The 72,089-nt window shown below is 43.8% G+C and overlaps 1 protein-coding gene across 1 annotated transcript; it reads right to left on the bottom strand.

The window, feature by feature from the left end:
* Nucleotides 1–11,849: 11,849 nt before the first annotated feature.
* Nucleotides 11,850–34,270, bottom strand: LOC143773601 (bombesin-like). The gene is made up of 3 exons (XM_077260999.1): nt 34,036–34,270; nt 14,759–14,922; nt 11,850–12,176 (listed from the first exon to the last, which is right to left on the bottom strand). The coding sequence occupies exons 1-3, from the start codon at nt 34,196–34,198 to the stop codon at nt 12,126–12,128; spliced, it is 378 nt and encodes a 125-aa protein (XP_077117114.1). The 5' UTR covers nt 34,199–34,270; the 3' UTR covers nt 11,850–12,125.
* Between the last annotated feature and the right edge of the window lie 37,819 nt (nt 34,271–72,089).

Here is a 72,089-nt window from a genome sequence, read left to right as displayed (position 1 = left end):
TTTTGTTTGCTATCCTGAGCAGTTTATGAACTTAAAATAAACTTGCCTGGACGTTTCAGCAATACCACTTCCTGTGCCTACCTCAACCACAGCTGAGGGAGTAGAAATCTCTACACTGTACTGTAATCACTTATATGTTCTGTACAGGGCCGGACTGGCCATTTTGCATTTCTGGCAAATGCCAGAAGGGCCGGTCTGATTGTGGGCTGCCTTGTGTGCTACGTTATTAACAGAATCAATGTTCTCAAGACACCCATACTGTTAACAGTTGTGACGGAGCACAAAGCCGGTCATTCCGTCACTTACCTCAGCATGCCGTGGGTATAATTAGAAATACTGGTCTTGTAGTAAATCTTCCTTTCCTCCATCAAGGGTAATATTAGTAATATATCCCATCTGGTTATTGAGGACGGGGACACCATGGGCCTGTGTGATTTCAGGGCCAGGGCTGAATTTTATCCCCAGTCTGTACCTGGTTCTGCAGGACTGGTATCTACCACTGACACTGTAATATCAGTGTTGGTCTTTGTATAGAGATTATTTTCAGCAACAGCGTTATCAACTGCTGAGGTTCTCCTACATCCACTATTAGGGTGCTTCACCCAGTTGTAATCAAAGTTATCTGGTTAGGGACCCATTCAGAAGTTTTGCCACCCCATACCCAAAACCCTAGCAATGCCTCTGATTCATATATTTTTTTTTATTATTAATACATCATGGATAGTGATAGAAATAAAAGTGCATCTTTCTTTAAAGTTCTCAATGTAAAAAGAAAAGAAATCCAGCTCTGTTCTCTGCCCAGCGACCTCTCCTGCTGCTTGACTGATTCTTCTTTGCCGAAGTCATACTGCATAGAGACTCTTAAGCAAAAGAATGCAGCGCTGGGCGGTTAATAGAGCTGGAATGACAGAGACATCAGATCTACAGCCTCATTTGCATATCAATTGAAAGGCTGATTTCTCAGTAATGAATGAAAGGACTACCCATGTAACGTTATTGCTGGACATGACTTTGAAAGAGCTACATGTGCATATAAATAGTTTGGGGTGTGAAATCCTGCTGACAGGTTCCCTTTAAAGTCTGAGTTGGAAAAAACAGATGGTGAAAAAGAAGAGAAACTAAGGTGAGTCACAGTAGGCCTCATTTAAAAGTAAGTTTCAGGAGCTATTTAAAAACTAGCAAACGTCAGAGGGAAGTGTTAATGTAGCATCTGTTTTTTTGTTTTTTTTAAGGTTTGACATTAAAAGTGTCAGAGAAGAACAGGAAGCAATATTTTCTATTTCATTTTATATAGAATTTAAAAACATTATACTGCAATGCATTACTAAAGTATGTCATCAATACAAATTTTTCTTATGTTCTTCCTCCCTCGTCAGTCTTCCTCGGCGATTGACGTCTCTGCGCGATGGCATCATTACATGGTGTCCTCTACGCTGAGATGTGCAATGCTTCATAATACAAGTTGCAGGGAAAAGAGCAGTGGGAAACAAGGATAGTATTGTATTTTGTTATTTTTTAGAACATTGCAGTGGCCATTAAACTGTATTGAGGACCTTGGGATGCATTATACTGTCTGGACTATGGGGTGCATTATACTGTATGGGCTACGTGGGATTATCCTGTATGAACTATGGGGTGCATTATACTGTATGAGCTATGCGATGCATTACACTGTTTGGGCTATGGAGTGCATTACATTGTATGCACTATGGGGTACATAATACCATACGCACTATGGGGTGCATTTTGCCATATGAACTGTTGGGTATATTATACCATATAGACTATGGGGTGCATGATGCTGTATGGAAGGTGGGGTGCATTATGCTATACGCTCTGGGGTTTGCATTATGCTGTACGGACTATGTGGTGCATTATGCTGTATGAAGGACTATGTGGAGACATTTAAAGTGTATGCAAGCAGTTATACAGTGTGAAGATTTGTGTATGGCCCATCATACTGTGTGGAGGCCATTATACAGTGTGGAGAGGTGTGGGGGCATTATATTGTATGTAGGCCCATTATACTGCATGGAGGGCTGTGTGAGGGTCACAGTTGGGGGATCATACTGTGTTGGGGTCAACATACTTTTCAGGGGCAATTGAGAGGTGGGGTATTGTAGGGTCATCATACTGCGTGTGTGGAGGGTACTGTGATGGAATTCACTATGGGGGTATCTTAGTGTTTATGGGGCACTTTTGATGACATCATACTTTACAAGTGCAAGGAAAGGGGTATCTAGGGCTCCAGTAGGAGGAATATTAGAGGGCATACAGTACCACACAGTAGATGCAGTAATAGAGACACATAAGGCAACAGCAGTTCAGCATTGGGGTATCAGCAGGATAAGGAGTATTTGCAGGTTGGGGATAGAAGGGGACGGTGCCTGAAATGTGAGAAGTCATATGTGTCTTTGTTGTAATCTCTGCAGATGAATTCTGGCTAGAGTGGCTGAAAAAAGTTGCCATGTCAGCCTGGCCAGATGGAAAAGACGAGAAAAGTGAGCTGCTCCACCAGAAAGAACATTAGGTGTAAATTATTATATATAACTGTAATGTAATCACTTACCATATATGTTTTTTCAGGACTGGTTACTACCACTGTGTATGTCACCATATGGTGATAATATCATTGGTGTTTGTATAGAGATTTTTTTAGTAAGTGCTCTGTCATCTACTGAGCCTCTCCTACATTCACTATTAGGCTGTGTGCCCACGTTGCGTTTTTATGCGTTTCTGCTGCGTTTTTTTCCACAGCGGAAACGCATAAAAACGCTTAAAAACTGCATTCCCATGCAATCCTATGGGATTCCGCAGTTGCTGTGCCCATGCTGCAGATTTTCCCGCTGCGGAATCACATAGCGGTAAAATCTGCAGCATGCTCATTATTTCTGCGGAATCACGGCGATTCTGCCTCCATAGGATTGCATTGAAACGCTCACTTTACGCATCTGGCTATGCCCACTATGCGTAAAGTGAGCGATTCATGTGCGGATGGTACCCAGGGTCTGCAGGACAGGAGACTCTCCTCCAGGACCTGGTATCCATATTTCTGTAAAAAAAAGAATTAAAATAAGAAATAGGGATATACTTACCTTCTGATGGCCCCCGGATTCCTCCCGCTTCTCAGCGGTGCACGCGGCGGCTTCCCAGGGATGCATTGTGCGAAGGACCTGGGATGATGTCGCGGTCACGCAACCGTGATGTCACAAAGGTCCTTCGCGCAAAGCATCTCTGGGAATGGAACGTACCAGGAGCGCCGCTGAGGAGATCGGGGGCTGTTGGAAGGTGAGAATAACCACGTTCGCGAATTACGTATGCGTTTTGCCCCGGCAGAGAGTTGCGGAAATGCTACAGACATTTCCGCAGCATTTCTGCAATGTGGACACCTAGCCTTAGAGTGCGACACCATATTTGTAATCAGGGTTACATGATTTGGGGCCCACTCAGATGTTTCGTTCCCTTTGAACCAAGCCCCTAGCTACGCCTCTAGTATAGATATATGTATGGCAACATTTTAAAGAGAATCTGTCAGTTGGATCAACACTACCAATAAGTCTATATTGGCATTTTACATTTAAAATAAGCCCTGGAGGCAGATTCTCAGTTAAATCTGTGTCCGGCCCATAGATCACAGCTAAGTTACATGTTAAGAAAAACATAGATTTTTCTGGAATGAGACATCAGTTTGCAGATATCAAGGTATTATTTTAGTCCACATTCTATGATTTACATGGCCATATACAGTGCCTTGCGAAAGTATTCGGCCCCCAGGAACTTTTCAACCATTTCCCACATATCATGCTTCAAACATAAAGATACTAAATGTAAATTTTTGGTAAAGAATCAACAAGTGGAACACAATTGTGAAGTTCAACGAAATTTATTGGTAATTTAAAATTTTTCTGGAAATTCAAAAACTGAAAAATGGGGCGTGTAATATTATTCGGCCCCTATAACTTAATACTTTGTTGCACCACCTTTTGCTGCGATTAGAGCTGCAAGTCGCTTGGGGTATGTCTCTATCAGTTTTGTACATCGAGAGACTGAAATTCTTGTCCATTCTTCCTTGGCAAACAGCTAGAGCTCAGTGAAGTTTGATGGAGATCGTTTGTGAACAACAGTTTTCAGCTCTTTCCACAGATTCTCGATTGGATTGAGGTCTGGATTTTGACTTGGCAAGTCTTACACCTGGATACGTTTATTTGTGAACCATGCCATTGTAGATTTTGCTTTATGTTTGGGATCATTGTCTTGTTGGAAGACAAATCTCCGTCCCAGTTTCAGGTCTTTTGCAGACTCCAACAGGTTTTTTTCAAGAATGGTCCTGCATTTGGCTCCATCCATCTTCCCATAAATCTTAACCATCTTCCCTGTCCCTGCTGAAGAAAAGCAGGTCCAAACCATGATGCTGCCACCACCATGTTTGACAGTTGGGATGGTGTGTTCAGGGTGATGAGCTGTGTTGCCTTTACGCCAAACATATCGTTTGGCATTGTTGCCAAAAATGTCGATTTTGGTTTCATCTGACCAGAGCACCTTCTTCCACATGTTTGGTGTGTCTCCCAGGTGGCTTGTTGCAAACTTTAAACATCACTTTTTATGGATATCTTTGAGAAATGGCTTTCTTTTTGCCACTTTTTCATAAAGGCCAGATTTGTGCAGTGTACGACTGATTGTTGTCCTATGGACAGACTGTCCCACCTCAGCTGTAGATCTCTGCAGTTCATCAAGAGTGATCATGGGCCTCTTGGCTGCATCTCTGATCAGTCTTCTCCTTGTTTGAGATGAAAGTTTAGAGGGACGGCCAGGTCTTGGTAGATTTGCAGTGGTGTGATACTCCTTCCATTTCAATATGATTGCTTGCACAGTGACCCTTGGGATGTTTAAAGTTTTGGAAATCATTTTGTATCCAAATCCAGCTTTAAACTTCTCCACAACAGTATCACGGACCTGCCTGTTGTGTTCCTTGGTCTTCATGCTGCTCTCTGTGCTTCAAATAGAACCCTGAGACTATCACAGAGCAGGTGCACTTATACGGAGACTTGATTACACACAGGTGGATTATATTTATCATCATTAGGCATTTAGGACAACATTGGATCATTCAGAGATCCACAATGAACTTCTGGAGTGAGTTTGCTGCACTGAAAGTAAAGGGGCCGAATAATATTGCACACCCCACTTTTCAGTTTTTGAATTTCCACAAAAATTTTAAATAACCAATAAATTTCGTTCAACTTCACAATTGTATGCCACTTGTTGCAAAAATTTACATTTGGTATCTTTATGTTTGAAGCATGATATGTGGGAAAAGGTTGAAAAGTTCCAGGGGGCCGAATACTTTTGCAAGGCACTGTAGATGACTTAGGAGGGTTGATCCTATTGACAGATTCCCTTAAAAGATACCTCAAGGATTAATGCTAATATATTGAAGACTACTATGTGGTAGCATCTCTCTTTGGGTATTTCAATGTTTTTTAAGCTATCGCATTGATAATGCTTTACATGAACACATAAGGGTGATGCTGTGTGATCAGGACTGCCATCAGGGCATAACTGCCCTTACTGTTGTTTGGGGCCTGGTGAGCAGAAGTAAAGAGGGGGGCCTGGACCCAGTACACAATTTTTAATATATATATATATGTACTCTCTCTCTCTCTATATATATATATATACAGTTATATGAAAAAGTTTGGGCACCCCTATTAATCTTAAGCTTAATGTTTTTTAAAAATTATTTTTTTTGCAACACCTATTTCAGTTTCATTTAACTAATAACTGTTGGACACAGTAATGTTTCTGCCTTGAAATGAGGTTTATTGTACTAACAGAAAATATGCAGTATGCATTCAAAAAAAATTTGACAGGTGCATAAGTATGGGCACCCTTATCATTTTCTTGTTTTAAATACTCCTACCTACTTTTTACTGACTTACTAAAGCACTTTTTTTTGTTTTGTAACCTCATTGAGCTTTAAACTTCATAGCCAGGTGTATGCAATCATGAGAAAAGCTACTTAAAGTGGCCACTTGCAAGTTGTTCTCCTGTTTGAATCTCCTCTGAAGAGTGGCACCATGGGCTCCTCAAAACAACTGTCAAATGATCTGAAAACAAAGATTATTCAACATAGTTGTTCAGGGGAAGGATACAAAAAGCTGTCTAAGAGATTTAACCTGTCAATTTCCACTTTGAGGAACATAGTAAGGAAATGGAAGAACACAGGTACAGTTCTTGTTAAGGCCAGAAGTGGCAGGCCAAGAAAAACATCAGAAAGGCAGAGAAGAAGAATGGTGAGATCGGTCAAGGACAATCCTCAGACCACCTCCAGAGAGCTGCAGCATCAACTTGCTGTAGATGGTGTCACTGTGCATCGGTCAACTATACAACGCACTTTGCACAAGGAGAAGCTGTATGGGAGAGTGATGCGAAATAAGCCGTTTCTGCAAGCACGCCACAAACAGAGTCGGCTGAGGTATGCAAAAGCACATTTGGAGAAGCCAATTTGGAGAAGCCAATTTCTTTTTGGAAGAAGGTCCTGTAGACTAATGAAACCAAGATTGAGTTGTTTGGTCATACAAAAAGGCGTTATGCATGGCGGCAAAAAAACACAGCATTCCAAGAAAAACACTTGCTACCCACAGTAAAATTTGGTGGAGGTTCCATCATGCTTTGGGGCTGTGTGACCAATGCCGGCACCGGGAATCTTGTTAAAGTTGAGGGATGCATGGATTCCTCTCAGTATCAGCAGATTCTTGACAATAATGTTCATGAATCAGTGACAAAGTTGAAGTTACGCAAGGGATGGATCTTTCAGCAAGACAATGATCCAAAACACCGCTCCAAATCTACTCAGGCATTCATGCAGAGGAACAATTACACTGTTCTGGAATGGCCATCCCAGTCCCCAAACCTGAATATCATTGAACATCTGTGGGATCATTTGAAGAGGGCTGTCCATGCTCAGCGACCATCAAACTTAACTGAACTGGAATTGTTTTGTAAAGAGGAATGGTCAAAAATACCTTCATCCAGGATCCAGGAACTCATTAAAAGCTACAGAAAGCGACTAGAGGCTGTTATTTTTGCAAAAGGAGGATCTACTAAATATTAATGTCACTTTTCTGGTGAGGTGCCCATACTTATGCACCTGTCATATTTTGTTTAAATGCAGATTGCACATTTTCTGTCAGTACAATAAACCTCATTTCAAGGCAGAAACATTACTGTGTCCAACAGTTATTAGATATATGAAACTGAAATAGCTGTTGCAAAAAAAACAATTTTTATAAAACATTAAGCTGAAGATTAATAGGGGTGCCCAAACTTTTTCATATAACTGTGTGTGTATATATATATATATATATATATATATATATATATATATATATATATATATATATTTATTTATATTGTGGTGATATGCTACCTGAGTGTGTTGGGGGAAACTCGCTTGGCATAGGATTCAAGCACTCCGTCACGGTACCTCACACAAATCTGGTCAAGTCTGGTTTATTAAACTTCATAAACCACATGACATACAGTCTATTTCATTATGTCCATGAACTTATCATGACCACCAGTCTGTTCATGCAGCAGATAAACTTCTCTGCCATATATTACAATCCCCTTGTCCGGGGTTACCTTTCAGGAGTTCCACTCCTGACGCTGACTTCACGTCAGTCCCAGGTCCTCAACACAGACCGTCCAGGTTTACGGTCTCTAGGTGCTTCCAGGACGACTCCACTTCCAGGAGCCTCCAACACTGACCGTCCAGGTCCATGGTCTCTAGGTGCTTCCGGGACGACTCCACTCCCAGGAGCCTCCAACACTGACCATCCAGGACCTACAGCACACAGGCCACTCTGCAGTGTCCAGCCAGGACACATGGAAGTGTGTCCACCCTGACAGACTCCCAAAATACTCACACCATGTGCTAAACACACCTCCTTTACATAGGTGTAACCACACCCAGGTACCTGTCACATGGCCAGTCAGCTGAGCGTGACATCACCACAGGTCCTTAAACACAAACCATCTTAGGTATTCAGACACGCCTCTTTGGGTGGGTTTGTAGGTGACTGGACCCACCCATCTCTGCAATCACCTGGAAGCCTTCCCAATGTAAACAAATCCCTCAGCAGTAGATCTGCTTGAGCAAAACATACCCAGGCTTCCATCACAGGGCCACCTCTGCGATACATATCGGCCATTCACAACACTGCCAGCCATTGTTTCATCACAACTATGCCTCCAAGTGCATCTTGAAGTGCACACACAGCGCCCCCTGGCTGTAACATTGGTCACTGCACCACAATATATATATATATATATATATATATATATATATATATAGGTAGTAAAAAGAAGGCAGCACTCCAAGACTTTCCAGTAGAAAAAATGTGAAGTTTTAATCGACCCACATCACTGCGCGACGTTTCGGCTCCATGAGCATTTTTCAAGCATGAAAAAGCTTGAAAAAGGCTCATGGAGCCGAAACGTCGCGCAGTGATGTGGGTCGATTAAAACTTCACATTTTTTCTACTGGAAAGTCTTGGAGTGCTGCCTTCTTTTTACTACTTTTGTATACATCTTGGATAGATGAGTGGACCACTCTGTCCGGGGGGCCAGGCACCCACCATTGGTGAGTATTGTGCTGTTCCATTTTTTCTCTCTCTCTCTATATATATATGTATATATATATATATATATATATATATATATATATATATATATATATTACAAATACACTTATTTTGATATTTTCAATTTATTTTTGAATAATAGGTGTTCTAATACTGTACAATCCCTTTAAAGGGCAACTGCTTATAGATTCAAGTAAATCATACACGGACAAGTCCAGCCATACTTTTAACTAGACAGTCCATTCCCCTGTTACAGAACATTCAGCATTTCAATCAATATGCATATGAGGCTGAAGTGCTTTTGTCATATGGAAGCACTTCCCAAGCCTCTGCTCTAATCCCTGCCCTTGGTGGTCTTGTGCTTGACTTACTGATTCTTTGCTGTGTGACTTCAAGCAAAGGAACTGCAGTGAAGCAGCAGAAGGCAGCGCTGGGCGGGGAATATTGCTGGGGAGTTAGTAGTGCTGTTACCGAGTTTGGTTTCTCCGTGGTTCTCTATCAGAATCATATATCATCTTCAGCATCAGGGCCGGACTGGCCATCGGGCACTTCTGGCAAATGCCAGAAGGGCCGGTGCCAGTAGTGGGCCGCTGCACTGTTCCTCCCCCCCGCCAGTGCCGACGCCGCATTTAACTATACCGGCGTCTATGACGCCGGTATAGTTCAATGCAATGATGGAGGAGAGAGCGTCACCTGACGCCCCCTCTCCCATCATTCCCCGCTCTGCCTCTGACACTGCGGGTGCGCGATGACGTCATATCATCACGCACCTGCTGTGTCCCGGGCAGACTGCAGCCGCCGAGACAGGAGACAGGAGACAGGAGCAGCGCGGGCAAAAGGAAAGGTGAGGAGATTTTTTTTTTTTTTTAACTGGACTGTGGGGCCATTATCGGGGGGGGGGGGGGGGACGAGATGTGGACTCTGCTGTATACACCCCTGTGTGGGCTCTGCTGTATACTGTGTGGGCTCTGCTGTATATACCCCTGTGTGGGCTCTGCTGTATATACCCCTGTGTGGGCTCTGCTGTATATACCCCTGTGTGGGCTCTGCTGTATATACCCCTGTGTGGGCTCTGCTGTATATACCCCTGTGTGGGCTCTGCTGTATATACCCCTGTGTGGGCTCTGCTGTATATACCCCTGTGCGGGCTCTGCTGTATATACCCCTGTGCGGGCTCTGCTGTATATACCCCTGTGCGGGCTGTGCTCTATATACCCCTGTGCGGGCTGTGCTCTATATACCCCTGTGCGGGCTGTGCTCTATATACCCCTGTGCGGGCTGTGCTCTATATACCCCTGTGTGGGCGGTGCTGTATACTACGCGGGCTGTGCTATATTATGCAGGCTGTGCTATATACTATGCAAGTTGTGCTATATACTATGCGGGCTTTGCTATATACTATAGGGGGTATATTATATTCTATGGGGGAGGCCATGTTATATACTATGTGGCTGTGTTATATACTATTGCGGGGGTATATTATATTCTGTAGGGGAGGCTGTGTTATACTATGGGGGTATATTATATTCTATGGGGGAGGCTGTCTTATACTATGGGGGGCTGCATTATATATTATGGGGAGGTGAGCTGTATTATATTCTATGGAGGGCTGTATTAGATTTTATGAGGGATGATTGCATCATACTCTGATGGGGCTGCATTATATTCTATGGGGAGGTGGGCTGTATTCTATTCTATTTGGGGCTACATTAAATTCTATGGGGGGGGCTGTATTATATATATATTCTATGAGGGGTGATTTCATCACACTCTATTGGGGGGGCTGCATTATATTCTATGGGGAGTTACATTATACTCTGTAGGGTGGTGGCTGCATTATACTGTATGTGGGCTGCATTATACTGTATCGAGGACTATGGGGAATACGTTATACTATATGAAGAACTATGGGGTGCATTATACTATGGGAAGTGAATTCTACTACATGGATGACTATGGCGGTGCATTATACTATATGGAGCACTATGAGGAGTGTATTATGCTCTGTGGAGGACTGAGCAGTGTATTTTAATATATGGAGGACTATGGTGCACATTATAATATATGGAGGACTATGGGGTATATTTTACTAAACAAGTAAAATGCTGCATATTCAGATTTTTTTTGCCGGAACAAAAATCATTGTTCTCAGCAGCACATCGCCAGCGTAAACTGTAGATGTGCTGCTGATAACATGATACTGTATGGTGATCTGTTAGTGATCGTTCTGTCCCATCATTCTGTCTCAGACGGTGGAAAGAGGCCGGGAAACAAGCGTTGAACAACTTCAGTATGGTCGATCAAACTCATTTAGCGGCCTGAGATCAGCGCATGTAAGTAAATACAACCGAAATGCTTTTGTATGATGTGCAATATGTTAGCATTTGGGGCCCCATTTTAAACTTTGCCTAGGGCCCCACTTTGCCTAAAACCGGCCCTGCCTACAAGTGTACAAAGGTATTATACAGTCACCGTGTGACAAGTGGGCCTGTGTAACTTCAAATGCCAGGGCTGAATTTTAGTCCCAGTCCGGCCCTGTTCAGCATGGACCAGCTGTCAGTCTCTCTGGGAGTTCCTGAGAGATCTTCTATGTCTGTAGTAGGAATGCATAAAGAGACTGACTTCTGGTCCACGTTGAAGACACTTATAGGATGTGTGGTACAGGAACAGTGGCTAATAAATGGGGGGAAAACACTCCGCAACAAAACTGACTGTGGGCAGCAAAATGACTTCCATGCACTACTGTCCTGACTCTGTGTACAAGTCTTGGTTGTGTGGGTGACATCTAAACTTATTATAGTAAGAATCACATTTTGCTCATAATCTCAGGGTTTCTGTTTGCTGACCATGAAATTATTTCAGCTAGAAAACCTCAGCTATTGATACCCTTAGGTCCTAGGAAGAGACTAAAACATGAAAAAGAATCCATCGCCCTGTGGCCTTCCTTTGATGATCATGGCCTTTACAAAAATATGGAATTGCTGCATTGACTGCACCCTGCTGCTTATGATATCGCCGGTGGGAAAACAAAAATCAATAGAAGTGTAGTTAAAAAAAAATATAAAATCAATGTTGCAGGTAGTTTTTCAATACCAAAGTCTACCTATCTATCTTACATGTTTTCTTTACATTCCTTGTCGTTACTCAGCGGTTGGATGTGAAATACATCAAAACATTGGTACAGAGAGAATGATGTTCTACTTTGTGTGCAAAGAACGCCTTTTATTTATAGATTTGCTTAGATAGAACACTGTGTAAAATGGCACAAAGGATACTGCACATGTTTAGCATGAAGGATCTACTTGGTATCACTTTACATAGAGAAATGAAATGTAGGATTCTGAATGAAAACACTCCCATTTTCAATAGTATTTTCTTTTTATTTGTAAACAATAGCCTTTGGAATGTCTGAAATAAGTTTGGGATCTCAGGCACAAATATATTTATAAGTTTTATATATACAAGAAATAAATATCTTCTCTACTTCTGGGACATTTTAAAATACTGCTCCAGGAGTTTCCTTAGTATTCGCTGAAAGGTAAGAATGAGACTATTAGCAAAAGATAATATTAGTAGTAAGCAGTGCACAGATTTAGCAGTAGGGCATTTAGCATAAACCATTAAACAAACTTATAGTGCCCCCTATGGGGAAATACCGTAGTGAAACATTCCTATGGTCCAAAAGATCAGATTTTACAATAACCTTATAGATCCTACAACTGTGAAATAGTCAATTGTGTTCACTGTAGAGAAATCTCCTGGGTTTCTTTAATTAGATATACTGTATCATGTGTATTTTCAAAAACCATTCAAAATTCTGCCAATATGTTTAATCCCACTTGCTCAGCCCCTCAAATGTTGTGGTCAGTAGTGATCGCAGTATGATTATGGGTTCCATGGAAGCTGGGGGCCAAATGTAGCCCAAATGTTATCATACTCCTATTACTCCCTGCAAGAAGTAAGACAATATGACAACTATCAGGGTTTCACTGACAAGAACAATTCAGTGCTATGCTATGTCCCCTATTGGTGTCTTTTTTTGTTCATTTCACCTCCTAAATTTTTTTTTTCATTTATAGGAGGTGGCTCAGTGGTTAGCACTACAGCCTTGCAGCGCTGGAGTCCTGGATTCAAATCCCACCAAGGACAACATCTGCAAGGAGTTTGTATGTTCTTCCCGTGTTTGCGTGGGTTTCCTCTGGGTACTCCGGTTTCCTCCCACATTACAAAGACATACTGATAGGGAATCTAGATTGTGAGGACAGCGATGATAATGTGTGCAAAACTGTAAAGCGCTGCAGAATATGTTAGCGCTATATAAAAATAAAGGTTATTTATTTATTTTAGTTATTTAAAACAAATCTATTAAAAAGTCTTAAATGCAAAAAATGGTAGTAATGAAAAGATCAACTCATCAAACACTCAAAAAAACATGATGGCACAATACGTGTCTATGGGGTTTTGAGAACACTAAACTTCTACATGTAGCAGAAATTTTCTACCCTAAGGGTATGTACACACAATCGGGAAGTGGCAGTTCTTTGGATGCAGCACATGTGCGCAGCGTCCAATGTGCTGCCGTCTATTGAATGCAGGTGAATCCACATGTGTTCACTGAACCATGCGGATTCACCGCGTCCAATACATTTACTGGGTGAAATTGACATGCTGCTGTCTGGAGAGACGCGCTGCATGTCCGTCTCTGCGGGTGAGCCACGGGTGTCTTTGGACGCATTGTGGGCATGGGATTTCTTGTAATCCCATCCACTATTTAATATTACAGTCATGAAGCACTGATATACTTTGTATAAATGAGTGGTAAATACCAACTCTCTCTAGGCACTCCTCAGCTGCCCTTCTGGGACTACTCCAAACCAATACATAAACAAGAACACGGAGGAAAAAAGTCCACTTCAACATATTTAGAAAACAATATTCAAAAGGTTTATTAAGTAATCAATCATGTACAAATACAAATATGTAAAATACAAAACATGGGTGTATTGTCAATACAGCCATATAGCAGAAGACACATAAAGGAGAAAATGCGGCAATGACCAAGTCAGGGGGGGAGCTCACAAATAAACCTTTTGGGTGGCAGCGTCAATTCGAAGTATAAAGAAAACGTATGACCAAATGCAATCACTATGTCTAACTCACATGGCTAAATAGCCCAAAGTACAAGGTCATAACTTCATATGTGCATATAGTTGCTGCTCACCCTGTTGAAAAAGCCACGCGAAACGCGCGTCCGGGGGGACCGAGTGAGGTGGGGAGGACATACCTGATTCACAATGGGTAAGCAGCAACTATATGCACATATGAAGTTATGATCTTGTACTTTGGGCTATTTAGCCATGTGAGTTAGACATAGTGATTGCATTTGGTCATACGTTTTCTTTATACTTCGAATTGACGCTGCCACCCAAAAGGTTTATTTGTGAGCTCCCCCCCTGACTTGGTCATTGCCGCATTTTCTCCTTTATGTGTCTTCTGCTATATGGCTGCATTGACAATACACCCATGTTTTGTATTTTACATATTTGTATTTGTACATGATTGATTACTTAATAAACCTTTTGAATATTGTTTTCTAAATATGTTGAAGTGGACTTTTTTCCTCCGTGTTCTTGTTTATGAATCCCATCCACTATGTTGTATCATCTGGATGCTGCAGGTTGGACGCTGCAGAAGTACGTAGCATCCAGCCTGTAGTGTTTACTGATCGTCTACACATACCCTAAAAACAAGCGGGCTGGAAAGTAAAAAAAAAGTACAGCAAGTCATTCTTTTGTAGAAATGCTGCAGATGTTCACAACAATGTCATCACTGTAATGTGTTTGGTTGAATTTTGCAGGGAATCTGCAGATTGTGACACATGCAGAGTTTGTAATGGAAAAACTATGGATTTATATTCTCTTTGCTGTCAGATCAGGGTAGGAAATATTCTGTCATGTCTCAACTTACACTAATACTTTCGGTGATTGGTAAGGAGAACTAACCAGCATTATTTAATGTCTAATATAGGCTTGTGTAAATTTCAGCCATAAAAGCAACTGCTTGAATATTTTTTCTAGTTTTAAGAGAACACCTTAATAATGTGTCCATTATACCTGTGGTCCTTGAAGTTGAATGGGTGATGGTGCTCTGCGTTGCTCTTGTAAAAGCCCAGCTCTGATGCTTTCCATAGTGCGTGGAGGGAAGACAGCTGATTCCTCCAAATCTTGTTCACTCAGTCTATACGCGTCCTGAAGACTCTTCTTTCCCATAAAGTGCCCTGATCAGATAAATGATGTGACATTCATTGTTGTTTTTTCATAACTACATTACTATAACAGCCTAAAACTAATACAGACATCCATCTTAAAGTGCATTGCACACACTTTGAATTAAAGAAGAACTTTTAAAATGGACAACCTTAACACAAATGTACATGGAATCTCTGGAGCGGATCCAGTAGCTGAGCCTACTCAATATAGGCCAGGTGCTGGCTGTGTTAGACAGCTGACACCTGTCTGTGACCACGAGGATCAGAGTTCATTCAAATCCTGCTAGTTTATTTCCTAAATTCTGCTGTTAGTAGAGACCCCTTCATATAGGCTGTTGGGAGGGAGTGTCTTTAATCATATCATCCCATACACCTCCCCTGACAAGTAACGATTGTCTCGGCAGATAGGAACCAAAGGGAAGACTAAGTTTGAGAATTAAGGTGCCTTTATTTGAGCCGACAATCATAAAACGAGTGTTTGTAAAAAGATCATTCCTTATCAAATGATGTCAATCATGTGATGAATGAAAAAAATGCTTGTTCGTTGGGTGATTGGAGAGTTTATTCCAGCTTACAAATCATAGTTATCAGCAGCATATTGTTCCATAAACAGAGGATGCGCTGCCTATAACATGATAGTCTATGGGAAGAGAACAATCATATTAGCAATAATTCTGTCCCCATTAGAAGTTGTCAGTCTGTGTAATGAGGTCAGTTAACAATCTCTGAACAACTTTTTTAAATGGACCATAAGACATCATTTTTGCATCTCTAAGGCCGGCGTCACACTCAGCGTATGTAAATACGGTCCGTTTTTTATGGCCGTAATATGCAGAAAAGTCCCCAAAATAGTGATCCGTATGTCATCCGTAAGCAGGGTGTGTCAGCGTATTTTGTGCATGGCATCCTCCGTATGTAATCTATATGGCATCCGTACTGCGGTATTTTCTCGCAGGCTTGCAAAAACGACATCTTATGGATTTATGTGCTCAAATGTTCGGTAAAACATATATACAGTATATATATATATATATATATATATATATGTCATTGAGACACATATATATATATATTCTGTATTTATATTTAATTCAGCGCGATATATGTGAAAAGCCGGTAATTCAATTCAATTGCCGGCTTTTCATTTCTCCTTCCCAAACCCGACAGGATATGAGACATGGTTTACATACAGTAAACCATCTCATAATCTCATATCCCTTATTTTTTTGCATATTCCACACTACTAATGTTAGTAGTGTGTATGTGCAAAATTTTGCCGCTGTAGCTGCTAAAATAAAGGGTTAAATGGCGGAAACAATTGGCGTGGGCTCCCGCGCAATTTTCCATGGTCCATGGTTATTGGCCCCCCCTGGCTACAAACATCTGCCCCCAGCCACCCCAGAAAAGGCACATCTGGAAGATGCGCCTATTCTGGCACTTGGCTACTCTCTTCCCACTCCCATGTAGCGGTGGGATACTATTGTATTAATAATGGATAGGTGTCATAATTGATGCCTCTCCATTATTAATCTGGCTTAATGTCACCTTACAATAGCAAGGTGACATTAACCCTTCATTACCCCATATCCCACCGCTACATGGGAGTGGGAAGAGAGTAGCCAAGTGCCAGAATAGGCGCATCTTCCAGATGTGCCTTTTCTGGGGTGGCTGGGGGCAGATGTTTGTAGCCAGGGGGGCCAATAACCATGGACCCTCTCTAGGCTATTAATATCTGCCCTCAGTCACTGGCTTTACCACTCTGGCGGAGAAAATTGCGCGGGAGCCCACGCCAATTTTTTCCACCATTTAACCCTTTATTTTAGCAGCTACAGCGCCAAAATTTTGCACATACACACTACTAACATTAGTAGTGTGGAATATGCAAAAAAATAAGGGATATGAGATGGTTTACTGTATGTAAACCATGTCTCATATCCTGTCGGGTTTGGGAAGGAGAAATGAAAAGCCGGCAATTGAATTACCGGCTTTTCTCTCTATCACCGGTGCGTATTTCTCGCAAGTCACTTTGCTGGTCCGTGTGTAATCCGTATTTTTCTCGCCCCATAGACTTTCATTGGCGATTTTTTTCCGCATTACGGTGACAAACGCAGCATGCTGCGATTTTGTACGGCCGTAGAAGATCGTATAATACGGATCGGTAAAATATGGCAGATAGGAGCTGGGCCATAGAGAATCATTGGGCCGTGTGTTATGCGTATTTTACGGGTGTATTTTCAGCGCTCATACGTCCGTAAAACTCGCCAGTGTGACGCCGGCCTAATAGTACATCCTGTGTCGGTTCCACACGAGCTCAAGAGCTGAGTCTATGGCTGGTCTCCATAAAAGATCGTAACTTTCTCTATATATTGTGATACAAACAATGAAACAGTTGTAGTTCAGTTTCCTAAAAACAATAGAAAATGTTTCAAAAAATAAAAATATTGAAGCATTCCTCTTTTCCTAGATAAAAGTAAAAAAATAAAAAGTAAGCATAAAGCATATTTAGTATCACCCCATCTGTAAAACTAAATTGTAAGGTAAATGCCATACACAAAATTAATCAAAACACAAGAATTGCAGTTTTTTAGTTGCTACACAGTGCTAAAAAATGCAATAAAAATTTATTTAAACTTCAGATGCACCCCTAATGGTATGAATTAAGCAAGCCTTTATGCAGCTCTATCGAAATAAATAATAAAAAAAGTTCGGCATAATTATATTGATTGACCTTCAAAATCATGCTGACAGGTCATTTTTACCGCACAATGAAGAATGTAAAAACAAAACCCCCAAAACAATGGCGGAATTGGTGGTTATTTAACTGCACTGGGGATTTAGTTTCCCTGTTTTCCAGTATATTGTATTGTAAAATGATGGGTGTCTTTCCAAGCTACAACGTGTCCCTGAAAAACAAGGCTACAAAGAAAAAAAAAAAAAATCATAACTCTTGGAAGAAGGGGAAGTAACTAGTGATGAGCGTGTCTGCTCACTACTCGAGTTTCTCCGAGCATGCTCATGTGGTCTTTGAGTATTTTGATGTGCTCGGAGATTTAGTTTATGTCGATGCAGCTGCATGATTTGCCACTGCTAGACAGCTTGAATACTTGTGGGGATTGCCTGTTTGTTAAGGAATCCCCACATGTATTCAAGCTGTCTAGCAGCCTCAAATCATTTAGCTGTGTCGACACAAACTAAATCTCCGAGCACGCTGAAATACTCGGAGACCACCCAAGCATGCTCATACAAACTCGAGTAACGAGCATACTCGCTCATCACTAGAGGTAACGACAAAAATTGTCCACAGCATGAAGATAAAGTCACTTTCAGAATCATCTACAGTACAGGGGACTGCACGATGCAAGGCATTTAAAGTAATTCATAGTGTTGCATCATTTTGCCTGAAAACAAACAAAACTATTGTCCTTAGCTGGCCATAAATATGGAATAAATGTTAGCCAGAAAGCTGATTTTTAACTATTCACAATTGATAGTGATTTATCAGTTACTTCAGAAACAACCAATAAATGCCAGATAATAGACTAAATATTGATCCATCTTGTTTTTTAAAGTTTTGAAGAATTTTTTTGCTGCTATTTCCTGATTGCGGGCACATAGCCTTACATGGACATAAGTAAGTTGTTGATAAAAAAAAGAAAAGGGAAGCAAATGTGCTACAGATATAATAATATGCATAAAGAAAACAAGTTACATAATTACCACGTACAGTTGACAAAAAGTTGACATTATAGGACATAGATGAAAAGAACATTTTTTCCTTCCCCAAGTGGAAATCAGATGGGATTAACATTAAGAATTAGAACACTATATAATTACATAGTGTTAGGGCTGGTCGGTAATGGCGGATAAAAAGTGGTGGTATCGCACTGGACACACGTGGGTTAACCGTCACCCGGTGTGTACTTGCGACTGGCTCTGTTACTTCACAGAGCCGAAGTACCGCAGAGCACAGATTCCGTTACCCTATTAGCTGACACAGGGCACAGCTGAATTAGCGCTAGTGTTCGGTCACAAGACTCAGCCCCAAGGACGTGGGGTAAGAGTCTCTAGACCCACTAAATGCACGGCGTCGTGCCTGTGATACTTGGACTACCCATGACTAATTGATTTAGCGCGCAGCGTCGCACTGGCGAACGCCACTAACCACCCTTACTAGGGAATTAAGCACACTAATTGCACATGGCCTCGCACTGGCAAATGCCACTAGTAGATGCTGGTTATCGTGCTCTGCTGGCAATGGAGTACATGGCACTGTAATTGCTCCAATCACACTGACTCAAACACAACATGAGAGAAGTCGCAGCCTTCCGGGACCTTGCTGATGGCCCAATCTGAGCTGCTTGAGGACCTGAGCATGTAACCTCCGACCAATGAGCGGTCATCTCACAGGTATGCTCAGATGTAGAAAAGCTGGACTTTGTCCCAGCAGCATCTGCTCTCCGCTGACTAATGCTGGTTGATATAGCTGGACCTGGGACAGCAGCAGCAACCAGACGCACAGCATTATCCGGAGCAAGATGCTGGGACCAACGTCTCTGCTGTGCAGGATCCTCAGCGCTGGAAGAAGAATGGGAGACCACAGAGGACATAGCTCGAGATTCCCCCTGTGCAGTGGCGGGATCTCAACGCCTAACACACAGAGGTTCATGTTATTTTTTTTCTAAAAATTCATCAAAGTTTTTTTTTAAGCCAACCGTTCCCCCTGTAACCAGGTCCTGGAATGACTATTCCAATTGATTGACAATTCTCATGGTAAAAAAGTTGTGTTACCTCTGGAGGTTGAATCATTTTGTTTTTCTCTAGTGCAGTGATTCCCAAACTCCAGTTCTCACAGACCCCAACAGATTATGATTTCAGGATTTCCTTATTATTCCACAGGAAATCCTGAAATCATGATCTTTTGGTGTCTGTGAGGACTGGAGTTTGGGAAACACGGCTCTAGATGGAGAAACATGATGCAGCTTTTAACCATATTTTTATGTAAGAGTAATTTATATACTAATTCAGACAAAGGTAATTCATTAAAAATCAAAACGTCAAGAAGGAACATTAATGGTTTATGGGTACAGAAGGGCTGTATGTGAAGAGTGACGTTGATCCTCGGCAAATCGCTAGATGTTAAACAAGGAAGTTAAGTGAAAATGAAAGGTCATGTTGTGGATTGGGAAACGAGCAGAATATATTAGCACATTGCTAGATGTTAATAAGCGGCATTGACATGGCTTTGTGCTTGTCAAATATCTAATTTCTCACTTCTGTTGCAAATGTTTGGAAAGCAACACGTAGCAGTCAGCCTCATGGGAACGCATATTAATTCTCTGGTATCACAAATATCTACATTATTGATGTAATGTAGCTAATTAATATGATTTTCTTATGAATTACATGACTTGTCTGCTACTTTGCGACCTTCTGTTTTGTCAGTGTTTATCCAATCCAGATTCGAGTCAGGTCTGACCTTAGTCTACTTCCTAGTAATAAACCTGACAACCACATAGTGCTCAATTATTTCTCAGGTGTTGAGTCTCTAGCAATACAATTGCCTTAGATTCCTCAGATCTTCATCTAAAGGCAGAACTGCCACTAAACAGAGGATCAAGACAGGGTAAGGAGGCTTTAGAAGAAATAACACCATGCCATGTCAAGTTTATTTTGTTTACCAAATTGTATTCTTTAAAAAAAAATTGTATTAAAGTTTTGAATATTTAAAAAAATAAGGTATCCAATTATGGAATCTACTATATAATTGTCTAAGGGTCATTTCCGTCTTTCTGTCTGTCCTTCTGTCTGTCTGTCTGTCACGGAAATCCCATGTCGCTGATTGGTCCATAATCCCCTCCAGTCAGCGCTCTCACAGGCTAATGGCAGCGTTAACAGACCGCGTTATGCCGCGGTGTAACGCAGTCCATTAATGCTGCTATTAACCCTGTGTAACCAACTTTTTACTATTGATGCTGCCTATGCAGCATCAATAGTAAAAAGATCTAATGTTAAAAATAATAAAAAAATAACAAATAGTTATATACTCACTGTCCGTCGCCCCCCCGGATCAGGAACAGGCCTTTCCCGCTCCTCGCGACGCTCTGGTGACCGCTCCATGCATTGCGATCTCGCGAGATCATGACGTAGCGGTCTCGCGAGACCGCTATGTCATCATCTCGCGAGACCGCAATGCACTCTTGGGACCGGAGCATCGGGAAAGGCCTCGCTTGGATCCGGGGGGACGACAGAGGGTGAGTATAGAACTATTTTTTATTTTAATTCTTTTTTATAACGGATATGGTGCCCACATTGCTATATACTACGTGGGCTGTGCAATATACTACATGGGCTGTGCAATATACTACGTGGCTGTGCAATATACTGTGTGGGCTGTGCAATATACTACGTGGCTGTGCAATATACTCGTGGCTGTGCAATATACTACGTGGCTGTGTAACAAACTATGTGGGCTGTGCAACAAACTACATGGGCTGTGCAATGTACTACGTGGGCTGTGCAATATACTACGTGGGCTTTGCGATATACTATGTGGGCTGTGCGATATACTATGTGGGCTGTGCAATATACTATGTGGGCTGGGCAATATATTACATGGGCTGGGCAATATACTACGTGGGCTGGGCAATATACTACGTGGGCTGGGCAATATACTACGTGGACTGGGCAATATACTATGTGGACTGGGCAATATACTACATGGGCTGGGCAATATACTACGTGGCTGTGCAATATACTACATGGCTGTGCAATATACTACGTGGGCTTGGCAATATACTACGTGGGCTGTGCAATATACTACGTGGCTGTGCAATATACTACGTGGCTGTGCAATATACTACGTGGCTGTGCTATATACTTCATGGCTGTGCTATATACTGCATGGCCAGCCACGAACAATCAGTGACAGGTGCAGTCCGGCCGCGAATTGGCACGGGATTTGAACCACGCTTCGCTAATTGGTCGCGCCCGGCCGGCCGAATCCTGTGCATTCAATGTATTATTCTAAAATCTTCATAAATAAACTACATACATATGTTAGAATCGGGCTACTATCTAGTGTTATATAATAAGATAAGACTCTGGTAAAACTTATTATATGGATACAAAATATTACAATTTGTATAATAAAAACAGCAAGAGATTTTTCAAGGATTCATTGCATCAAAAATTCTCGGCAATGAGTTCATCACAAGATAGATTTTGAAAATTTTCCAGGATTGAGGGTAAATTCTTGACAATATAAGATATAGTTTATGTCATAACCATAATAAAAATTATATACAGATATAAAAACAATATATAGAAAAGGGGAAAAGAACCAAGGGGAAGAAGGAAGGATGTAAGTGGGTCCTTGCATGTTCCATTTTTTAAGTTGCTTGACAAGTTTTACATAAGCAGCTTTTCTAGTATTTCACTTTTCAAGTACGAGTAGATTTTCTGTGAATATTTTATGTGGTTCCTGTGGTGGTTTATCCATGTTTGGAAGACTGATTTTTTTACTTTTTATTTTTTTGCTGCTACTGAAATTAGATGTAGGAGTTTCCTAGAGCCTTTGACGTATGTATGTATTTTTTGGGATCTATCCAATCGAAGAAAAGTTATGGTCGAGTCAGTAATAGGATGGATATCCAAATAATATTTTAAGAAAGACCACGGCCCTCTGTACGTGCAGTGAAGAAAATTACATTTAGCATGTCATCATCAGGAGTACCATACTTTACAAGATGGCTAATGCTTTGGCCTGTTAAGAGCAGTGTGGTGGATGCTCACTGGAGAGGCTAAGAGCTAAGAAGTGCCGTGGTCTTTCCTATATTACCAAACCAAAGAGGCTCCAAAGTATGTTGAAAGGCGGAAATGTAATGCAAATGTTATTTCATGCAGAAATCAAGTATCTACTAACACAGACACGTCGAGAGATATGTCAGGTCCTTTTTGAAGGCAATGTCCTGAATCTAATCAAATTAAACCAATTAAGTATATGAAAAATATGGATAATGAAAACATGAATAATATGATATATTTTATTGTAGAGGTATTTTATTTGCGGTACCATCTTGACTCCATTCAACCATGCCTGAAAAATGGTCCCAATGGTTCTGCCAGAAGGACATCCTAACAGATGGGTAGCCCGTGAACTCTGAAAATTAAGGTAATTTGGTTTTGGATTATACCAAGTACAAAATTACAGTATTTCAAAATAAAATTATTTTCTTTTTCTGTTTCCTTCCTTTGTAACATTTTAATTACATCAACAGATTAACCTCCGTAAACGTTATAAACGTAGATTACAAATATGAAGTAAACTGATTTATGTGTCACATTCAGTCCAGTTCAGGGAAACTGTCTGGAAATGATCCATAATCACAGCAGCAGAACCCAACAATATAATACAATTTATTGGATTCATTTTACAAAACTTTTCTCCTGAATAATCTTACATATACACAAACATTCTGTATTTGGTTTTGCAATGCAAAACCATGTAAAAAGATATTTTCTATATATTGTTAAGAAAAAAAGCTTGGAAAAAAATAAAAAAAACTCTCCATGTTTCACCAGTTTTAGGAAGTTGACTGCAGCATGAAAACACTTCCTTAAAAACGTTGCTTTGGTTTTAAATCATTACTTAAATCATCATTAAATCATTAATCACAACTTCAATAATTTCCCTAAGGACTCCTTTGATTTTAAATCATTATTATGCCAATTCATATGCACAGCTTCCTTTTACAAAGAAGAAAACTGTTAAGCATGTCAATAGGCAGTGTAGCTAAATCTGTGTTGTGCAGCTCTAGAAATAGAAAAAAGCACGTTTTGATGTGTACATGAATGCAAAAAATGCCAATAGAGGACATATGGTCAGTTTCGTTGCTCTGACTGGTGACATTGACTTGTGGTGGGTCTTGGATGAAGAAACTGTTCTCCATTTAGACCCAAGAGCTTTTCCTACTTTTTTCTTTCCAATACTCGTATGGTTTGGGATAACTAAAAATATTTGTAAGTTCATAACTCACTAAATAATCTGACATAACCAGAGTTGTACATTAGAATAATCCAGTTTCACGTGGTCTGTGTTCACGGATCGCGCTCAGATCGGACCTGACCACTCGGTCTCCTGACTTGGGTTAGCTGTTTCGTATGCATATATGAAGCGGTTAGCTCAGGTAGGGAGCCTTTCTTTTCAAGCACGGCCTTACTTGATGAAAGATTAATATATGTATTACAGTTGTAATGATTATAAATGATATTTTAGCTGTAAAGTCTGACATTTTTTATTTATTAATGCTAAGAGGTAAGGTGGGCACATTTATAATGTCTTGTATGAAACTCAATTTTCAATGTTGTGCATACTGCTGGGAGCGTTAATAACAAATCACCTGCAGACGTTTACTGTTACTTCTGATCCATCTTTTATTCTAGTTACAAGCTTATTATTCATCGTTGGATTATTGGTTTCAGCATGGATGCAAATAATGATCTAAGACTGAAAATTGAACAGTATCCTGCATTACATGGATAATGGAAGCACTGGCGGACACAGACCGAAAAGGGGCCCTGTGTAAAAACAGGATGTGGCCCTTTGCCATCCAATAGCTCATTATAATGTACAATTTTACCTGCTTTAGGATTGCAAATGGGCCCCTTTACCTTTTGGGCCCATGTATGACTGCACAGGTTGCACTAATGATATGTCCACCACTGAGGTGAAGGTTGATATAAATTTTTAGCCCTTACTTTTAACTTACCATTAAATCAATGAATGCCATGTTCACTTCAAATTATTTTTCCCTTCTCTCCATAAATATAAAATGAAGAATGGAGTAATTTTACAATAGATGTTAATGTAAATCTGCCCCTTTTTACATGCAATCCTATTTGTGGGCAGCATGATATAGAGCAGGGGGAACTGAACAGGGTGATATAATGTTATAATGTTTTGTGGAAAAACATTCAGTCTAACTTGTATGTTTCATTATTCAAATCCATTCTATGTATATGAGTCCAGGGGGCGGTACTAAATAGTGATTGACAGCTCTCTCCGTATGAACGTATGTGCATCCATACAAGGTTGCCAATCACGAAATAGGAATACCTATCATTTAGTAATACTAAATCTTTTTCCTTAAATCTATATATCCTTGTTATATGCTCCATAGCATTCTGCATACAGATCAGACAATATCATCAACATAACAGGGGCCCTTTAAACCCCTCCAGACATGGCATAAATGTGTGTAACTCGTCATTTTGTAGTGTTTTGAAATGTATACTCCCAAAATGATTGATCAATCTTTCTTAAAGGAACCTTAACTTATATTTCAGACTACCAAAACTTTTATTAATATGGTACTTCTTTAACTAATTCTTCCACCCAGTTAAAGAAGTTCTAACCTATTTTAATCTGCTTTAATGTCCAAAAGTATACAAGTATTTAAGGTAAAGTTAAAGAATAGATGTCTGAACTACACTGCTCAAAAAAATAAAGGGAACACTAAAATACCACATCCTAGATATCACTGAATGAAATATTTCAGTTGCAAATCTTTATTCATTAGATAGCGAAATGTGTTGTGAACAATAAAACATAAAATTATCAATGTAAATCAAAATGAATATCCCATGGAGGTCTGGATTTGGAATGATACTCAAAATCAAAGTGGAAAATCAAATTCCAGGCTGGTCCAACTTCAGTGGAAATGCCTCAAGACAAGGAAATTATGTTCTGTTGTGTGTGTGGCCTCCACCTGCCTGTATGACCTCCCTACAATGACCTGGGTATGCTCCTGATGAGGCGGAGGATGGTCTCCTGAGGGATCTCCTCCCAGACCTGGACTAAAGCATCCGCCAGCTCCTGGACAGTCTGTGGTGCAACGTGACGTTGGTGGATGGTGAGAGACATGATGTCCCAGATGTGTTCAATCGGATTCAGTTCTGGGGAATGGGTGGGCCAGTCCATAGCTTCAATGCCTTCTTCCTGCAGGAACTGCTGACACACTCCAGCCACATGAGGTCTGGCATTGTCCTGCATTAGGAGGAACCCAGGGCCAACTGCACCAGCATATGGTCTCACAAGGGGTCTGAGGATCTCATCTCGGTACCTAATGGCAGTCAGGCTACCTCTGGCGAGCACATGGAGGGCTGTGGGGCCCTCCAAAGATATTACACCATTACTGACACACTGCCAAACCGGTTATGCTGAAGGACGTTGCAGGCAGCAGATCGCTCTCCACGGTATCTCCAGACTCTGTCACATCTGTCACATGTGCTCAGTGTAAACCTGCTTTCATCTGTGAAGAGCACAGGGCGCCAGTGGCGAATTTGCCAATCCTGCTGTTCTGTGGCAAATGCCAAGCTGTGAACACAACCCCCATTTGTGGACTTTGGGCACTCAGACCATCCTCTTGGAGTCGGTTTCTAACCGTTTGTGCAGACACATGCACATTTGTGGCCTGCTAGAGGTAATTTTGCAAGGCCCTGGCAGTGCTCCTCCTGTTCCTCCTTGCACAAAGGCTGAGGTAGCGGTCCTGCTGCTGGGTTGTTGCCCTCCTACGGCCCCCTCAACGTCTCCTGGTGTACTGGTCTGTCTCCTGGTAGCGCCTCCTTCTCTGAACACTACGCTGACAGACACAGCAAACCTCCTTGCCACAGCTCGCAATGATGTGCCATCTTGGATGAGCTGCACTATCTGAGCCACTTGGGTGGGTTGTAGAGTCTGTCTCATGCTACCACAAGTGTGAAAGCACAACCAACATTCAAAAGTGACCAAAACATCAGCCAGAAAGCATTGGTACTGAGATATGGTCTGTGGTCCCCACCTGCAGAACCGCTCCTTTATTGAGTGTGTTTTGATCACTGCCAATAATTTCCATCTGTTGTCTATTCCATTTGCACAACAGCATGTGAAATTGATTGTCAAACAGTGTTGCTTCCTAAGTGTACAGTTTGATTTCACAGAAGTTTTATTTGGAGTTATATTCTGTTGTTTAAGTGTTCCCTTTATTTTTTTGAGCAGTGTATTTATATAATGATCTGAAGCATGATATTCAAATTAACATTAATGTACCAGAGTCCAGTGAAGCAACATAGTATGAGCATTTCCATGGATGAGGCTTCAGGATAGGATTTATGGTGGTGACTATAGCTGGTTAATCCTGAGCTCAGGTCACATGATTCCAAAAATAGAGACTGAACAACGGCATCTTAAGAGAATGTCTGCGACCCAGAGATTTATGGATATCCTGGCATTCTATCTATATATTGGTCCACCATTGTTTGTACAGTCTGTTAAAACTGTTTTCCATTTCTCTGACACATACTGCTCACCATTAGGGTTGAGCGACTTTTCATTTTCTGAGATCGAAAGTCGGGTCAAGTGAAATCGGCCGATCTTATTGAAAAGTCGGGGTCGGGGATCAGCCAAAACACGAAACCCAATGCAATTCAATGGGGAAGCATACTTTTTTAATATTTGCTTCAGCGCGATAATGTTGAAAAGCCGGTAATTCAATTGCCGGCTTTTCATTTCTCCTGCCTAAACCCGACATGATATGAGACATGGTTTACATACAGTAAACCATGTCATATCCCCCTTTTTTTTGCATATTCCACACTACTAATGTTAGTAGTGTGTATGTGCAAAATTTCGGCGCTGTAGCTATTAAATTTAAGGGTTAAATCGCGGAAAAAATTGGCGTGGGCTCCCGCGCAATTTTCTCCGCCAGAGTGGTAAAGCCAGTGACTGAGGGCAGATATTAATAGCCAGGAGAGGGTCCATGGTTATTGGCCCCCCCGTGGCTAAAAACATCTGCCCCCAGCCACCCCAGAAAAGCCACATCTGGAAGATGCGCCTATTCTGGCACTTGGCCACTCTCTTCCCACTCCTGTGTAGCGGTGGGATATGGGGTAATGAAGGGTTAATGCCACCTTGCTATTGTAAGGTGACATTAAGCCAGATTAATAATGGAGAGGCGTCAATTCTGACACCTATCCATTATTAATCCAATTGTTTGAAAGGGTTAAAAAAAACACACACACATGATTTAAAAGTATTTTAATGAAATAAACACACAGGTTGTTTTAATATTTTATTGCTCTCTCAATCCACCTGAAGACCCTCGCTTGGAAAAATAATAAACCAACAATATACATACCCTCTGATGAACTGTCACGTCCCACGAGGTAAATCCATCTGAAGGGGTTAAAATAGTTTACAGGCAGGAGCTCTGCTATAATGCAGCTGTGCTCGTGCCTGTAAACCCCGGCGAATGAAGGAAATGTAGGTCAATGACCTATAGTTACCTTCAGTCGCGGTGATGCGCCCCCTGGTGGATGTCCTCATATGACCTGGAGCGTGGGAAAAAGTTCCCAGGCTGCAGTTCATGAGGACATCCACCTTCATTACCCCATATCCCTCCGCTACACGGGAGTGTGAAGAGAGTGGCCAAGTGCCAGAATACTGTATGTAAACCATGTCTCATATCATGCCGGGTTTAGGCAGGAGAAATGAAAGGCCGGCAATCGGCTTTTCTGCTATATCGCGCTGAAGTAAATATAAAATATATATATATATATATATATGTGTCTCAAGTGCCAGAATAGGCGCATCTTCCAGATGTGCCTTTTCTGGGGTGGCTGGGGGCAGATGCTTTTAGCCACGGGGGGGCCAATAACCATGGACCCTCTCCTGGCTATTAATATCTGCCCTCAGTCACTGGCTTTACCACTCTGGCGGAGAAAATTGCGCGGGAGCCCACGCCAATTTTTTCCGCGATTTTTCCCTTAAATTTAATAGCTACAGCGCCGAAATTTTGCACATACACACTACTAACATTAGTAGTGTGGAATATGCAAAAAAAAAGGGGGATATGACATGGTTTACTGTATGTAAACCATGTCTCGTATCATGTCGGGTTTAGGCAGGAGAAATGAAAATCCGGCAATTGAATTACCGGCTTTTCAACATTATCGCGCTGAAGTAAATATAAATATATATATGTATATATATATATGTGTCTCTATGACATATATATATATTTAACATTTGTGTTTCATTTGTATTTGTATTCAACTATAAGAACAAACTCTTTTAATCTATGCATGTAAATTCTGCACTATTCATGCTCACTCCGTTTGGGTAATCCCTGCTCATTTTTATTGTGAGAGTTTTTTAATGCATGTTTAAAAGTTCTATTTTTTTAGCACAATTAAGGCATGTACAGTATCTCTTCTTTAACCTGAGACTGAGGATCTCAAGTAGTGTGGTATATTGTCTATTTTGAAGAGTTATTCACATTATTTGTTGACAAGTGTGTTTAATAATTCATCGTACTATGCTTGACCATTAAAGGGAACCCGTCACCAGGTTTGTCCGATACGAGTTACGGCCACCGCCTTTCAGGGCTGATATACAGCATTCTATGATGCTGTATATAATCCCCCAATTCGACCTACAAGAGAAGAAAAATGACTTTTATTATACTCACCTGGGGGCGGTCTGGTCCGATGGGTATCGCAGGTCCTGGTCTGGCACCTCCCATCTTCTTGTGATGCCGTCCTCCTGTTTGTTTCATGTGGATGATGCATGACGGCTCCCCCCGGGTGAGTATAATAAGTTATTTTTCTTCTCTTGCAGGTCGGATCGGGGGCTTATCTACAGCATTATAGAATGCTGTAGATAAGCCCTGAAGGGCGGTGGCCATAACTTGTATCGGCAAACATGGTGACAGGTTCCCTTTAAGGGGAAAGCTCTGGGAGCAAATGTTTCCTTGTCAGAGGGGAGTTTTTAAGTTGCATGGCATGCTGCCAGTGACCATCTCTATTTAGTAACTGTTCACAATAAGCTGTGTGTCACAGAAACAAGGGTAGGTGGAGCTGGCGGTGGAGCAGAAAAACACTTAGTCAAGAACTGAGACCACCATCATTCCTTCTTCATCAAAAGCTGAGTGACAAGTGGTTATAGTTAAATTTTGGGAATCTGTCACAAGGTTTATGCTACTCCATATGAGAGAAGGATAATGTAGTGGTAGAGACCCTGATGCTAGTGATGTACCACTTATTGGCCTGTTTAGTGTAGTTGTGATAAAATCAAAATTATGTAAGGAGGAGATTATCAGTAGAGGACTAGAAAACCTGCTGCCAGGTAGTCAAGCATATTCATGAGCTATCAATTACCCCGCACCCAAGACTGATTTGGTTGCTTTCTGTGTACTCTGTGGGCGGGGTTATTCTGATCTCAGCATTCAGAGATCTGATAGATCTGCAACAGATAAAACAGTGGTTTTGTCAAAATGACAGCAAGTAGCCCAGTAAGTGATAAATTGCTGGAATCAGGGTCTCTGTCCCTACAATATGAACTGAGATGGGCTAACGAAAACCCATTTTATTTAGGTGTATCTATATAACTGGCCCACCCTGTACTTGCATTCCTTATTAAAAAAAAAAAATCTTGAGCATCCTTTTTTATAACTCTGCATTGTATTGTTTCTCTACTATTTCTCTTAGAAATTTATGAATAAATTGTTAACTCTGTATTGCAATTTTCTTTCTCTGAGGAGTGTTAGTACTAATTGGACAGTGTCACAGTATGCAAGGGAAATCAGAGGACTCTGAGACAAGTAACAGAAGTATGAAAACACAGAGTTAAAAAGCAGCCAGAATTGTTATATCATGGGAAATATACAGTAGTTACTCATTAATAATGTTCTTGAAATTGAAATAACCAATAATGTATGGCGCTTAAAAAAAACATAGAAAAATAGAGAGAACCATAGATTGTGGTTAATATATACAAGTTTGTTGAAAAAAAAAAGTAAAGTCACTGATGCATAGGGAGTACAAGGCGCTGTGTCCCTTCACCCGGTACTACCTATGCAGCAGTGACTTTACTTTTGTTTTCAACAAACTTGTATATATTAAACACAATCCATGGTTCTCTTCTTATTTTCTGGGGATAATAGTTATATTGCAAGATTGTGTTTTTTCTATGAAATACAATTTCTTACTACAAAGAGCTGACAAATCCTCTTTAAAGGGAATCTGCACCCCTTGGACGTATCTAACCTATTAATATGTGGACCACTGCTATAATCTAGACAGGCACTGATAGCTCACCAACTAACTACATAACAAATAGGCAGTTCAGTCATTACATTATCAAGAGAGGAAGTAATTGCAGTTCAGATCAGTACAACTTTAAATGGAGTCTGTCTCCAGGTTTTGCTCCGCCATGCAGTGTTGTGTCACTTACTGGGCTTTTTGGTTCAGTTTTGATAAATTTACTGTTTTATCTGCTGCAGATCTGCCAGTTCTCTGAATGCTGAACCCTGTATAACTCCTCCAACACATTGATTGCCAACTGTCTGTGTACACTGTGTATAGAAAGAAAGCTGCCAATCAATGGTCGGGGCGGGGTTATACAAAGCTCATGAATATGGAGGACTACATGGCTGAAGGATTACTAGTCCTCTAGTGATAATCTGCTTATAAAACAATTTTTATTAAACCTACAACAAGCAGCCCCGTAAGTGACACATCACTTGAATCAGGGGCATTGTCTCTACATCATGCTGCTCTCAGATTAGGTATCAAAAACCTGGTGACAGATTCCCTTTACATAGGGTTAAGCTACTTGATTTTTAAGAAACATTGACAGCCATTTTATTATAGACCTAATAACGCATACTCAGGATATTAATTCTAATTACGGTAACTAGAAATGGCTCAAACATTTTATAATATGTCAAATTATCTGGACATTTCTCTAAGCTCTGGAAGATTGCTTGGCAGTGAGTAAAATTTATATGCATATTTTTGGCTCTGTTAATTTACCCACTGCCTTATTGTTTTACAATAGTAATTTGAATGAAGGCTGCATACAATTTTGTGGAAAATGTCTTTTTTAATATCAACCTAATTTTATGATTTGGGTAAGCATAAGTCCAACAACAACATTTAATGCCTATCCAAAAATAGATGATAGTGGTATGATCGATGGGGATCTGACCATTCAATCTGCCACGATCATGAGAACTGGGGTCCCATGTCCTTCATGTGAATGAAACAGTAAGGCACGCATGGCCACCGCTGCATTCACTGGCTACACATGTCCAGTGGGGCGGTGGTCATTCATGTGCATTACGGCTCCATTTACATGGGGAACAAGGGGCCCGATTTCTCATGATCATGGTTAGTTAACCTATCAATGAGACCCCCACGATCATACATTTATTACCTGAACTGTGAATGACTGATAAAAGTTTACAGTGGGCTATCCCCCTTTAACATTGGGCAGCCTGATTTAGCTACAAAGTGTGTTTCTTTTGTGTCATTGTGCCCGACTGTGTGATGTAATGGATATTACAAGGGGGGACTTTTCCATTTACCGATATCTGATCAGATACATGTCCAATTTCTGTCTGATCAGATATCTGTCCAATTTCTGTCTGATCAGACTAACATCAATTTAAATTATGTGTAAATGGCCGATTGATCTCAGTGAAGTCTGTCTTATCTGACACAAGACTGACGGGCGTAAAAATTTGTCTGGCACAATCATTGTAGCGTGTAAATGGTATCTGACAGGTATCTACATTATAAGGGATAGAAAGGTTATATTTTAGGATATTCCAGATAAGAATTGGTTCTAAACTAATAAAATATCTGTAGGATCAGTCCGGTCAGAAATCTGTGTGTTATACCAGCTTCGAGCAAGTGTTAGAAATAAAGAATTTCTCTAGATCTGTCCAATATTTGTACAATAATTAAACTTTCCCATGTGGAAATGATCTTTAGTGTCTCAGATATTGCTTGTATCACGCTACACAACTGTAGTATTTATCAGTAGCTGCCAAGAAAGTCTATACTTGCCCCATCATTAGAATGTCAGTTTTATTACAACAGACTTGATTATCTTTACCGATGGTCTTTACTGTCAGATCGTTAATGATCGTCATCCGACAATGGCCACCGAGTTGACAGCTCTACCAATTCAAAGTAGGATCGGTGCTGCCAAATGAAGCCTTTGCTTCTCGCTATGTCTCTATACCTTCCCCCAGGGTGTAGCACACGTCTCAATTATTCTGAGCATTTATGCATGAGGATTACAAAGAATACAATCAGTTCCATCCTCATAAATCATGTAGTATGACTTTATGTATCACAGATTACTACCAATCAAGCATATAGTTCATCTTAAATTTCCGTTACATTATGATTTCTTTTTCTTCATCACTTTTCTTCAGTAATAGTATTACTCCATATTATGTCGTTACTGCATTATCACCCCGTGAAACATGTCGCTGACTCTTTTGGAAGACAGGATGTGATTATTTGATTAAAAATTAACTTTTAATAAACTCGTTAAAATAAGGTGCCTGAAAAAACACACATATAGGACAAACAGTATATCACCTGGTGATATACTGTTTGTCCTATATGTGTGTTTTTTCAGGCACCTTATTTTAACGAGTTTATTAAAAGTTAATTTTTAATCAAATAATCACATCCTGCTTTTCATACTATATTTGATTGGTGGTCACAGCTTTCTATACTCTTTTGGAAGACGTTGACCTTTTAGCTATGTGTTATTAGGACCATTTGATGCCTCTGAATACTTCCCCTCTGAAATCTTAAGTGGCAATCCGTCCCTATGAGTACACGCCAGAATGACTCTTTTCATGTATGATACATAGTAACATAGTAACATAGTTATTAAGGTTGAAGGAAGACTTTACGTCCATCTAGTTCAACCCATAGCCTAACCTAACATGCCCTAACATGTTGATCCAGAGGAAGGCAAAAAAAACCCATGTGGCAAAGAGTAAGCTCCAGACATGTCACTGTCTGGATATGACACCATATTCTTAAAAGGCCATTGTAAAGGTCATTGTGGCCATTGCAAAGGTCATTGTTGTCAAGTCATCTGCCTGTCTTTACATTTAGTGTTTAGCTTCAATGCCAAGATAATATTAATTTTACTTCTCTTTGATAGTAGCTGTTGATAAGAGTAAATAAATGTCTTGCATGGTGCCGGGGTACCTGGTACTAACCCTATAACCTAGCGTTGGCAGTTTCGTGAGTGCAAATAGTAAAAGTTCTCCTTACCGATTGCCCACTGGTTGCCTCCTCTCTGAAGTACGTTGATTTTGCCTAGTTTGCCGGTTTCGTCAGTGAACTCCACGCAGACAGTGAGTGAGACAAAAGAGAAGAGAAGTAGGTGAGCAAGGAACCCGATGGGCAGGATCCTAGTGAGAGGAACTGCAGACATGTCTGTGCTGTGCCTTCTGTGGGGCTGTGCGAGTCTGAGGGATGTGTGCTCTGATCTCTCTTCTCTACCCTCAGTCACTTTATATAAGGTTCTCTGGGAGGGGGCAGCAGGCTTGTGAGGAGTAACGCACGTGTTTGCAGAATTTAACCATTTCCACTGTCCTTGGTGGCACTTTGCTTATAGTGCGCAGGTGGAAGTTAATACGTAATATGTGTGAAAGAAATAGGATATCATGCAACAGGCGCAGCTGGTGAACTGCGACGGATGCATAAAAAACATAGAATAACCCCTACAGTGCCAGCAGAGCCGTAAACCAGTGTGCACATAGAATCATGTGTGGGATTCTAACAATATTAATAATTATCTTAGAAACACAATTTCTAGTATTTATAAATATCACTGACAATTGCAATTTGTTCTACTCAATGCAACATTAAAAAAAAAATATTAATGAGCTTCTCCATCTGAATTTCTATTTTTCAAAAAACCATCCAGCATGCGCTCAAAAGAAAAAAGTATACTCCACATTGCATTTCTCGCACAATGCTGTGCTTACTCCGAAACTCCACTTTTAGCTGGGCAGGCATGTCACAGCTGCAGCTAATCACTGCCTGCAGAGGTGGTCCACAGCATCACCAGTGCAGCCAGTAATTGGCTGCAGCGGTCACATATCACTACAGCTAAAACAGGTTGTACGAAGACCGTCCAGTGACCAAAGCAACATTGTCAGGGACTCGTGAAGAATACTATACTTTATATTCTAATTTTAGAGCATGCTGGATGTTTTTGAATTAACATTTAATGTTGGTCAACCTGTATCTGTGAATTATCAGTTTTACATTTCAGCACATTTATTTAAAGAATCAATTATCCACCACCCGTATATATCATGTATGCAAAACCCTGATGATATTTGTTTTAGAAAGCCGTAGTTTTGATACAGTGCTATAGTTCAGTATTTGTCAATTTTCACTTTTATTCTAAAGTTTCACTCCTGCTGTTGAACAAATGTAAGCCTTTTAGGTTGTGTGATACTGTAATTATTGTGGTTAAGAATATGGTTTTGTACTATTTTCTAAAAGACATTTTTCTTTAATTTTATACTATGGGAATTTTGAGCTTCAGAATTTCATCTGCATCAAATCCTCCCTGCGCACATCTGATCAAGTTTACAGGCTGTAATAAATAGGCTTACTTTGAGGTTGGCAAACCACGTCCGCAGAACTTGCCAACTTCCCTGACTTGTCTATTTTTCAAATACTAGAAGTCTGTGTTGTGCTATTTTTCTATTATTCATCCCTGAAATGTGTGATTGACACAGTCCACTCAGTACTGACAGTATAAAACTAGACCTGTAATATGGGACATCCACTTATTCCAATACATTTCTGTATAGTAGAGGAATGGGGAATTCTAATAAACATTGAGCTAACATTATCTTTTCATAGTTCATCTATGTATTTATGAAAACTGCCATGAGAGCTTCTTTAAACTTATTTGCAACTAATTCAACTTTCCTAAAGAATAGTACATCCTGTAACTAAATAAGTTTATACCTGATTTAATGTAATATTCAATTCATTCTCTATAATAAGTTAATATTATTGTCATGTCGGACGCTGTTCAGACCAGGTCGTCCAACAGACAGCGGTAGTTCCGCTTTTGACCACTATTTGCTCATTGGCGTCGGCTAGATTTTGTCTAGCTGTTTCGGGGTTAATTTACCTGATCCTCAGATTGGAAGCTGTTATGATCCGGTGACCTTGGAGCCGCATGAACTTTCTCTGGAGTAGGTGGAAACTGTACTGACAGCAAACCTGAACTAACACCGCAACTAGAAGTAGCCGTGGGGTGTGCCTAACAAACCCTAGACACCTCGACACAGCCGGAGGACTAAATACCCCTATAGATGGAAATAGGAATACTACCTTGCCTCAGAGCAGAACCCCAAAGGATAGGCATCCCCCCACGAATATTGACTGTGAGTAGGAGAGGAAAGACACGTGCAGGCAGAAAACAGGATTCAGCAAAAGAGGCCACTCTAGCTAAATAGGGAAAGATAGGATAGAATACTGTTATGGACCTGGTGGTTAGGAGCACCTGGAATGACCTGATGGTTAAACTAACACAGGACAAGCTCTGGGAAGTGGGAGCTCTGCTGACCGCAACCCCTAATCCTATCACACACACTAGAAATAGCCGTGGAGCGTACCTAACTCTGCCTAGACGCCTCTTCACAGCCTAAGAGCCAACTACCCCCAGAGATAGGAAATAAAGCCTACCTTGCCTTAGAGAAACTCCCCAAAGGAAAAGGCAGCCCCCCACAAATACTGACCGCGAGTTAAGATGAAAGTCACAAACACAGGAATGAAACAGGTTTCAGCAAAGGAGGCCAGACTTACTAAACAGACTGAGGATAGAAAAGGTATCTTTGCGGTCAGCACAAAAAACTACAAAAAGACCACGCAGAGTGTGCAAAAAGACCCCCGCATCGACTCACGGTGCGGAGGTGCCACTCTGCATCCCAGAGCTTCCAGCTAGCAAGGCAAAATCATGATAGCAAGCTGGACTAGAAAACAATGAACAACAAATTAACTAGCAGGGACTTCGCTTCTGCTGGAGTAGACAGGTCACCAGAGAGATCCAAGAGAGAACTGAACCAGTACTAGAACATTGACAGCTGGCATCAAGTAACGATCTGAGTGGAGTTAAATAGAGAAGCCAGCCTAGGAATAAACTAGGTCAGCTGTGGAAGGAACCTCAGAACCAGCAGCTCCACTCACAGCCACCAGAGGGAGTCCATGGACAGAACTCGCCGAAGTACCATTCATGACCACAGGAGGGAGTTCGAGAACAGAATTCACAACAGAATACTAAGCGGTCAGTATTAAAACCCTTCCAAAAATATCCACAGCAGATAATACAAAAAGTTCCACAATCTAACTAAAGACATGGAATGTATATCTGCCACTCAAGAGAATCCAACAAGACTGAGAAAATACTGACACGATCTAAGCTGGACAAAAAAACAATGAATAGCACAGAATTATTAAGCACGCAGCATGTGTGCCACAGAAACAAAACCAGACACTTATCTTTGCTGATTTGGCAGAAGGCAGAAGGAACTAAACAAGGACCAAAACCTCCCAACAACCATGGACAACTGGCAAGGACTAATGAATCCTGCACGCCTAAATACCCCAGTCAGAACTGCAATCAGCAGATACACCTGACCAGGACTGCAACCCAGGGACAACTGCATTACCATCTACAACCACCGGAGGGAGCCCAAAAGCAGAATTCACAACAGGAAGCTGGGCCATGCCCATTGCCTTTAAATAGTTCTCCTGATCATTGGGCGTCGCCGATTATAGCTTCTGTCTTGTGCGTTGTTATCACGGTCTGGAGTGGAGAGCTGGTGGTTGGAGAATCGTTGCTGGTGGTGTATTTTCCTTTGCCTTATTTACTCCTTCCTATATTTGTATTCATTTTGCCCTGCACATTTATAGTGAATTCCTGAGTGACTGCGGCGTGGTGTATATTTTCCTTTATCCTTGTCTGTGCTAACTGTGGGTATTGGTGTATTGCATTCACTGGGGTGAGGGCGAAGGTTTTCAGCTTAGGGTTGAAACAGGAGGCAGGGTGAGGTTCGAGGCCTGGACATGCACACCATCAGTGTAAACTTCAGGTAGAGGGTCAGTCAGGATTTCCCTAGTCTGAGGGAAATTGCAGGGGCCCGGGTTATTAGCTCTCGCCCACCTAGTCTCCCCGTGACAATTATAAACTCACTTTAATGCTACGTTCAGTATTTGGTCAGCATTTTACATCAGGATTTGTAAATCATAATCAGGAGAGGAATAATCAGAGGAAAAGTATAATAGAAACACGTCACCACTTCTAGATTTATCACCCACTCCTGGTTTTGGCTTACAAATACTGATGTGAAATACTGACCAAATACTGATAGTATGAACATGGCCTAAGGCCTGTCCCACACGTCCAGATAATTCCGGTACCGGAAAAATCGGTACCGGAGTTATCCGTGTCCGTGTGTCCGTGAGCTCACGTGGCACATCAGTGTGGCACACGTGCGGCAGCCGTGTGCCGCCCGTGTGCCGACTGGGTACCACACGGACCGTGCAGGAGACAGCGCTAAAGTAAGCGCTGTCCCCTGCTTTGGGTGCTGAAGCCGCCATTCATTTCTTCTCTTCAGCAGCGTTCGCTGGAGAGAAGAAATGAAAAATCATTGTTTTTTTTGGTTTTTTTTTGCGGTTGTAATAAAGATCTTTGTCACCACCCCCCTCCCACCCCCTGTGCACCCCACCAGTGGAAAGAAAATACTCACCCGGCTCCCTCGAAGCGTCCTCTCCGCGCCGCAGCTTCTCCTGTATGAGCGGTCACGTGGTGCCGCCCATTACAGTCATGAATATGCGGCTCCACCTCCCATAGGGTCTCCATGAAGATGGCCACGGGGTCCTTCAGGGAAGGTGGCGTGTCAGGGCCTGCTCAGATCAGGACCTGAGACACCTCCTTCCCTGCCTGTCAGATGCTGCACTGATGCCCTGCAGTGCAGATGCATTGCAGAACATCAGATCAGCTATCTGATCATATACAGTAATGTCCCATCCTGGGACAATGTAAGAAAAAAAATTAAAAAGTGTAAAAATATTTTTAAAAAATCCCCAAATAAATAACAAAAAACCCAAATATTTTCCCAGTAAATACATTTATTTATGTAAAACAAATAAATAAATAAAAGTAGACATGTTTGGTATCACCTCTTCTGTAACGACCTGCTCTATAAAACTGTCACACTAGTGAACTCCTTCAGTGAACACCGTAAAAAAAAAAGGGAGGCAAAAAACAATGCTTTATCATCATACCGCTGAACATAAAGTGCAATAAAACTTGAACAAAAAGACAAATGTAAATAAAAAATTTACCGCTGAAAACGTCATCTTGTCCTGCAAAAAAACAATGCCAAAATCATCATACTACCAATCAAAAAGTGGAATAACATGTGATCAAAAAGACAGATATAAATAAACGTGGTAACGCTGAAAACGGCAATCTTGTCCTGCAAAAAACAAGCCGCCAAATAGCTCCATCACCAGAAAAATAAAAAAGTTATAGCTCTCAGAATAAAGCGATGATCAAAAAGACAGATATAAATAAACGTGGTAACGCTGAAAACGTCATCTTGTCCTGCAAAAAAAAAGCCACCATACAGCTCCATCAGCAGAAAAATAAAAAGTTATAGATCTCAGCATAAAGTGATGCAAAAATAATTATTTTTTCTATAAAATAGTTTTTATTGTGCAAAAGCACCAAAACATTAAAAAAAATATAAATGAGGTATCACTGTAATCGTACTGACCCGAAGAATAAAGCTGTCTTATCAATTTTACCATATGCGGATCGACATAAAAAAAAACCAGTTCCTGAATTGCTGCTTTAAACTCTATTGGCCAAAATATGGAAAAATTATAGCTCTCAAAATATAAGGATGGATAGTGTGTGACAGCTGCCAAACTTAAAAACCTGATATAAATCTGGTATTGCTGTAATTGCACTGACCCAAAGATTAAAGTCACCTAATCACTTATACCGCACGAGGAACAGCATAAAAAATAAATAAAACCAATTCTTCACCTGCTGTTGATTTTTTCATTCTGCCTCTCAAAGATAGCAGTAAGGCTCGGCGCACATTTAGGCTGGGGTAACACTAGCAGTATTTGGTCAGTATTTTACATCAGTATTTGTAAGCCAAAACCAGGAGTGGGTGATAAATGCAGAAGTGGTGCATATGTTTCTATTATACTTTTCCTCTAATTGTTCCACTCCTGGTTTTGGCTTACAAATACTGATGTAAAATACTGATCAAATACTGCTAGTGTGACGGCAGCCTTATCCTGCGCTCTGCGCTGAGCGCTTACTCTGGGGATTACGTGTAAATCTCTGAAATACATGATTCAGGTGGACCCCTGGTGGAAGATTCCTTATAATGAGGCAGATGGAGGTACTCTGGGCGCCATAGGACCTGTGATCCGGCGGTGTCCTTTTTAGGATAGCATAAAAGTGCCGTCGGCCACAGTTTTGTGCACTTCTAAAAAGAAGGACAATGCTAGACAGAGTTCATAGTAACTCTGCTGCCTCATTATAGTGAATGGATCCTTCAGGGTTTCATATGAATCACATTACTCAGAGATTTAGATGGAAACCACAAAGTAAGTGCTCAGCATAGGGCGCAGGATAAATATGATCCCAAATGTTATGTAAAATGTTCCCAATAAAGGCTTCAACTCAATCCACAAAAAAGCAAATCTCCACTTAGGCCGTCAACTGTTAATGGAAATATAGGGGGCTTTCACGTTACTGGTAGTAAAAAGGCTCTGGTAAAGTTAAATGGCACTCACCCTCCAAAAGAAATTCTGCAAATTCTGCGCTCTCAAATCCAAATGCCCCCCTCCCTTCTCAGCCCCAGTGTGTCTAAACCACATATAGCGTCCACATGTTTGGCATTTCTGTAGTGATGAGAGCCCACCTAATTTACAGGTGCATGCCCTAATTGACGGGCTGGGCATAACGTACTGGTGACCGCAATGTACTGGTCACTACAGCGTACTGGTCACTACAGCGGCTTACTGCTTGTTTCTGGAAAACACCCATGAAGTCAAAATCGTCACTACACCTGTAGATACATTTCCAAAGGGGTATAATTTCCAAAATGGGGTCACTTGAGGGGGGATTCGGCTTTTCTAGCACTCAGGGGCTCTGTATATGGAGTCTGCAAATAATTCTAGGAAAATCTGCACTCCAGGCGGCAAATAGCGCTCCATCCCTCCCGAGTCTCTCCATATGGCTAAGCAGTACTGTACATGGAGTGCCCTAGGGGTATTCTGTACCGGGTCCGGTCGTCATTAAAGGGGTGGTCACGGTGGCAGCTCCCCGGTCCGTGGCCCTGGGCGTCCAAAGTAAAAGGGACAGTCTTTAAAGGGGTTTGAATAAAGTTTGTAAAATTAGAAATGTTAGTGACGCCACCTGTGGTACTCGGTCAGGGGTGACCGACGCTGCTTAAAGGGGTCCTCTGGGGGTGATGGTACTGCAGCAAAGATGGTATGGCTTCCCACAGGTGAAGCTGGGTCCCCAGGGCTCCCAGTGTATTTGGCAAGGATGGTGTACTGCTGGAAATAATCAGAGAACACAGGGTTGCAGTCTCTTTACCTGGTTTACTGATAGTAGACAGCCACAGTCCAGGGTACCAGCAACAGATGTTGGTGAGATCCGGTCGGCCTGGAGGCAATGATGGATCCCTCTCTCAGGTGAGGTCCGGGCTCCATGTAGTTGGAGCGCCCCCACTGTCGCAGGGCCGAGGGGTACCCGGTACCGGGCCTCTCTGTCTCGGTTCTGGGATTGTCACGGTGGCTAGACCCGGTCCGTGACCCTGCTGAGGGGCGTCCAGTGAAAGTGGAGAGTGATGATGTGTGGTGCAGGTCGCGATGAATAACGAGGACACCAGAGTGCAGTCTCTTTACCTCTTTACTGAAGGCTTCAGGATCCTCAATCCAGAGTACGGTTAACAGGGCTGTCTGAGACCGGCCGGTCCGATGGCACCTCCAGAGTTCCCTTTGCAGGTGGAAATCTGTGCCTACCTTCTAGCGCTTATGTGTTGTAGTCCTTCCCTGCTTAGCACCACGGGATAGTCCTCACAACTGTTGTGTCTGTTTCTGAAGTTCCCTCACAACTGATTCTGATGTTCTTCCCTGTCCCCCAGATGATATGGCTAGGACGCACCAGTATGACGGGTAGGCCTGGAGTTCTTCCGGGACCCTAGAGTCACCCCTCTCCCACTGTTGCCCCCTATGTCTGCTTAGGTGATTTAGGTGAGACAGCCCGCCTATAACTGACTGTCCTGCCGTAGGTTTGAAGTAATGCCTGGAGCTCAATACTTCCTCGGCGTTTCCGGCCACCTGCTACGCGCCTCAGTAGGATGTTGCCTTGGTCTTACAGCACGACTCCTACTGGTGTTATCTCCTTGTTGCGTTGATCTCGTTTCTCACTCTTCACAATAAACCTCGCTTCTTGTCCTTTCTTGGGGTACCGCCGCAATGAAGTGCAGGCGCGGTCCCGTAACGTTCTTTCTGTTCGCTAGGCCTCTGTCAGGATCCCATCCCTGACAGGGACCCCCCTGAATTTTCCCCTGCAGCACCCTCTGCCACAGGATGTTGCCTGTTGTGAGCTCTGTTTTCAGGCTCCCTCTTGTGGTCACTGGTGGTATGGTGTGACTTTTGCTTTGGGCTCCCCCTGGTGGCTTTGTCTGTTATCCTGCTGGTCTCTGGCTATCAGCTGGTTCGTTATCCTCTGGGAGGTTCCTATATAGCTCTGTGTTGCTTCCACTTGTTGCCGGCTGTCGATGTAATCAGTGCTACTCAGATTCCTTCTGTCTACCTTGCTCCCAGTCCATCCAGGATAAGCTAAGTTTTGTTTGCTCATTTTTTGATTAGCAGTGTTTATCATGTTTTCTTGTCCAGCTTGCTAAAATGTGATGCCCTCGTTTGCTGGTTGCTCTAGTGGGCTGAGTTTCTCCCCACACACCGTTAGTTGGTGTGTGGGTTCTTGAAATCTTGGGATGGATATTTTGTAAGGGTTTTTTATTGATCGCATAGACCCCTGCTCTGTTTTCTGCTTTCTGGTACTGGTGGGCCTCTTTTGCTGGATCTGATTTCGTCCCTATGTATGTGCCTTCTTCTTACTTCACCGTTAGTATTTGTTGGGGGCTTCTATATCTTTGGGGATTATTTCTCTGGAGGCAAGCGAGGTCTTTCTTTCTCTTTAGGGGTGGCTAGTTCCTCAGGCTGGCTCGTGACGTCTAGGAATTTTTTGGGCACGTTCACCGGCTACCTCTAGTTGTGTTGGATAGGTTCAGATTTGCGATCAGTCCAGTTACCATCTCCCTAGAGCTCGTCCTTAGTTTATTCACTTGCTGGTCTATTTGTGATCCTCAGCCATTAAGGATCATAACAGTACAGCCGGCCTACAAAGTGTTAGTTGCATGGCAGAAGCAGGAGAAAAGAAGCCTTGAGAATTTTTTTTTTTCTTTTCTTGTTGTTGCCATGTGTCTAGCTGCTGTGCTAGCTTCTCTCCTCCTCTTAATCTTGGTGTGGCTCTGAGTTCAGCTGCTGACATGGATGTCCAGAGCTTGGCTTCCAGTCTGGATCATCTTGCTGCTAGGGTTCAAAGTATTCAGGGTTTTGTTGTTCACAGTCCTATGTCTGAGCCTAGAATACCTATTCCGGAGTTGTTTTCTGGAGATAGATCTAGGTTCCTGAATTTTGAGAACAATTGTAGGTTGTTTCTTTCTTTGAAACCTCATTCCTCTGGTGATGCCGTTCAGCAAGTTAAGATTATCATTTCCTTTTTGCGTGGTGACCCACAAGATTGGGCCTTCGCATTGGCGCCAGGGGATCCTGCATTGCTTAGTGTAGATGCATTTTTTCTGGCCCTTGGATTGCTCTATGAGGAACCTAATCTTGAGAACCAGGCTGAAAAAGCGTTATTGGCCCTCTCGCAGGGGCAAGATGATGCAGAGATGTACTGCCAGAAATTTCGGAAATGGTCGGTGCTTACTCAGTGGAATGAGTGTGCCCTGGCTGCTAATTTCAGAGAAGGTCTTTCTGAAGCCATTAAGAATGTCATGGTGGGGTTCCCTACGCCTGCAGGTCTGAATGAGTCAATGACTCTGGCCATTCAGATTGATCGGCGGTTGCGGGAGCGCAAACCTGTGCACCATTTGGCGGTGTCTTCTGAACAGACGCCTGAATCTATGCAATGTGACAGAATTCTGAGCAGAAGTGAACAGCAAAATTATAGACGGCAAAATGGGTTGTGCTTTTACTGTGGTGACTCAGCTCATGTTATCTCAGCATGCTCTAAGCGCAAAAAAAGGCTGATAAATCTGTCACCATTGGTACTTTACAGCCTAAGTTCATTTTGTCTGTTACCCTGATTTGTTCCCTGTCATCTTACCCGGTTAATGCCTTTGTAGATTCAGGTGCTGCCCTGAGTCTGATGGATTGGTCATTTGCCAGGCGCTGTGGTTTTGATTTGGAGCCTTTAAAATTCCCTATTCCACTAAGGGGAATTGACTCTACACCATTGGCTACGAATAGACCTCAGTACTGGACACAAGTGACCATGTGCATGACTCCTGTTCATCAGGAGGTGATTGGCTTTCTTGTATTGCATAATTTGCATGATGTCGTCGTGTTGGGTCTACCATGGTTGCAGACTCATAATCCAGTCCTGGATTGGAAAGCTATGTCTGTGTCAAGTTGGGGTTGTCAGGGAATTCATGGTGACGCTCCTGTGGTGTCAATTGCTTCGTCCACTCCTTCTGAAGTCCCTACGTTTTTGTCGGACTACCAGGATGTATTTGAGGAGCCCAAACTCAATTCTCTACCTCCTCATAGGGACTGTGATTGTGCTATAAATTTGATTCCTGGTAGTAAGTTTCCTAAGGGACGACTTTTCAATTTTTCTGTGCCGGAGCATGCTGCCATGCGGAGTTATATAAAGGAGTCTTTGGAGAAGGGACATATTCGCCCATCCTCTTCCCCTCTTGGTGCAGGATTCTTTTTTGTGGCTAAGAAGGATGGTTCCCTGAGACCTTGTATTGATTATCGCCTTTTGAATAAAATCACGGTCAAATTTCAGTATCCTTTGCCATTGTTAACTGATTTGTTTGCTCGCATTAGGGGGTCTAGTTGGTTCACCAAGATAGATCTTCGTGGTGCGTATAACCTTGTACGTATAAAACAGGGTGATGAATGGAAAACTGCATTTAATACGCCTGAAGGCCATTTTGAGTACCTGGTGATGCCTTTTGGACTTTCTAATGCTCCTTCAGTCTTTCAGTCCTTTATGCATGACATCTTCCGTGAATATCTGGATAAGTTTATGATTGTGTATCTGGATGATATTCTGTTTTTTTTCGGTTATTTGGGAGTCTCATGTTAAGCAGGTCAGGATGGTCTTTCAGGTCCTGCGTGACAATGCTTTATTTGTGAAAGGCTCAAAATGTCTTTTTGGAGTCCAGAAGATTTCTTTTTTGGGTTTCATTTTTTCTCCTTCTACTATTGAGATGAACCCAGTCAAGGTTCAGGCTATTCATGACTGGACGCAGCCTACATCTGTAAAGAGTCTTCAGAAGTTCTTGGGTTTTGCTAATTTTTACCGTCGCTTCATAGCTAATTTTTCTGGTGTTGTTAAGCCTTTGACGGATTTGACCAAGAAAGGTTCTGATGTGACTAATTGGTCCTCTGCGGCTGTGGAGGCCTTTCGGGAGCTGAAGCGCCGGTTTTCTTCGGCTCCGGTCTTATGTGTTGTGAATTTGCTTTTTGCTCCCTCTAGTGGTTACTAGTTTTTTGACTCTGGTTTTTCTGTCATTCCTTTTATCCGCACCTGGGTCGTTAGTTAGGGGTGTTGCTATATAAGCTCCCTGGACCTTCAGTTCAATGCCTGGCAACGTAGTTATCAGAGCTAGTCTGCTGTGCTCTTGTCTACTGATCCTGGTTCCAGTTATATCAGCTAAGTCTGCCTTTTGCTTTTTGCTATTTGTTTTGGTTTTGTATTTTTGTCCAGCTTGTTCCTAATCTATATCCTGACCTTTGCTGGAAGCTCTAGGGGGCTGGCGTTCTCCCCCCGGACCGTTAGACGGTTCGGGGGTTCTTGAATTTCCAGTGTGGATTTTGATAGGGTTTTTGTTGACCATATAAGTTACCTTTCTTTATTCTGCTATCAGTAAGCGGGCCTCTCTGTGCTAAACCTGGTTCATTTCTGTGTTTGTCATTTCCTCTTACCTCACCGTCATTATTTGTGGGGGGCTTCTATCCAGCTTTGGGGTCCCCTTCTCTGGAGGCAAGAAAGGTCTTTGTTTTCCTCTACTAGGGGTAACTAGATTCTCCGGCTGGCGCGTGTCATCTAGAATCAACGTAGGAATGATCCCCGGCTACTTCTAGTGTTGGCGTTAGGAGTAGATATATGGTCAACCCAGTTACCACTGCCCTATGAGCTGGATTTTTGTATTCTGCAGACTTCCACGTTCCTCTGAGACCCTCGCCATTGGGGTCATAACAGTTTGCCAGGCCAGTATTAAATGTTTAATGCATTGCAGAAGAGGGATTATAAGAAAGAAGATTCTGAGTTTTTTTTTTTCTCCTTCCCCTTTACCTCAGAGTGGCTATGCTTGCTGCAGACATGAATGTCCAGACCTTGATTACAAGTGTGGACCAGCTGGCTACTCGTGTGCAGGGCATACAAGACTATGTTATCAGAAATCCTAGGTCAGAACCTAAAATACCGATTCCTGAACTGTTTTCCGGAGACAGGTTTAAGTTTAGGAATTTCGTGAATAATTGTAAATTGTTTTTGTCCCTGAGACCCTGTTCATCAGGAGATTCTGCTCAGCAAGTAAAAATTGTTATTTCGTTCTTACGGGGCGACCCTCAGGATTGGGCTTTTTCGCTGGCGCCAGGAGATCCGGCATTGGCTGATCTTGATGCGTTTTTTCTGGCGCTCGGTTTACTTTATGAGGAACCCAATCTTGAGATTCAGGCAGAAAAGGCCTTGCTGTCTATGTCTCAGGGGCAGGACGAGGCTGAAGTGTATTGCCAAAAATTTCGGAAATGGTCCGTGCTGACACATTGGAACGAGTGTGCACTGGCCGCTAATTTTAGAAATGGCCTTTCTGAAGTCATTAAGAATGTTATGGTGGGTTTTCCCATTCCCACAGGTCTGAATGATACTATGGCACTGGCTATTCAAATTGACCGGCGGTTGCGGGAGCGCAAAACCGCAAATTCCCTCATGGTGTTGTCTGAACAGACACCTAATTCGGTGCAATGTGATAGAAAAACCGCAAATTCCCTCATGGTGTTGTCTGAACAGACACCTGATTTAATGCAATGTGATAGAATCCTGATTCCTGACTAGAAATGAGCGGAAAATTCATAGACGCCGGAATGGCTTGTGCTACTACTGTGGTGATTCTACACATGTTATCTCAGCATGCTCTAAACGTATAGCTAAGGTTGTTAGTCCTGTCACCGTTGGTAATTTGCAACCTAAATTTATTCTGTCTGTAACTTTGATTTGCTCACTGTCATCTTATCCTGTCATGGCGTTTGTAGATTCAGGTGCTGCCCTGAGTCTCATGGATCTCTCATTTGCTAAGCGCTGTGGATTTACTCTTGAACCATTAGAAAATCCTATTCCTCTTAGGGGTATTGATGCTACACCATTGGCAGCAAATAAACCGCAGTATTGGACTCAGGTTACCATGTGCATGACTCCTGAACACCGCGAGGTGATACGTTTCCTGGTTTTACATAAAATGCATGATTTGGTTGTTTTAGGGCTGCCATGGTTACAGACCCATAATCCAGTCCTGGACTGGAAGGCTATGTCAGTCTCAAGTTGGGGCTGTCGTGGTATTCATGAGGATTCCCTGCCTGTGTCTATTGCTTCTTCTACGCCTTCGGAAGTTCCGGAGTATTTGTCTGATTATCAGGATGTCTTCAGTGAGTCTGAGTCCAGTGCACTGCCTCCTCATAGGGACTGTGACTGTGCTATAGATTTGATCCCAGGCAGTAAATTTCCTAAGGGAAGACTGTTTAATCTGTCGGTACCTGAACATACCGCTATGCGTTCATATATCAAGGAGTCTCTGGAAAAAGGACATATTCGTCCGTCTTCTTCCCCTCTTGGTGCGGGATTCTTTTTTGTGGCAAAAAAGGACGGATCTTTGAGACCTTGTATTGATTATCGGCTTTTAAATAAGATCACTGTCAAATTTCTGTATCCTTTACCGCTGTTGTCTGACTTGTTTGCCCGGATTAAGGGTGCCAAGTGGTTCACCAAGATAGACCTTCGTGGTGCGTACAACCTTGTGCGCATTAAGCAAGGTGATGAATGGAAAACCGCATTCAATACGCCCGAAGGTCATTTTGAGTACTTGGTGATGCCTTTTGGGCTCTCCAATGCGCCTTCAGTTTTTCAGTCCTTTATGCATGACATTTTCCGGAAGTATCTGGATAAATTTTTGATTGTTTATCTGGATGATATTTTGGTTTTTTCTGATAATTGGGATTCGCATGTGGAGCAGGTCAGGTTGGTCTTTAAAATTTTGCGTGAAAATTCTTTGTTTGTCAAGGGCTCAAAGTGTCTCTTTGGTGTACAGAAGGTTCCCTTTTTGGGGTTCATTTTTTCCCCTTCTGCTGTGGAGATGGACCCAGTCAAGGTCCGAGCTATTCTTGATTGGACTCAGCCCTCGTCAGTTAAGAGTCTTCAGAAGTTCTTGGGCTTCGCTAACTTCTACCGTCGTTTTATCGCTAATTTTTCTAGCATTGTGAAACCTTTGACGGATATGACCAAGAAGGGCTCCGATGTAGCTAACTGGGCTCCTGCTGCCGTGGAGGCTTTCCAGGAGTTGAAACGCCGGTTTACTTCGGCGCCTGTTTTGTGCCAGCCTGACGTCTCACTTCCCTTTCAGGTTGAGGTGGATGCTTCGGAGATTGGGGCAGGGGCCGTTTTGTCGCAGAGAGGCCCTGGTTGCTCTGTTATGAAACCTTGTGCCTTTTTCTCTAGGAAGTTTTCGCCTGCCGAGCGAAATTATGATGTGGGCAATCGGGAGTTGTTGGCCATGAAATGGGCATTTGAGGAGTGGCGTCATTTGCTCGAGGGTGCTAAGCATCGTGTGGTGGTCTTGACTGATCACAAAAATCTGATGTATCTCGAGTCTGCTAAACGCCTTAATCCGAGACAGGCCCGCTGGTCATTGTTTTCCTCCCGCTTTGATTTTGTTGTCTCGTATTTACCAGGTTCAAAGAATGTGAAGGCCGATGCTCTTTCTAGGAGCTTTGTGCCTGATGCTCCTGGAGTCGCTGATCCTGTTGGTATTCTTAAAGATGGAGTTATCTTGTCAGCTATTTCTCCGGATCTGCGACGTGTGTTGCAGAGATTTCAGGCTGATAGGCCTGAGTCTTGTCCACCTGACAGACTGTTTGTCCCGGATAAGTGGACCAGCAGAGTCATTTCCGAGGTTCATTCCTCGGTGTTGGCAGGTCACCCGGGAATTTTTGGCACCAGAGATCTGGTGGCCAGGTCCTTTTGGTGGCCTTCCTTGTCAAGGGATGTGCGGTCATTTGTGCAGTCCTGTGGGACTTGTGCTCGAGCTAAGCCTTGCTGTTCTCGTGCCAGCGGTTTGCTCTTGCCCTTGCCTGTCCCGAAGAGACCTTGGACACATATCTCCATGGATTTCATTTCTGATCTTCCGCTATCTCAGGGCATGTCCGTTATCTGGGTGATATGTGATCGCTTCTCCAAGATGGTCCATTTGGTTCCTTTGCCTAAGCTGCCTTCCTCTTCCGATCTGGTTCCTGTGTTTTTCCAGAACGTGGTTCGTTTGCACGGCATCCCTGAGAATATTGTGTCAGACAGAGGATCCCAGTTCGTTTCCAGGTTCTGGCGATCCTTTTGTAGTAGGATGGGCATTGATTTGTCGTTTTCGTCTGCTTTCCATCCTCAGACTAATGGACAGACGGAGCGAACCAATCAGACTTTGGAGGCTTATTTGAGGTGTTTTGTCTCTGCTGATCAGGACGATTGGGTGACATTCTTGCCGTTGGCTGAGTTTGCCCTTAATAATCGGGCTAGTTCCGCCACCTTGGTTTCGCCTTTTTTCTGCAACTCTGGTTTCCATCCTCGCTTTTCTTCGGGTCATGTGGAGCCTTCTGACTGTCCTGGGGTGGATTCTGTGGTGGATAGGTTGCAGCAGATCTGGAATCATGTGGTGGACAACTTGAAGTTGTCACAGGAGAAGGCTCAGCGCTTTGCCAACCGCCGCCGCGGTGTGGGTCCCCGACTACGCGTTGGGGATTTGGTGTGGCTTTCTTCCCGCTTTGTTCCTATGAAGGTCTCCTCTCCCAAATTTAAACCTCGTTTTATTGGGCCTTACAAGATATTGGAAATCCTTAATCCTGTATCTTTTCGTCTGGATCTTCCTGTGTCGTTTGCTATTCACAATGTATTTCATAGGTCCTTGTTGCGGCGGTACATTGTGCCTGTAGTTCCTTCTGCTGAGCCTCCTGCTCCGGTGTTGGTTGAGGGCGAGTTGGAGTACGTGGTGGAGAAGATCTTGGATTCTCGCCTCTCCAGGCGGAGGCTTCAGTACCTGGTCAAGTGGAAGGGCTATGGTCAGGAGGATAATTCCTGGGTGGTCGCCTCTGATGTTCATGCGGCCGATTTAGTTCGTGCCTTTCATGCCGCTCATCCTGATCGCCCTGGTGGTCGTGGTGAGGGTTCGGTGACCCCTCACTAAGGGGGGGGTACTGTTGTGAATTTGCTTTTTGCTCCCTCTAGTGGTTACTAGTTTTTTGACTCTGGTTTTTCTGTCATTCCTTTTATCCGCACCTGGGTCGTTAGTTAGGGGTGTTGCTATATAAGCTCCCTGGACCTTCAGTTCAATGCCTGGCAACGTAGTTATCAGAGCTAGTCTGCTGTGCTCTTGTCTACTGATCCTGGTTCCAGTTATATCAGCTAAGTCTGCCTTTTGCTTTTTGCTATTTGTTTTGGTTTTGTATTTTTGTCCAGCTTGTTCCTAATCTATATCCTGACCTTTGCTGGAAGCTCTAGGGGGCTGGCGTTCTCCCCCCGGACCGTTAGACGGTTCGGGGGTTCTTGAATTTCCAGTGTGGATTTTGATAGGGTTTTTGTTGACCATATAAGTTACCTTTCTTTATTCTGCTATCAGTAAGCGGGCCTCTCTGTGCTAAACCTGGTTCATTTCTGTGTTTGTCATTTCCTCTTACCTCACCGTCATTATTTGTGGGGGGCTTCTATCCAGCTTTGGGGTCCCCTTCTCTGGAGGCAAGAAAGGTCTTTGTTTTCCTCTACTAGGGGTAGCTAGATTCTCCGGCTGGCGCGTGTCATCTAGAATCAACGTAGGAATGATCCCCGGCTACTTCTAGTGTTGGCGTTAGGAGTAGATATATGGTCAACCCAGTTACCACTGCCCTATGAGCTGGATTTTTGTATTCTGCAGACTTCCACGTTCCTCTGAGACCCTCGCCATTGGGGTCATAACACTTATGTCAGCCAGATGTCTCACTTCCCTTCCAGGTGGAGGTTGATGCTTCCGAGATTGGAGCGGGGGCTGTTTTGTCGCAGAGAAGCTCCGATGACTCTGTGATGAAGCCATGTGCTTTCTTTTCAAGAAAGTTTTCGCCTGCCGAGCGGAATTATGATGTCGGTAATCGGGAGTTGTTGGCTATGAAGTGGGCATTTGAGGAGTGGCGACATTGGCTCGAGGGAGCTAAGCATCGTGTGGTGGTCTTGACTGATCACAAGAATTTGATTTACCTCAAGTCGGCCAAGCAGCTGAATCCCAGACAGGCTCGCTGGTCGTTGTTTTTCTCTCGTTTTGATTTCATGGTTTCGTACCTGCCTGGTTCGAAGAATGTGAAGGCTGATGCTCTTTCTAGGAGTTTTGTGCCTGACTCTCCTGGAGATTCAGAGCCGGCTGGTATCCTTAGAGAAGGGGTGATTTTGTCTGCCATCTCCCCAGATTTGCGATGTGTGCTGCAAGAGTTTCAGGCGGATAGACCTGATCGCTGTCCACCGGAGAGACTGTTTGTCCCGGATAGATGGACCAACAGAGTCATCTCCGAGGTTCATTCTTCGGTGTTGGCGGGCCATCCTGGAATATTTGGTACCAGAGACTTGGTGGCCAGGTCTTTTTGGTGGCCTTCCTTGTCGCGGGATGTGCGTTCCTTTGTGCAGTCTTGTGGAATTTGTGCTCGGGCTAAGCCTTGCTGTTCTCGAGCCAGTGGTTTGCTGTTACCTTTGCCTGTCCCGAAGAGGCCTTGGACGCACATTTCCATGGATTTTATTTCAGATCTCCCTGTCTCTCAGAGAATGTCTGTCATCTGGGTGGTGTGTGATCGTTTTTCTAAGATGGTCCATTTGGTGCCCTTGCCTAAGTTGCCTTCCTCCTCCGAGTTGGTTCCACTGTTTTTTCAAAATGTGGTTCCTTTGCACGGGATTCCTGAGAACATTGTTTCTGACAGAGGATCCCAGTTTGTGTCTAGATTTTGGCGGACCTTTTGTGCTAAATTGGGCATTGATTTGTCTTTTTCGTCGGCCTTCCATCCTCAGACGAATGGCCAAACCGAGCGAACTAATCAGACCTTGGAGACTTATTTAAGATGTTTTGTTTCTGCTGATCAGGACGACTGGGTTACTTTTTTGCCGTTGGCCGAGTTTGCCCTTAATAATCGGGCTAGTTCTGCTACTTTGGTTTCTCCTTTTTTTTGTAATTCGGAGTTTCATCCTCGTTTTTCCTCGGGTCAGGTGGAGCCTTCTGACTGTCCTGGAGTGGATGTTGTGGTTGATAGGTTGTATCAGATTTGGAATCATGTGGTGGACAATTTGAAGCTGTCTCAAGAGAAGGCTCAGCTCTTTGCCAACCGCCGTCGCTGTGTGGGTCCCCGACTTCGCGTTGGGGACTTGGTGTGGTTGTCTTCTCGCTTCGTTCCTATGAAGGTCTCCTCTCCTAAGTTCAAGCCTCGGTTTATCGGTCCTTATAAGATTCTGGAAGTCCTTGGCCCTGTGTCATTTCGTCTGGACCTCCCAGCATCATTTGCTATTCATAATGTGTTCCATCACTCGTTGTTGCGGAGGTATGTGGTGCCTGTGGTTCCTCCGGTTGAGCCTCCTGCCCCGGTGCTGGTTGAGGGAGAATTGGAATACGTGGTGGAGAAGATCTTGGATTCTCGTATTTCTAGACGGAGGCTCCAGTATTTGGTTAAATGGAAGGGCTATGGTCAGGAGGATAATTCTTGGGTTGTCGCCTCTGATGTTCATGCGGCCGATTTGGTTCGTGCCTTCCATGTGGCTCATCCTGATCGCCCTGGCGGTTTTCATGAGGGTTCGGTGACCCCTCCTCAAGGGGGGGGTACTGTTGTGAGCTCTGTTTTCAGGCTCCCTCTTGTGGTCACTGGTGGTATGGTGTGACTTTTGCTTTGGGCTCCCCCTGGTGGCTTTGTCTGTTATCCTGCTGGTCTCTGGCTATCAGCTGGTTCGTTATCCTCTGGGAGGTTCCTATATAGCTCTGTGTTGCTTCCACTTGTTGCCGGCTGTCGATGTAATCAGTGCTACTCAGATTCCTTCTGTCTACCTTGCTCCCAGTCCATCCAGGATAAGCTAAGTTTTGTTTGCTCATTTTTTGATTAGCAGTGTTTATCATGTTTTCTTGTCCAGCTTGCTAAAATGTGATGCCCTCGCTTGCTGGTTGCTCTGGTGGGCTGAGTTTCTCCCCACACACCGTTAGTTGGTGTGTGGGTTCTTGAAATCTCGGGATGGATATTTTGTAAGGGTTTTTTATTGATCGCATAGACCCCTGCTCTGTTTTCTGCTTTCTGGTACTGGTGGGCCTCTTTTGCTGGATCTGATTTCGTCTCTATGTATGTGCCTTCTTCTTACTTCACCGTTAGTATTTGTTGGGGGCTTCTATATCTTTGGGGATTATTTCTCTGGAGGCAAGCGATGTCTTTCTTTCTCTTTAGGGGTGGCTAGTTCCTCAGGCTGGCTCGTGACGTCTAGGAATTTTTTGGGCACGTTCACCGGCTACCTCTAGTTGTGTTGGATAGGTTCAGATTTGCGATCAGTCCAGTTACCATCTCCCTAGAGCTCGTCCTTAGTTTATTCACTTGCTGGTCTATTTGTGATCCTCAGCCATTAAGGATCATAACAGTTGCCTGGTTCCAACCCAGTCAGCTTTCTGTCTAACTTCCTATCTAACCCCCAGTTTTACCAGATTGTGAGGAGTGGCCTAATACATAGCACCCTTAGCTCCCCCTGGAGGCCAGACTGTGAAGTGTATTGGTGTCTGTGATACCTGGTCAGGTGAATGCCTTCAGTGCCATCAGACGTACCAACACCCCCCTTAGCGGCGGAGCATCAGTACTGCAACAACCAGGACTCTGGGGCGCTGCACTCCCCCCCGGTTAAATCCAGTACTCCTGGACTGGGAAGAAAACAACAATACATGTCAGCAAAAAGACATACAATTTTTGAAATGCATAAACAAGTAAATTTTTAACAGAGCTTCCCTTTATGGGAGGTGAGGACACTTGAACGTTACAAACATGGTTAAATACTTTAAATAACATATAAATAACTTCTATTACCCAGCCGGGTATTCTACTTAGTGCAACTTCTGAATAATAATTTAACTTTGCCTCTAAGGACGTATAAGCTGAATCCACTAAAGGCTTACTATAAAACACTACAAGGCTAATCAACTTTTCTTCATTTTCCAACTTTACATTCGCAGGACCGCCTGTCTATCTGCCCCAGGCCTACTGCCTCTCGCTCTTTTGCAGGACCGCCCCATTCCTCATCCGGACCTACTGCCTTTCTCTTTCTATACACAGTATAGGACTTATCAACCTTCTCTCAGCACAAGATCACTGAGCCATCTCTGTATGGCTCCTAGGAGGACTCACCAATTAACCCCGTACGGGTTCACTTCCTGTCCTCATTCTTTAACACATTATTAAACATTTCCTACAAACAACTAGCTAACTACATATAACTTTTACATATAAATACTATCATTACTTCTTTTAAGGCAACATTATGCTTTAAGTGCTATTGGTGAATGTTCCCTTTAAGAGGGGACCAAGTCTCTTGGAGGTAGTGCAACTTCTCAAGCTGCGAGTTCGTGTAAGTCAGGGATTTCTGTACTGTTTCCAGGAACAGTTTCTTCGCAAAGAGTCCTTGCTCTTGTAAAACCAGTAGGGGGGGCACCTTTAAGAAGGTGCGAACTATTTACAATAAGTTTGTAATCATGCAGTGTTCATGATCCAGTAGTTCTTTATAACATGGGTGAACAAGGAGCAAAAAAAAGGAAAACAAAAGCAAAAATAAAAAGCAATAGGGATCCCGGGTAAACAAAGGGATCCCTTTAAGGATAACCCTAGTCGGGCTAAAGCAGCAAAACAGCAGGAAACAAACAGTTAACTATTTACAGTTGCAGGTTTCCGAGGTTTAGTTGGACGGCTTCCAGGGCGGCACCTGGCACTTAACCCTTCTTGGCCTGGGAAAAGTGAGGTCCAGGGTTACACCCAGTGCTGGACAAACGCCGTTAATCCGTCTTTCATGTACGGTTAAGTCATGCGCAGCGATGGATGTCTGCGCAGCTTGAGTAGGGGCATTTGCTGCAGCAGAGGTAGCGGCTGCTGCAAGATCAGTCACTGGAACGGAATCAGCAGCTGTGGCACTAGCAGTCACTGGAGTGGTGTCGGTCATCAGGGCAGGGTCGTCCCTCATACCTGCTTCAGATGCGGTCCCTCCGGTGCTGGTCTGCTCCGTCCCTGCTGGGGTCTGGAACGCTGGTTGCAGGGCCCTGTGCTGCGGCGTTGTCATCTCTGTTGGCAACATCTCGCTTTCCGGCGGGGCCTTGCTTTCTGGCTTCGGAGCACTGGAGCTCCTTTCCTGCTCCGAACCAGGCGAGGCTCCCGATGAAGGTCTTCTTCCACCCGGCCTCAGTGCTCAGTCGCATCTGCCATAGTTGGTCGCGGAGCTTATTCACTCCGGCCTGCAGGAGCTCAGCATCAGCGGTGGAGGCCTGGATACGGTGCCCCTCCGGGTAGCGGAGGGAGTCCTGTGCTCCGACCCCACGCTCCGGCTCCGGGTGGCTGGCCATGGCGTCCTCCACGTGGCTGACTTCTTCTTTGTCCTTTTCCCGCTCTCTCCTTCGTGGGCGGTTTCGCTTTCTTTGCCTCCGCCCTCCATTGAGGATCAGGAGGCGGATCACGGCTGCTGACGGACACGTCCTCAAGGGACAGAAATATTTAGACTGGGCGGCCATTGTCTTTTGCGCTCTTCAGCTCGTCTACGCCCACTTCCACGCCCTTCTTCTTCTCCTGCGCTCCTCGTGGCGCTGCAATGGCGGCGGTTTTGGCGGGAACTTTTGGCGGCAATAGCAATACACAGTCCTTGCAATAAGTCACAGTCCAAGCACAATAAATCACAGTTCCAAGGCACACATGACCTGATTCTTCAGGCTTAAGTAGATCCTGTTCGTGACGCCAAGTTGGAGCGCCCCCACTGTCGCAGGGCCGAGGGGTACCCGTTACCGGGCCTCTCTGTCTCGGTTCTGGGATTGTCACGGTGGCTAGACCCGGTCCGTGACCCTGCTGAGGGGCGTCCAGTGAAAGTGGAGAGTGATGATGTGTGGTGCAGGTCGCGATGAATAACGAGGACACCAGAGTGCAGTCTCTTTACCTCTTTACTGAAGGCTTCAATCCAGAGTATGGTTAACAGGGCTGTCTGAGACCGGCCGGTCCGATGGCACCTCCAGAGTTCCCTTTGCAGGTGGAAATCTGTGCCTACCTTCTAGCGCTTATGTGTTGTAGTCCTTCCCTGCTTAGCACCACGGGATAGTCCTCACAACTGTTGTGTCTGTTTCTGAAGTTCCCTCACAACTGATTCTGATGTTCTTCTCCGTCCCCCAGATGATATGGCTAGGACGCACCAGTATTACGGGTAGGCCTGGAGTTCTTCCGGGACCCTAGAGTCGCCCCTCTCCCACTGTTGCCCCCTATGTCTGCTTAGGTGATTTAGGTGAGACAGCCCGCCTATAACTGACTGTCCTGCCGTAGGTTTGAAGTAATGCCTGGAGCTCAATACTTCCTCGGCGTTTCCGGCCACCGGCTACGCGCCTCAGTAGGATGTTGCCTCGGTCTTACAGCACGACTCCTACTGGTGTTATCTCCTTGTTGCGTTGATCTCGTTTGTCACTCTTCACAATAAACCTCGCTTCTTGTCCTTTCTTGGGGTATCGCCGCAATGAAGTGCAGGCGCGGTCCCGTAACATTCTTTCTGTTCGCTAGGCCTCTGTCAGGATCCCACCCCTGACAGAGACCCCCCTGAATCTTCCCCTGCAGCACCCTCTGCCACAGGATGTTGCCTGGTTCCAACCCAGTCAGCTTTCTGTCTAACTTCCTATCTAACCCCCAGTTTTACCAGATTGTGAGGAGTGGCCTAATACATAGCACCCTTAGCTCCCCCTGGAGGCCAGACTGTGAAGTGTATTGGTGTCTGTGATACCTGGTCAGGTGAACCCCTTCAGTGCCATCAGACGTACCAACACCCCCCTTAGCGGAGGAGCATCAGTAATGCAATGACCAGGACTCTGGGGCGCTGCATATTGCTTTACCTTCGGGTGCGAGTGCGGACAGACGACCTAGAGTCTTCTGCCCTCCAGTTCTGCTGTGGGACGTGAAGTATCACACAGCCTCGGGCTCCCGGTGCCCGGTTTCTGTGCTTCAGCTTGGAGGGAGACCAATTGCAACTCCCCTCCAGCTCCTTAGTTTTCCTGTGCTTCTCCCCTCCGGCACTTGCAATCCATGCAACCTGTCTACTTCTCTTCTCTGTCCAGGAGCTGCAGCACCATACATGGCTGCACGGCCCCAGCTCTCTGCTTCTCTCTCTCCTCTCTGTCTGCTACCAACTGCTCTGGTCTCCCTGGACCAACTAACTAACTCCTCCTCCAAGCCAGAATATATATATCTGGGGGAACTCCCCTGAAACCGGGTTCAGAGCTCCCCCTTCTGGCCTGGAATCGGAACATGTTGCATGTATGTGTACCACCTGTTAAAGGGATCTTCCTTGCCTCCAGGCATGACATCACCCTCCCCGAAAGGAAGGCAAAATCACTAACAACCGGTTTCCTGGGGTGTTACATACAGCCTCATAGGGTATTTCTACATTCAGCAGAAATTGTGAGACAAATTTTGGTGCCATTTTTACCATTTTCCCAGTATGAAAATGTAAAATTTGTGGCTAACAATTTTGGTGGTAAAAATGTAAATTATTTTTTTCTTCACTGCCCAATGGTACAAAGATGAATTCATTGAGAGGTTTAGTTTGTAAAATGGGGACACTTATAAGGGGTTCTGCTTTTCTGGCACCTCAGGGGCTCTGACAATGTGGCATGGCACCCTCAAACAAGTGCAGCAAAATCTGCACTATAATGTGGTGCTACTTCTCTTCTGAGCTTTGCACTGTGCCTCAAAAGTAATTTTTGACCACTTATGGTATATCGGTGAACTCAGGAGAAATTTCAAAACAAGTTTTGGGGTCCGTTTTCTCTTGTTATCCTTGTGAAAATACAAAATTTGGAGCTAAAAAAGATTTTTGCGGGGAAAATGTGATTTTTTTATTTTCTCGGCTTAATGTTATAACCTGTGGGTTCAAGGTGCCCAATACAAATCTAGATAAGTTCACTAAGGGATCTAGATTTCAAAATGGTGTCACTTGTGGGGGTTTCCACTGTTTAGGCACATTAGTGTTGTGAATTCTGCTCTTGGGCTCCCTCCGGTGGTTGTTAGTGGTAGTGCAGTTGTCTCTGGATTGTAGTCCAGGGCAGGTGTTTCTGCTGATTGCAGCTCTATTAGGTATTTAGGTGTGCTGGATTCATTAGTCAGTGCCAGTTGTCCATTGTTCATGGAGGGATTGCATCTCTGTCTGGCTCCTCATGCCCTGCTGTCAATTCAGCTAAGATAAGTGTCTGGTTTTTGGTCTCTGTAGCACGCATGCTGTGTGCTTTTCTGTTCAGTGCAATTTATTGTGTTTTTGTCCAGCTTAGACTTTATTTGGATTTTTCTGTCATGCTGGATTCTCTGGAGATGCAGATATACATTCTATGTCTTTAGTTAGATGTAGAATATTAGTATTACCTGCTGTGGATATTTTTAGGGTTTTAATACTGACCGCTTAGAATTCTGTCCTATCCTTTTCTATTTAGCTAGAAGTGCCTCTTTTGCTAAATCCTGTTTTTTCTGCCTGCGTACGTATTTCCTCTTAAACTCACAGTCAATATTTGTGGGGGGCTGCCTATCCTTTGGGGTTCTGCTCTGAGGCAAGATAGAATTCCCATTTCCAACTTTAGGGGTATTTAGTCCTCCGGCTGTGTCGAGGTGTCTAGGCCGTGTTAGGAACACCCCACGGCTACTTCTAGTTGCGGTGTCAGTTTAGGGTTGCGGTCAGTACAGGTACCACCTACTCCAGAGATAGTCTCATGGGGCTCCAGGGTCACCGGATCATAACACATTAGGTGTTCTCCAAACAAGACATGGCATCCGCTAATTATTCCAGTAAATTTTACAGTCAGAAAGTCAAATGGTGCTCCTTCCAAGCCCTGCCATGCACCCAAACAGTGGTTTTCCATGCACCCAAACAGTGGTTTTCCTCCACATATTGGGTATCTGCGCACTCAGGAGAAATTGCATTGTTACCCTTATGGAAATGCAAAATTTTGAGCTAAAAATGGTTAATCTGGGAAAAATTAGATTTTTTTTATTTTCTCTATGTTATAAACTTCTGTGAAGCACCTGTAGGTTCAAGGTGCTCTACATAAGTTCCATAAGGGGTCTAGTTTCCAAAATGGTGTCACTTGTGGGGGGTTTCCACTGTTTAGGAACATCAGGGGTTCTTCAAACATGACATGGCAGCCGCTAATTATTCCAGCAGATTTTACATTCAAAAAGTGAAATGGTGCTCCTTCCCTTCCAAGCCCTGCCGTGTGCCCCAACAGTAGATTTCCCCCGTGTATGGTGTATTGGCATTCTCTGGAGAAATTGCTCAACAAATTGCATGGTCCATTTTCTCCTGATACTTCCTTACGAAAGTTAAAAAAATTAGGTCTGAAGGAATTTTTTTGTGAAAGAAAAGTAAATGTTTATTTTTTCCTTCCACATTCCAAAACTTTCTGTGAAGGGCCTGAAGGGTTAATAGACTTCATGAATGTGGTTTTGAACACCTTGAGGGGTGCAGTTTTTAGAATGGTCTCGCTTTTGGGTATTTTCTGTCATATAGACCCCTCAAAGTCACTTCAAATGCTGCGGAACCACACAAAAAAATGCAGGTGCATTTTCTGCCAGGAGAGGCAGAATCCGCACCAGAAATTCCTAAGCCTAATCCGCAACGTGTGCACATAGCCTTAAGGGCATACAAATTAAAAGTTTGAAAATTGCAAAATTTACTAAATTTTTCCCAAATTTCTGTTTTTTTCCCTACAAATATACGCAAGTAATATTAAATTTTTTACCACTATCATGAAGTGCAATATATCATGAGAAAACAGTCTCAGAATCAGTGGGATCCATTGAAGCATTCCAGAGTTATTACCTCATAAAGTGACAGCGGTTAGAATGGCAAAATTTGGCCTGGTCAGGAAGGTGAAAACAGGCTTTTGGGCAAAGGGGTTAAAATATTCATGTTTTTTACTTGTTTTTCATGTGGTTTCGATGTGCTTTTACGTGAATTTTCTTCCCATTCAATTGAATGAATGAAAAATGCTGCTAAAATGCTGAAAGATTTGACTGGCTGCAGAATTGAAAAAACACTTTGATGGTTCAAATCTGTAAATAAAAAATAAGCAGGATGTGCATAAGATTTTAGAAAACTCATTTACTTTGCTGGTACTGTAAAGCACTGTTTTTTACCATTGAAAAACATGAGGGGAAAAAAACACATTGTGTGAACAAGCCCTTAAGCTGCATCTATACCTAACAAGTGCCCACACTAAACAACTTGTTTGCTGATTGAAGGTCATTTAATTGCCTATTGACACGGGCACACTGCTGCACCGATGTGACCGGAAAGATCTGTAGTAGCTGGTTCAGTTGTAAGAGGGTGGTGCTGTTATGCATAATAGGAAACACGCTGTCACTTTAAGAGGCTGCACCCCCCTTTGTCTATGTGATGGTATGTTCTGCTATTCTCCCCTGCTCTTGTTTTGCTATGGACTGCTCAAGGCTGAGTGAAGAGGTGGAGCTGTAGCAGCGTGCAGGAAGAAGTCTCCAGAGGGAAGATAGAAAGACTGTGTGTTGTGTTCTGTCCTGTTTTGCAAGGAAGAGACTTTGGCTGCAAGAAAGATTACACAGCTTGAGACGAACTGTGTTTGTCAGATAGACTTTCCCGTTTACAGCAAAGAGTGGCTGTTCTGCGCTGGTTGGTGAAGCCACGAAGATACTTGAAAGGGGACTTACAGTTTCCAGGAGCAAGGAGAAGACCACGCTTAGCAGAGCTGATAGGAATCCGTGCGCACCACCGTTGTGGACTTTTGGGGGGCCCCCTGGGACTGGACCTGTGTCCCCAACATCACCGTGAGTCTGTTCCTGCCTGGTGCACCAGTTAGGGTCTAGTGCAGGCTACAGTAGCTAGAGCACGGTATCCGTGTGGCCTGCGTAGTAGAGGCCAGGGAGGATATATGCAGAGTAGCATTGAGATATATATGTTTTATTGTGTAAAGTTGCTGGTGAGATAGATTCTGAGCTTATGATTGTTGAAGCACTGTGCGGTTATATAGACAAGTTGACTCATGTGCATTATCTTTTGCTATTGTAAATCCGCTTTTGCATCTTCCATGTCCCCTCCATTCCCTGTCTCCCAATAAATCTATCCTTTGTTGATTGCACCTCGTCTTGTGTACAGTAGTCTCCTGCACCGTGGTGGTCCCCTGGCCATCGCTTCAAGTGGCGCTGCGAGCAGGGTACTGTCACTAAGATGGAGGCAGCAGACAGCAATGGCGGGAATGCTAACATTAATGGGGATGCTGTGGGCATTGGTGGAACCCCTGCAAGGACACTCCCTATGGGCACCATATTTAGTGTGCTCCCAAAATTTGACGGCAAGAATATGCCACTGTCCGACTGGGTGTCTCGGCTGCAATGCACCCTGAAGATTTATAACATAAGCCCAGTCCTTGAAGTGGACATTGCTTTAACTGCCCCAGAGGGGGAAGCCCGCAGAAACATCTGCCTACAACCAGAACTCACCCGCAGTACCCTGAAGGAGCTAGTGAAGTTCCTGGAAGAGATCTACGGTGAGACCGCTAGCGCGGGACATCTTCGCGCCAAATTTTTCTCTAGGCTGCAGCAGGAAGAAGAAGGAATTTCTCAGTATGCAACAGTACTGCAAGAAGTGTTCGAAGAGGTGCAGAGAAAGGAGGCAGATGGACTTGGCGGCATGGGCTCTAAAGACCGGATACTCCGGGAGCAATTCATTCTGGGACTACACAGTACATCCTTGAGGAGAGCACTGTCAGAACGGGTCCGGGCAGACCCGGCCCTTACGTTTCGTCAAGTCCTGGCGGAAACAGTGGTCCGAAGTAAAGAAGAAAGCTATGCGTCTGGAGTGATGCGTGTCCAGAGCACCAATGCCAGAGGGGACCCAAACCATCAAGAAGTGCTGGTCCAGGTAGTGCAAGATTTGCAGTGGTCCCTTGTGAACGTACAAGAGAAACTGACCCAGATGGAGCGGATAGTGGGGGAACTACAAGAAACTGACCCACCATACTCATACAACCATTCTTCGGCCCGATCGACAAGGGATCAGTGGGAACAAGCCCCCTCCCGTCAGACATCGGCGGCCCGAGGACAGGCTGGAAGTACCCCTCGGCGAGGGGGAGGCGTTCAATGCTGGGAGTGTAGAGGACGGGGGCACCTTGCCAGAGACTGTCGGAACTATACTCAAGGCCAGTGGAAGCCGCCGTTAAACTACCAACCCCCGCAGTAGTGCGGCACTCTGCAGGGGAGGCGAGAAGAGAGGCCGCTCCATATCATAACGAACACTTGATCGCTGGGAGCCCCATCCTACGTGCTGAATTTGAAGGAGTTCTGGTGGATTGCCTGGTAGATACCGGGTCACAAGTGACAACGATGCCAGAAGCATACTTCAAGCAGCATTTCCAGGACCTGGCCAAGCCAGAGAAAGAGACATTGATCCGGTTGTTTGCTGCCAACCAACAACCGATCCCGGTCACAGGGGTCGTGTGGATGAATATTCGAATCTGTGGCCAAGAAGTTGGGAGAAAAGGGATCCTGCTAGTCCCTGAGCCTATCAAGAAAGATGTGCCTGTAGTACTGGGAATGAATATCCTACGTGAACTCGATCAGATTATGTTTACCAAGCGGGGACCTGGATATTGGAAGAAGGCTACCCCACATAAGCCTACTCAAGAAGCCCTTCAACGACTGATCCGCGTCTGTGGGACGCAGAAGAGTGTGCCATCTTATCAGACGGTAGGGGTCATCCGGGCTCCTGGGAAAGAACCTGTAATCCTACCTCCCGAGCAAGAAACTATAGTGTACCTCCCAGTGGGGACTCACCGCAACCTTGATGGGTTGGAAGTGGTTGTTCAGCCTGTGGTAGGCGGAGGCGTGGATCAAGAAGTCATGATAGCTCGTACGATAGCTGTGGTCCAGCGAGGACATGTCCCCATAAGAGCTTTGAATGTGAGCCCCAGGGAGGTCGCCTTGCCACGAGGGACAGATCTGGCCCTGGTGTACCTGCATAAGGGTGAAGTGGTGAGTCAGAAGGAGATGTCTTTATCCCCGAAAGAAGGCGTGGGGTGGGCCCTGGCAGTTGCTGCGGAAGACGAAGAGACACCATCCCCGGAGTGGAGTGGATGGGTCATCCTTGAGCAAATGGAAGTGGATGTGAAGGCTATGGGCCCTGAGCGTGTGCAAGCGATAGAAACTATGCTGTGGAAGAATCAGGCCGCATTCGCCCGTCATGCCGAAGATTTCGGCTGTACTGAAGCCATCACGCATGAGATCCCGACTGGGGAAGCTCGTCCAATTCGAGAACGATACCGGCAGATCCCGCCCAAAATGTACCAAGAGGTGAAAACATTACTGAGGCAGATGCTGGATTCAGGAGTGGTGCAGAGTAGTCAGAGCCCTTGGGCAGCCCCGGTGGTGCTCGTCAAGAAAAAGGACGGGACCATCCGGTTCTGTGTAGATTACAGAAAACTCAATGCCTGCACTGTTCGAGACTCGTATCCGTTGCCCCGCATCGAGGAATCCTTGACAGCGTTGGGGAAAGCCAAGTACTTCTCCACACTGGACCTAGCAAGCGGATATTGGCAAGTAGCCGTGGCAGAGAAAGACAGAGAGAAAACTGCCTTCATTCTCCCTATGGGACTGTTCGAGTTTAACCGGATGCCCTTCGGGCTCTCCAATGCTCCAGGCACCTTTCAACGGCTGATGGAAAAGTGCTTGGGAGATTTAAATTTCGAGGCTACCCTGATCTATCTGGATGACATCATTGTGTTTTCGTCCTCTTTCGAAGATCACCTTGCCCGGCTTGGACAGGTACTCGGAAGATTGCGTGCTCATAACCTGAAGTTGAAGCCAAAGAAATGCCACCTCTTCAAGAGGGAGATCGAGTACCTGGGTCACATTGTGTCACAAGATGGAGTTATACCCTCGCCAGAAAAAGTGGCTGCTATCCAGAAGTGGCCAGTCCCTCAAACAGTGAGAGAACTCCAGGCCTTCCTGTGACTCGCAGGTTACTACCGTCGGTTTGTTAAAGACTTCGCGAAGATGGCCGGTCCTCTCAATGAGTTGCTGAGGGGGACCGCTGGAGTGCCGAAGACCCAGCGCATCCCCTGGGCACAGGGACAACACGAGGCCTTCCAGGCTATAAAGAATGCCCTTACTTCGGCCCCGATTTTGGCCTACGCAGACTTCGATCAACCATTCCTGTTGTACACCGATGGTAGCCTAGATGGACTCGGTGCCGTACTTTCTCAGATACAGGATGGACATGAGAGAGTCATCGGGTATGCTAGCAGGTCCCTGCGAGACAGCGAAAGAAGCCCTCACAATTACAGCTCCTTCCGGTTAGAGCTCCTGGCTCTGGTGTGGGCCATGACAGAAAAGTTTGCAGGCTTCCTGACAGGTACAAAAATTCAAGTTCGAACAGACAATAATCCCCTGGCCCACCTTGAGAATGCTAAACTGGGGGCCTTAGAGCAACGGTGGATGGCTCGCCTAGCCAAGTTCGACTTTACTATCCGCTATCGCTCTGCTACCGAAAACGCAAATGCGGATGGGCTGTCCAGAGTGCCTGTGGAGACTCCAGTGGGGGATCTTGATGAACAACTTGAAGAGGAGGAAACCCCAGACTTCAATAAGTTCAAGCCCCCGATGGTTGTGGCCCAGTCAAGAAGGGAGGCCTGCGCCTTACCTCGGTCCCTGGGAAGAACCAATGAAGAATGGGGACACGTCCAGGATGAAGACGAAGGGCTGAGACAGATGAAATGGTGGGTAACGCAAAAGCGGAAGCCTGGCAAACAAGAAAGAGATGATCTGGACTCCGAAATGAGGAGTGTGTTGCACCAGTGGGATAGACTGGAAGTGAGAGAGTCAGTACTATATCGTAAGAAGCAACAGCCAAAAGATATGGAAGTAAGGTGGCAAGTGGTCATCCCAGGAAGAATGGCTCAAGAAATAGCTAAAGAAGCCCATGAATTCGGAGCGCACTTTGGCTCCACAAAGACCTACCAATGGTTGCAGCGGCATGTCTATTGTCCTCGGTTGGAGCTTGTGGTGGAAGAGGTTTGCCGGCAGTGTCGAGTATGTGACCTCATTAAGAGTACTGAACAGAGGGCACCCGTCCAGACCATACAAACTAAGGAGCCATTGGAAGTCTTGATGATCGACTATCTCCTCGTGGGACACTCGGCCCGGGGGCTGCAATATTGTTTGGTGATGACCGATCATTTTTCTAAGTTCGCAGTAGTAACCCCGACTAGAGACCAGACTGCGGAATCGGCGGCGCGAGCCATCTGCCAAGACTTCATCCGGGTGTATGGGTGCCCAAAGCGCATCCACTCCGACCAAGGCGCGTGTTTCCAAGGCAAGGTGATGGAAGAATTGTATCGCATGTATGGCATCGAGCGGTCCCGGACCACCCCTTATCATCCTCAAGGCAATGGAGCTTGCGAACGCTTTAACAGAACCTTGCTTCAGATGCTGAGAACATTGGAAGAGGATAAGAAGGTGTGTTGGCCAGACTATCTGCCGGAATTGGTCTGGACCTACAACAATCGGGTCCACTCCACCACGGGTTATACCCCCTATCTACTGTTGTTTGGAAGAGCTGGACGAGAGATCATTGAGCTGAATCTGGAACAGCCAGAGGAGCTGATGGAGCGAAATGTCACCTCATGGGTGAAAGAGCATCGACAACGTTTGCAAACGATACGGCGGTTGGCGGGTCAGCAACTGCAAGAAAAATAACATACGGCCCGCAAACCGACTCAAGAGTTACCGCTCCAACCTGGAGACCGAGTGTTGGTCAGAGAGAAACGCCCCAAGGGAAAACTAAGTGAGAGATGGGAAGTACAGCCGTACAAGGTTATCGAGAGAGTGTATGCTAACGGCCCTGTCTACAAGGTACAGATTGAGAATGGGGCATCCGCCCCTAGAGTACTTCACAGAAATATGCTGCGGCCTTGCCGGTCTGAGGTCTGTTCTACGCCATTGTCGCCTGAAGGCGCCACTCCACCTCCTGAATCTGTCATGCCTGATGGCCAAATCGATGAGGAGTGGTGGACCGTCCCTGACACAGTAGGGGGTCCTCAGCCGCCCAGAAACGGTAATCCCATGGATGTACCAGTACCGCCATGTGAGGATGAAACCAGACAAGAGCTCACAGTGTCCCCTGCAACAAGTGTTCCTCTGGAAGATAGTCAAGCCTTGCCTGACAGCCAAGAGCTTCGGAGATCCCAGAGGTCTAATGCAGGGGTTCCACCAGTCCGATATGTAGAACAGTGTGCTCTGTCTGTTTGTATACCTTTGTTGTCTCCTTCATTATACTTTTACCATGAAGCTGTGATGGCCGAGGACGACCATCATTAAGAAGGGAGGCATGTAAGAGGGTGGTGCTGTTATGCATGATAAGAAACACGCTGTCACTTTAAGAGGCTGCACCCCCCTTTGTCTATGTGATGGTATGTTCTGCTATTCTCCCCTGCTCTTGTTTTGCTATGGACTGCTCAAGGCTGAGTGAAGAGGTGGAGCTGTAGCAGCGTGCAGGAAGAAGTCTCCAGAGGGAAGATAGAAAGACTGTGTGTTGTGTTCTGTCCTGTTTTGCAAGGAAGAGACTTTGGCTGCAAGAAAGATTACACAGCTTGAGACGAACTGTGTTTGTCAGATAGACTTTCCCGTTTACAGCAAAGAGTGGCTGTTCTGCGCTGGTTGGTGAAGCCACGAAGATACTTGAAAGGGGACTTACAGTTTCCAGGAGCAAGGAGAAGACCACGCTTAGCAGAGCTGATAGGAATCCGTGCGCACCACCGTTGTGGACTTTTGGGGGGCCCCCTGGGACTGGACCTGTGTCCCCAACATCACCGTGAGTCTGTTCCTGCCTGGTGCACCAGTTAGGGTCTAGAGCAGGCTACAGTAGCTAGAGCACGATATACGTGTGGCCTGCGTAGTAGAGGCCAGGGAGGATATATGCAGAGTAGCATTGAGATATATATGTTTTATTGTGTAAAGTTGCTGGTGAGATAGATTCTGAGCTTATGATTGTTGAAGCACTGTGCGGTTATATAGACAAGTTGACTCATGTGCATTATCTTTTGCTATTGTAAATCCGCTTTTGCATCTTCCATGTCCCCTCCATTCCCTGTCTCCCAATAAATCTATCCTTTGTTGATTGCACCTCGTCTTGTGTACAGTAGTCTCCTGCACCGTGGTGGTCCCCGGGCCATCGCTTCACAGTGTCCATAGGCTGCCATTGTTCTCAGTAGCACCAGTCCTGTTTACACAGCACTATACACATTTTGCTCCTTCATCGGGTGATCAGCAGCCTGTTTACCTGTAGACGGTTGTTTAATGGCTTGTTTAGACAAACTAACCGCACATCACATGCAAACTGAATAGTCAGTGCGCATAGGCTGCCATCATTCTCAACAGCAGGAAGATATGCTGCAGGGAACAATGATCTTTTACTAAAACCAAAAAATAATTTCAGAGATGAGCTATTTGTTCCTTTGCCAGGGGATCAGCAGCCTGTTTACACTTCATGAAGATCGTGAAATGAGCACTTCTAGGAGTCAGTTGTTCATGATTATCATGCAGTGTAAATGCAATAATGATAATCATGCAGTGTGACATTTTCTATAATGTTGTAGCATAATATTTCATAATGTAATTAGATCATCAGTGACATACACTTTATAATTAGCATTGTAATTCCACACACTATTTTAACAGCTAAAACAATATACATAATGGCAAATGAAACAAAACTAGTGAAATAAATAGAGGTAAACGGTGCATTTATATAACTTGCAGATGTTACCATGAAAATGTGGACAGATGGTGTAGAACAGACAATATATAGTTATAATGGTATTACATACACATGAATAAATACACACAGATATTGTTACAGTATAACAGGATTTTGTTCACAAAATTCCCATTGATTTATAAGTTTATTTTATTAATATATTATACATTCTAGAATATATAATAGAAACTATATAATTATATTACATATTGCTATAATAATTCACATTCATTTGTTTTCTGGATTATTTTTCTTCTTTATGTTATTAGCTGCAGAACACAACAAAATGTTGCCAGTGGAGATAATCGATTATTTTAAAATTAAAATTTGCCAGGTTCTACAAATTTTTAACAAAAATTTGATTAACAGCAAGTCGATTTGTTGTAAATTACAATACTACAAATCATCCAAAAATGTGAGTGAGGCTGGAGTCACACACAATGTATAAAAATACGGTCCGTTTTTTACAGACCAAATACGCAGAAATGTTCCCTGAACAGTGATCCGTATGTCATTCGTAGGCAAGGTGGCTGCGTATTTTGCGCATGTAAACCTCCGAATGGCATCCGTACTGCGAGATTTTATCGCTGGCTTGCAAAATGGACATAGAATGGATCCATGGGCTCAAATATTCGTGAAAACATATACAGTCTATATATATATGTCAGTGAGACACATATATATATACCTGTATATATATACACGTGCTGCGCCGATTCTTTGGAATGCACTACCCAGGTTAATATGATTAATCCCCAATCCCCACAGTTTTAAGCGTGCCCTAAAAACTCATTTGTTCAGACTGGCCTACCGCCTCAACGCATTAACCTAACTATCCCTGTGTGGCCCATTAAAAAAAAAAACATAATCAGGTTCCTCGCATCATGTTCTCATACACTTTATGCAGTTAGGCTACGTTCACATTTGCGGTCTGCGCCGCAGCGTCGCCGCATGCGTCATGCGCCCCTATATTTAACATGGGGGCGCATGGACATGCGTCGCACTTGCGTTTTGCGCCACATGCGTCGCTGCGGCGCCCGCATCCGAGCGCAGAGGACGCAGCAAGTTGCATTTTTGCTGCGTCCAAAATCAATTAAAAAAAGGACGCATGCGGCGCAAAACGCAGCGTTGTGCATGCGTTTTGCTGCGTTTTTGTTTGCGTTGTGCGCTGCGGCGCCGACGCTGCGGCGCACAACGCAAATGTGAACGTAGCCTTAATGGCACTTTTTGGCAGTTAACTGGTTCATGCAGCTTTACATGAACACCCGAGCCTTACACTATGGCTGGTCCAAATAACTAAAGCAATTGTTACCATCCACCTCTCGTGTCTCCCCTTTTCCTCATAGTTTGTAAGCTTGCGAGCAGGGCCCTCATTCCTACTGGTATCTGTTTTGAACTCTGATTTCTGTTATGCTGTAATGTCTATTTTCTGTAGAAGTCCCCTCTATAAGTTGTAAAGCGCTGCAGAAAATGTTGGCGCTATATAAATAAAAATTATTATTATTATTATATACACTGTGTTCCGAATTATTATACAAATTGGATTTAAGTGTCATAAAGATTTAATTGTTTTGTTTTTCAAATAAACTCGTGGATGTTATTGTGTCTCAGGGCTCAATGGATCACTGAAATCAATCTTAAACACCTGTGATAATTAGTTTTCCAGGTGATTCTAATTAAAGGAAAACTACTTAAAAATTATGTTCCACATTATTAAGCAGGCCACAGGTTTCAAGCAATATGGGTAATAAAAAGGATCTCTTTGCTGCTGAAAAGCATTAAATAGTGCAATGCCTTGGACAAGGTATGAAAAAATTTGATATTTCACGAAAACTTAAGAGTGATCATCATACTGTGAAGAGATTTATGACTGAAACAGCACAGAGTTCATGCAGATAAAGGCATAATGTGGAAGGTTTCTGCCGGACATATTCATTGGATTAAGAGAGCAGCTGCCAAAATACCATTACAAAGTAGCAAACGGTTATTTGAAGCTGCTGGTGCCTCTGGAGTCCCTCGAACATCAAAGCGCAGGATCTTTCAAAGGCTTGCTGTGGTGCATAAACCTACTATTTGGCCACCCCTAAACAGTGTTCACAAGCAGAAACGGTTGCAGTGGGCCCAGACATACATGACTAATTTTCAAACAGTCTTGTTTACTGATGAGTGCCGAGCAACCCTGGATGGTCCAGATGGATGGAGTAGTGGATGGTTGGTGGATGGCCACCATGTCCCAACAAGGCTGTGACGTCAGCAAGGAGGTGGAGGAGTCATGTTTTGGGCCGTAATCATGGGGAAACAGCTGGTAGGGCCTTTTAAGCTTCCTGAAGGTGTGAAAATGACCTCTGCAAAGTAAATAGAGTTTCTGACTGACAACTTTCTTCTAAGGTCTAAAAAGCAGAGACATGCCTTCAGGAGCAAAATCATCTTCATGCATGATAATGCACCATCTCATGCAGCAAAGAGTACATCTGAGTCATTGGCTGCTATGGTCATAAAAGGATATAAACTCATGGTGTGGCCACCATCTTCCTCTGACCTCAACCCTATAGAGAACCTTTGGAGTATCATCAAGCAAAAGATCTATGAGGGTGGGAGGCAGTTCACATCAAAACAGCAGCTCTGGGAGGCTATTCTGACTTCATTCAAAGAAATACAAGCAGAAACTCTCCAAAAACTAACAAGCTCAATGGAAGCAAGAATTGTGAAGGTGCTATCAAAGAAGGGTTCCTATGTTAACATGTAACTTGGCCTGTTAGGATGTTTTGGAGTTAAATAGCTTTTTTGTTCAGTCAATGTGACCTCCTAATGCTGCAAATTCCACAAACGAGCATTTTCAGTTCTTTAAAACATATCAAATGTTTAGAAATTCTACTGTGCCTAATAATTTGGAACAGTGCATTTTGAGTTTTTATTCATTGGAGATTATACTGTTATCATAGGGAGGTTTCTTCAATAAAATTCAATTTATACTCTAACGGGTGATGTGTTTTATTAGACTGACTGTCATTTGCACCAACCATTCAGGAAAATCCGAGAAAAATGTAATTTGCATAATAATTTGGAACATGGTGTATATATATTTAATACAGAGCTAGATAGCACGAAAGTCGGTAATTCAATTGCTGGCTTTTGCTATCTCCCTACAGGACATGAGACAGAATATGAGACATGATTTACATGCAGTAAACCATTTCATAGCCCTTATTTTTTTTACATATTCCTCACTACCAATGTTAGAAGTTGTTACACCTGGTCCGGTCTCTGTACCTTTGTGGGGTCCCCGTCGGGACTCTCGCTCAGTGCTGGCTCCACGCTGTCAGGATGCAGCTTCTGCCTCTCCTTCCTCTCCTGCTTCCTGGCGTGCTGCCAGCAGGTTCTCTTAAAGAGACAGCGCGCATTTTTAAAAATATGCTTCTGGCCAATGGCGTGTTGTTCATTGCTATTTCTTGCTCCTCCACCATAGGGAGGGCGCCGGAGCAACAAGTATCTACGATTGCTTCTTCCGGTTCCTGTCAGCATGTGCTTCTGTTTCTGAAAGTTCTATGCCAGTGCTCTGCTAATACTCTCTGTTTCCACAGATCATCAGCTATCAGTTACCCGGCTATCTTGGACGACGTTCACTCTGTCTATGCCAGTTCCGTCTCGTCCCGCCAATCTGCCATCCTCATCTCCGGAC

This window comes from Ranitomeya variabilis, chromosome 5 (genome assembly GCF_051348905.1).
Source record: "Ranitomeya variabilis isolate aRanVar5 chromosome 5, aRanVar5.hap1, whole genome shotgun sequence".
Lineage (NCBI taxonomy): Eukaryota > Metazoa > Chordata > Amphibia > Anura > Dendrobatidae > Ranitomeya > Ranitomeya variabilis.
Note: the sequence above shows the minus strand (reverse complement) of the source record. Positions and strands in the feature narration are given on the sequence as shown.

Coding starts and splice junctions, on each gene's coding strand:
- LOC143773601 (XM_077260999.1), bottom strand. CDS start 34,198: ATGTCTGCAGTTCCTCTCACTAGGATCCTGCCCATCGGGTTCCTTGCT. Junction 14,923..34,035: donor AGGCAACCAGTGGGCAATCG/GTAAGGAGAACT, acceptor TTATCTGATCAG/GGCACTTTATGGGAAAGAAG. Junction 12,177..14,758: donor TTCAACTTCAAGGACCACAG/GTATAATGGACA, acceptor CTTACCTTTCAG/CGAATACTAAGGAAACTCCT.